Below are 72089 nucleotides of genomic sequence, written 5' to 3' on the forward strand. Positions count from 1 at the left end.
TGTGCAGTAAACCCAACAGTATTAGGTCAGAGGATGCCTTGTATGACAGACATATGTAACCTTTTAGCATCTGTGAGATACTGAGTATAGTGACAGGGATGGGAGTCACTTCATGTAGGACATATTGTTTAGGCCTTGTATCCTCTTAGTAAGGTATCTCTGTGAGCCTTCCAGTTACATGAGTCTCCACAGATACATACCAAAGGTAGTATTATACTCAATGATTGGCCTAATGAGAGCTGAGTGAAAGGACAATGGCATCCCCAGATCTAGACGCAATCACTTTTTTTATAAGCTGTTAAATAAAGAAGGATTTATTATGACAATGGACACATATTGGTCAAAAGTTAGGTCACTGTCCACATATGTTCCCAAATCCTGAACAACTCTTAGGGTAATATTGCCAGTGTGGAAGTTGTCTAGGTTTAATGACTTCCCAAAGGATAAGCATTTTTATAGTGTTTAGTTTCAGTCCATGATTTTAGCACCACTTATTTATATTGGAACAAATCTTCCTGCAGGAAAGCAAAGTCATTTGGGGACTCAATGACTGCTCCTAGCTTGCAGTCATCTGCCAATTTAATTAGCCCGAACCCTTTGGTACTGACCTTTACTTTAGAGAAGTAGATGCCAAACAGGAGAGGTCCCAGCACAGAACCCTCAGGTTCTCCACTGGTGACTGGTCTCTTTGTGGAGGTAACTTCCACTATTTTGATTTCCTGCATCCTCCCTGTGAGCCAGTTGGGAATCCAGTGGGTGACACAGGGATTTATTCCCAGTTTATTTAGCTTTTATACTCGAGTATGGAATTTTGTCAAAAGCTTTGGCCAGGTCAAATTATGTCAGGTGTACCATTTTGCCTTCGTCCATTGCTTTGGTGACCTGATCAAAAAATAAACCAGATCGAGTAAGCATGAGCTGTCCTTGATAAATCCAAATTGAGATAGGTCCAGTGTTTGGAGGTTCCCTATGCCCTTACTGATTACTTCCATGATAAGTCTTGCCATGGTTTTGCATATAAGGCTGGTCAGACTTCTCAGTCTGCAACTGCCTAGCTTTGTGGAAGGTCCTCCCTTATGCAGGGGAATGACTGTAGCTGTTCTCCATTTACAACATGCAAAACCCATATGGAGGCTGAGGTTGAATAGTGTTGTCAGGGTGGTAGTTTCATGTTATTTAAGATGCATTCAGGGATATTGCCAGAACTCACGGGTGAAGTAATTTCAGTTTTGATAGTGCTTTTAGAGCTTGGCCTCATCTGACTGCTGGAGTCAAACCAGGATCAGGTATATTTTGAGTGACATATGAACTAATAGATATAAAAATAAAATTTGATTAAAAGTGCAAGTTTATCTTTATTAAAACCTAAAGGGGCAGATGGAAAGGAGCCAGAGGTAAAGTTAGAGCTAAATTTTTGGCCAGTAGGTCAGTTATATCTTCAGCCTCAGTGTATACGTAACATCATTCATAATCAGCTCAACCCAGAGTTTTTGAGTAATACTCTGAATCTATAATAGAGTATAAAGATTTGAAAGAAAACATTTTTCTTTGAATATTTCAGGTGAGATTAAATGAGTTGAAATTATCTTTATTATATTTGATAAAGTGTAGTTAGTCTTAGTGTGACAGTCTAGATGAAGTTCAAACAAAGGCATGCAAAGTTGCCCCTTGAAAAGAATTACACTGTTAGGACTTGTCTTATTTTCTAATAAATGATAAAGGTACACATCCACTAACACAGGAAATTGTTTAGTATGAAGATGTTTATCAGTTGTTATGATATTTGGGTTATCTAGAAGTGGGTACCAAAGAAATATATACAAATACATTTTTTAAAAAGAGTGAAAGACTAGGATACGTTTTTTAAAGAGGAAAGTAATAAATTAAAATGCGCTGAGGTTTTTGTGAAGGAAGGCAAGTGTTTATGTATGAAACGTTAGTCCTCAATTTGAGACAATAATGTATATGCATATAACGGAGTGTTGGCTGTGAGAGGATCATAACTTTCTGACATAGTTAACAGATATATAATTCTAGTTGAAACACAATGGTCTAGCAACTTCAGACCACCTTTGACTGGGTGAGAAATTCTGTTCATATTAATTATTGGCATTATGTTATTCCAAAGAAAATTTACAAAATGTTTAGTGATTATTTTGAAGCACAGCAGTGATATACATGAAATTGTACCGTTACAAATGTAGAAAAGGTGGAGACAAGCATTCATTTTGATTAGTAAAAATTTTACCAATAAGCTTGAATTCTGGACTATGTCACTGAATAAACATTTATTTTGATGATTATCTAGCCTAAATTGAGATAGATGAATTATATAAAGATTGCATTACATTTAACCTCTACATTTTTCAGCTATGTGGAGGATATATTACTTATAGGAAGCAAGTCTTTGTAATCTTAAAAGTCTGTGGATGTATACAGAAAAAAAGCTGTTGCTTTGTCATTTTTTACTTATAGCGATTTACAGTACTATGGTCTTCCACAATTTGCAGAATCAGAGGTATGATTTGATTAGGGTTACTTAGATACAAAAGTATACCATTTGCAAAATAAGTGATATAAAATGTGTTGCACCAAAGTTACACCACATGATTTAAATTTTATGTAATGCTATCAAATAATAGTTCAAGAGATAATAAAAAAGTATAAAGCTCCAAGAGAGGTGTTTGTCTAGTCCCAGTTAAGACTTATATAGGAGGAGAAATTCTGATGGATGCTAAGAAGAGACTGATTCATACAGGACTGTGATAACAATTAAGTATTTGTATATCTGTTAAGAAAAATGACATTTTTGAAGAATTCATAAAGAAAAAGACTGTGGATCTGATCAACTGCCTTACCAATATCGAATGCAAATATATCCATAACTGTGTTGTATTTCTTATAATGATAAAGAATTAATTCTAAATAACATTATTATCCTGCGGTAGTCTGCCTTTCTTGAATCTCAGTTGTAATTTTGAAGTAATGTTAACAGCCACTTTCCTAAAGCATTTACCCAAGATTATAACATAAATTTGACATCTAGATTTATTAAAGAGATGGGTGGTACTTTTTAAGCAAATGAGATTGTGTGCTGGGCTTGTGGATAAAATTGCTCTAGAGTGGTACACATATTACCTAAAAAAAATTAAGTTTCATGCTTGTGAAGAGAAAAAAAAATCTACATCACAGCTGATTCTAACAAAAAGAGGCACTGATTCCATCTGAGCTGGGGCCTTGTCTGGTTTTAAGAAATAAAATGTTTCAGAGACTTCATGGAAGAAGAAGTTATTTGTACTACATCCAACATGTCTAACATGTTATTTGAAATTGCAGTGGGATTAAAATTGGCCAGGAAGTTGTTGATCTTGAATAATTTAATATAAGGATTTATTGACTCATATATGGATGCAGTCTCATAAGTTCAGAACAACTTATTTACAGTATACAAACTAAAATGAGGTTAACTTTAAAAGTTAAATGTTAGAAGCACACTTTCACTTTGAATGCTTTTGGATTGCTTACATTCCGTTGCTATATTTGTCTGCTAGTTTTAACATCTTAATGAAATATAAATGTCCTTATAGAGTTCAGAACTGCTGCTCTGGCATATCCAGAATTAGTTTCCTGGTACTCTTCCCCAGTTAGTATGAATGAGGTTCAGTTTTACGTTACAGATCATATTTACTCCAAGACTTGAAAAGAAATAGAAATTAATTCTTGATCACGTGTTATGCCTGGGGGGATAAGAAAGTAATTGAAGTATTTAATCTCAGGAGTTAATGATCTGTATGGACAAAATAGGTTATTAATATTCATTATTTTTTTTGTAAAGTAGTATTTTTCATTTGAAGGAGTTTCAGATTGTAGGCTCTCATATTCTGAGCCCAAAGTAAAGTTTCACTCATTGCTCAAGATGTAGACATGATTACCAAAGGAAACAGCGGATAAAAAAAAAGATATCTTAAGAACGATTTACTATCAGTACATATACTGAAGTTATTATTAGTGGTCTTGTAAGGATAAGGTTGCTGCATTCGGTCCTATTAACCTTTCAGTCTGGGTCTTCCTTAGCTTGGCTAATTATAAAAGTCAAATTTGTCTTGATCAGGATTGCCATGTTACTGTTTGAATTGCTAGATGCCAAAAAGCAGGGAAACCATTCACATTTCTGTTTACAAGCTATGCAACCTTCATGTTATTCTCCTGTATTAAACTGACATCAGTGGCTGCTTGATAAAGTATGTAGCAAAAAATGTTTCCTGTTTCAGGCAATTTAAATTACCATGGTGATTTCACAATGAGATGCTTATTATTATTAACCCAATAATGTGCAATTTACTTTTACAATATGGTACACAAACAACTGAACTACACAAAATGTATAAAGGCACTATAAAGTATATTGTTCAAAGGATGGTTAGTGTCCTTGGAATATCAAATGATATACTTTATATTGAAAACTAAGGAAGACCCAGATGGGAAGTTTATTATGACTGAATGCAAACTGTTGGGAGGTATTCAAAGAATAGATGAGGCAGTGAAGTGATTAAGCCCAAATAGGATTGGGATATTCAGTTACTATCAAATGCTCTTTCATCTTATATGCGACTGGCTTCTGTATTTTAATTCCTTGCTTAACAGTGTGGCACATCCATAAATATTTTGCACTTGTCTGAGAGTGATTTACTGCACAAAAGTCATATTTTAACATACTGGGAAAGCTAAGGAAAAAAAAGTGCATCGTGACTCCGTGGAAAGTTAGAAATGTTTGTATGCAAAATGCAAATATTCCATCAGATTCAGAGTGATTCTTTCCTCCAGCACTAATTGACTAATACTGGTCTGTCAATTAGAACAACAGAGGGAATCTCGAGTTTAGAGAAAAAGTAAAACTGGATGGAGGGGCACCTCATTAGCAGCTAATTACCATGTCTAACGTACAGAGCCATGTCCAACCCAAAATTGTTGAACATGCTCCATCTTAGCAAAACCAAATCTACTCGAGCTACATGCTCTAGGGATATAAACCTCAACACAACAATGAATAGAACATGCTGGAGGGATAGATTCCTTCAGAGACTTCCCTTACTATGGAACAGGGTCCCGATCTACATAAGACAGAGCCCCTCACTATCACTCTTCAAGAGGAACCTTGATGAGTGGATGGGTAATAGAAAGTTCACACCGTGGATCACAGCAACAGCACTACTAGATAGGGGCCAAGGGTAATAACTGCTAATACAAGGGTCTGTAGAACTACTGAAGGGGTGGTGAATACCGCACAACGTGGCTGGGCTAATATATGCCTTCGGGCAGATAGCCCAGTACCAACCTATGAACCTATGTCTCAGAATCGGTCACTGCACTGATAGACTTGACTATGTTAGTGTTCTTTCTACCACGTGTGGCTGCAGTCACTTACAACCATAGTCACACTCATGAACCCACATACTTACTAATACTGTACCCCCCCCCACACACACATACATACATAAGCCCTCACATACAGGGACAGCTTCAATATACTCACCTCTTCCAGTGAAACCACCTACACATACATTGATGCATCTGTATTCATGTTCCTGCATACTTTTTCACACACACCTAAACACACACACACACACACACACACACACACACACACACACACACACACACACACACACACACACACACACACACACACTTCTATCTGTGGTATGTGCCTGTACTCACTTCATGAGTCTTAAATCAATCCATTGAGATGAAAGGGTGTACGCTATCTGTTCATGATTTGTACTTTTTCCTCTTCAAGAAAAAAATAGCCTGGTATAGCAAATCTGTAAATCTTTCTATAATATCATAGCAGTGTAGGGTTGCCACCATTTGGGGCGGGGAGGCATGGCTAATTTGCATTACCATTTCACCAGACTACCACATTTGCATGTGGCTTCAGCAACAAGACTTATCTCAATGTGCTCATAAAGCCATAGCAGGGAGCAGTCTCTGAAGTTTGCAGTTCTACACTGTGGAAACTTTTGGAGTTAAGGCTTCACAGAGTGGAAAGCCTTTTGAGTCCCAGGGAACACACGCAAGCAAAAGTGAAAAACTGTATATGGGCTTTCTATTTTCAGAGGATGAGTTGTGGTCTACTCTTGTTACATTATATTGGAAAGTTTACCACTGCATGGTGGTCTGTTTCTCTAAAGTCAGGCAGCTGGCTGATACGTTACTGATTCAGTGTGTAGCAAATAAATCCAACTATTGGCTGCATATTCATGTCTCAGTTGTCAATTTTTATGAACTTGGAAAACATAAGACAAAATGCCTACATGCATAAAGTATATGATTTACTGATAATTCAGCAGAAAAGAATCTTTAAACATAATACAGTTGTGAATCAGCATTTTAAGATGCCATCATTTGGACATATTTTAGCTAACTTCCTAGACAAGCACATTAACACGTATTTACTTGTTGCTTCTGCATCTAATTTTGCTGGATAAGTTTAAGAAGTTTATAAACTACAGCAATATTTTCTGACATTATGCCATTACAAAGAACTTTCTTGCTGGTATAGGAGAAGAGTGCCTGAATATGCCATTGATTAGTCAAGTTTGATTAGCAGGCCTGATTTCTTATCAGGAAGGATGGTTGCAATGGGAGGATGACCCTTTGTAATACTGACCTCTTATAGCAGTCAAGACTTTAGTAACTTACACAACTTGCAGTGGTTTGTAAATGCACACCAACCTTGGCTACCTTGTTGACATCTGTGCCGAAGCACAGAAGCATACTTTCATACTGTTGCTGAGAGAGAGATAGATTCGGTCTATGCCACAGTCAAGGGAAAAATTAGGAATGACTAGCAAATAAAATAAACTTCCCCTGGGCACCAGTTTTTACTTAAGCATAGACTGCCAATTCACAATCCAAGGTTAATAGGAACCATGCAGCAAAAAAAAAAAAAGTATAATTAAATAAAATGAAAGAATGACTGCAGGAGTAGACATTTCAGATAATGAAGATGAAAGGCTTGTATTGGGATTCAGAGTAAATGGTAAGGCAAGGAGGGAGCAAAAATAATTGGAAAAAAAACTGTAGCATGCTAATTAATATGGAGACTAAAGGTCTTAAAGTGCTGATCAGGTATGCATCATATCAGTGCATCTATCCTGCTATGAAATACTGGACCCATAGCTGGGACATGAAGACTAGAAGATTAAGGAGGGACCTGTCTTCAGCAGTACATAAAAGCAATTACACTGCCATGTGCTACCCTGAATAAGAAACAGGACGTTTAAATCAACAGCTCTTGAATAAGAAGCAGGAAGTTTAAATCAATAGCTCCTAACACTAAATCCAGGAAATGGAAAATAATGTGACCTTATTTAAACACCCAGTACCTCTAGTCCCATCCTGTGTGAATGGGGAATGTGACAGGTCACAGCTTATCTTTGTTTTCAGAATTTGCTTCCATTACATGCACATCAATGCAATTTTCTACATTAACAGCATTACTAAAAATAAAAAAAAATCAATCATTTAAGGTAGCAATATTAAACTAGAAAATATATGTTTCATTCTTGTATATGTGATGTCTTGCCTCAACACCATTACCACTTGCATAATTAACTTACAGGGCTGTAGAAAGGCTGCATTCTCAGTGTTGCATACTAATAACAACACAGCTATCAATGCACCTAACAGTGATAAGCTGGGCAGATGGTTAATAATGTTGTGTAATATGGATCTGTATCCGGTCTTCACAAAAGAAAATTACAGTGTGAAAATTTACTGAACCTTCTGTAGAAAGTCATGAGTTGTAGCTCCATTTTATAAAGCTTTAATAATTGCATTAGAGAAGTATTGTTTTCATTCTGAATTTCTTCAAATGATAGCTGTGCAAATCACTGGAATCCCACATCTAGGTGTATATTAAATAGACAGATTATCAACTTGTTCAATATCTCTTTGCCATTTTGGAAGAATGGATAAATCTCTGTATCTTCAAAACTTTATTTCATTAGTAACTACACAGGGCTTAACAATGATCCGACTAGGTTTTTTTGAAAGCTTTATACACACAGCTGGCATGTGGACACTTCCTGGTGACATTAGAAAAGTTAGTGGTATTTCACACAACCTGGAATAGTCAGGTACACCATCAACCATTACAAAAGTTCACTTGTGTCTTTGGTACTGAATACATGGGGTTTTAGTACTAAACTGAATTTAGTAATCCGAGAAGCATAAAAAACTCAAACTTGTCAGCAGTTATGCCAGAGGAGGTTATTAGTTAGCCTAATTATGGTGACTGTATATATTTCTGGTGCAGCATATCTGTGCATTAATGTAGCTTTTCATCAGAAACTCCTGAAGTGTTTCAGATATCAAACAGAGAAGGTGAACACACAGCCTCAAAATTGTATGCTTTCTCAAAATGAAAAAGGTGGCCAATAGCAGATAACTCATCAATCATACTATGTGTGTCCAGCAATCAGAGCTGACACTGCATTCTTGCATTTCTGAAAGCTGTTAACCTGCTAGCGGTGCAGTCTGATAACTGAATAGTAATGCTAAGAATCCTGGTATAAATGGAGTTGCACATGAGAAACTTAGCAAGGATGACATCATATATCTCTACACTAAGGGAAACCCAACTGGAATAATATTACAGACATAACCATATTTCAGTACATTACCATGATTTTTGTTCTGGGAAATCCCACATGAACTTAAAGCTACACTAAAAGAACAACACACAAAAGAGTACAACACATGAAACATGCACATTTTGTATCAGCAGGAGAAAACACAAGCATGGAGAGATGATAGGTAAAAAATGTGCACCTGCTTAGGCTACTCAAAGGCAATGGAGTCCCTCATTCAGCAATTCGGTATGAGGTAGCAGTGATCTTCCAAAAAAAAAAAAAAGCTAGCTATAGTGAACTGATCAATCTGTAAAGACTGCAGGGGATCAGTACCTAGAGGTAAACTGTTGGCTTTACTTAACCAGTGCATTTTATAGTCTGGTATGACTTAATTATATGAAAAAAAGGTGGTGCGCTACAACCTGTTACATAGTACAGACAAAAATCTTACTGCTGGAAACCAATCTGTCTGTGTGGTAGAAGACTACACATGTGTACTCATATCACACAAGGAAACACATGAACTTGGGCATCATTCCACATTTTTAGTACTCCGCTTTCCCCTGTTTTATACATAGAGCCCAAATTTACAGTTCTGGATAACAGGCTAAACTGTAATATTCATAGCCATTACGCATAAAAGTGCATTCACAAATCTACTGAAATATTTAAAATTGAACAAAGTACAGATTGTTTTCCTTCAAGAAACTATTTTAAAACAAATGACAATTACAAATGGAATCCTAAGGAATATATGATATTGGCGCAATCCACTTATAAGACAAAGTCAAAAGGGGTAACAATTTATTATTAATAGTTACATATAATAACAGAATATGGACCTAGCCAATCTATACTGGCTCCCAGGCATTGGAAGAGGAACTGTTAAAACCTAAGGACAACTTAATATATTTGATATTTCTGAAACTACACAAGTGAGTAGAATAATTTCATCTCAAATTTAAAGAAGATAAATCTTTGTTTTCCCATCAAGATCACAGATTTTGTACCCAAACTAGAATAGGTAAAATATTTGCCAGACCAAAATTCATTGATACTAAAACTTCAAATGGGTACAAACCATTAAACTTTAACTCAGAATTCCAGCATATATAACTAAAATTAAAGAGTTCAAACTCTGGTTATTATCTGAATTACAGTTCTTCTTAGATATTAATTACACCACAGAGATAAATAAAATAATGATACGGGACTCATTTAAAACCCTAATTTGCTATAAATGGAATCAGATCAAAATCAAAAGAAAGTATAAATAGTAAACAATAAATACAACAAAATTCTAATGAGATGTAAATGAGGAATGTGTGAAAAATCTAAATTCATGCAAATAAGGTGCTCTTTCCACCACTGTGCAGTTCATAGTAGTTTTTTGATACACAGGTGTGCCATGTCAGTAATTGTTATAATAAGCAATGTCGCACTATTTCTATTCAGTTTGTAATTCACAAAACCGCTTGCTTTTGTTGCCAGCTTAGGTGTTTTCCATTCTCAGGTGCCTGCATAGGTCACACCAAAACTAGGTGTATCAATTAGTGCTCACAGGCTGAGGAGAAGAAGATATACTGCTAAGCAAGAAAGTTTGAACAGGTTTAGAGTGGACATAGATATAATACGGGTTTTGGAAAGTTTGTATGGCCCACATACAGGAAATGGAGGAATGCATGGTCTTTCTATACCTGAGGATACCAACATATGTATAGCCCTTGCTATACTTACACAGGGATTTCCCAAAGACAAACTAGGGATGTCTTGGATATCATATAGGCTTCTGCCGTGAAGATACTTCATCAATTTCTCAGCTTGTGCTTGACACATATGGGTCAGTATATCAATTTCTCAGTGTCACCTCTGGACTGAGCCAGTACCATGTGTGCCTTCTGCAGAATGCCATACTTTCTTGAGGTGCTTGGTGGAATAGATTTTACCATTGTTAACATGAAGACCCAACCTGGACTATAGTGGGAGCAGTAACACAACAGCAAGGACTACCATTCCATCAACTATTAGAAAGTGTGCAATAGGGGCGGAGCCTAGATGGCCAACTCAGAGCAATGAATTTTGAGAGCTCCATAAACTAGTATAATAATATAGGAACATTTTATTATTTTCAAGTTTAAAATGCCAGAAATCTATAGATAAACTACTAAACTAAATGAATATCAATTTTGGTGGAGATGTACAAAAACTTTCCTGTTAAGTAACTTGGAGATATATTGAGTGACTAAATATGAACAACTCAAGGAATTCTCATCCAGATTCTGCTTTGAAAAAAGAACTGCAATTGATGACATCTACATTATAGGAATTATCTTTGAAGATGGATGGCTTTAAAAATGACTTAGAAAACCTCAAATTAAATTCTCAAAAACAAACTGATACTCTTAAGGAACTATTACAGCAACACAATACAAAAATAACAAATATAGAGACTTCTCTAAATGACATTGGAGGGAGACTCAAAGTAGAATTCCAAAAAGCTTAAACAGAATACATGGCTGCTTAACAAAATAGATGGCTTAGAAAACAGTGAAAGGAGAAACAACATAAAGATCTTTGGTCTGCCTGAAAACACTGAAGGAGAAGACATTATTTCATTTGGAATTGAAAGGGTGTATAGAGCACAGAGGAAACCTGCTTCTAACTCAACAAATACTCCACCTAGATCCATAGTTAAAAAATTTCTTTCATTTCTGGACAAGGAACTAATATTAAAATCTGCTTGGAGAAAAATCACCCTTAAAATACAATCAAAGCCTGATAAGGTTTGACAATGATTATTCTTCCAGAATACTAGAACAAAGGAAAAAAAAAGTCTGGACAATAATAAAACTATTGAAACAAAACAACATTAAAGCACAGCTGGGCCTTCCAGCCAAGATAAAAATACTTTTTGCCAATGAGATGAGAACCTTTAATGACTTAAAAGAAGCTACTATATTCATCAAAAACAACAACACAGTGTCTATGCCAGAAGAAATGGAATGGATGGCCCCTACTCTTAAAAGAATAAAAAAAAAAAAATCCTTGGACTGATGTTAGAAAGAAGAAACAAAAAACTGATTCCAAGATAGCTGTCCCAAAAAAATAACTCTTACAACTACATCTCTCAAAGTATCAACTGATATGGTACATCACTTGTCATCTGTTTTTATTTAAGAAAAAAAGGAGGGTTTCTTAAACAACTGAGAAACAGCAATGATTTATTCAGAATGTTCAAAGAGTCCAGTAATTCTTCACAAACAAAGGTAGGTCAAGGTGGGTTCTTATTTACATTATATATACAAGCCAAACAAAGCAACATATAAATATAAACATAGAAGTTTCTATTCCCCTACTTGAACTCAATGAATACTTATCTTGTTCATTTTTCATTGTTTTTACTTATAATAATTTAAGTAATTAATTAACTAATTCAACAAGGTACCATTAATCAGAGTTCAGACTGAAATGTAACAAACTAACAGCATATATAATAGCAGAGTATTTAAAAAAAATGCTGACATGGAGACTAATGCCTTCTTCAGTTAAAGTATGATTTAGAAATGTCATGTAAACAGTGGCGGCTGGTGACTTCAAATCAAAGGGGGGTTGCAGGAGACAGATGAATGGGTGGGGTCAATGGGAAGGGGTGCGGCCAACTAGAAAGGGGAAGAGCTATGCTCAAAACCACAAAAACTAACTAAATACACTGCCCTGAGTGCCAAACCGTCATTATGAGTCCAATCAAGACAAAATGAAGTGTAGAAGAATAAAAATATTTCAGTGCATTGGCTGCATGACAGATTACTTAATATCTAGATGGAAATAAAAAGGTTGTGAGGCATGAAAAAATAAATTACTTTTTAAATACATTAATGGAATGCCAGTCAAAATCAAGTATAAGAAAAACAAGCAGCACTCAACTCAAACCACTTCTTGCACTGCAGTTCTAATTATAATTTATATTCAGCTTTATTAAAGTACCAAGTAACATGCTGAAAGTAGAAATCTCTGATGCCCCCACTTGTAAAAATGTTTCTTATCCAAAAAAAAGACCTGCTGCCTGACAACTATCTACTTGTTTCATGGGGAAAACATGATCAAAGTAAAAAATGAAAAGCAAACAAGAAATAAGCTCAAGATACATTGCTTAAAAGGATTACTGTACAGGTTATGGACCACACGATTGGCATTCTGTTTAGTTTACGGGTAAAGCCTGCAGAGATGACTGGAAGTCTCCAAGTGTAATGAGCTTCTTAAAATAATGTAATCCTGTCCTTTATTACAAATACTGTCATATGTATTTCAATACCCAAGGTGTATACATTATCTAGTTAAGTATTCTCTACATGGCAACAGAAAGGCTTTCAATGTTGGCAATTCTTTAACAGTATGGTTATTAAAGCTTACTTGCATCTTACGATCTCAGCCAAGCTTACCTGATGGTCATTAAAGTATTGCTACTTAAACACAGAGCAACAGGCACTTTGAGTAATAAGAATAAATCAACAGTATCAACAGTACAAAAAATATGACAGAAACCAGACCATTCTGCAAAAATCAAGGACAGATGAAAAGCCACTCCAGTACTTGTGTCTACCTTGGATGGGGGGATACTCTGCACATTTACACTGCATAACTACTCCTTGCCTTGCTTCGACACATCCAGAGTCACTACATGGGGGAGTGGGGTGCAACAAGTATGTCACAATTTGAAATGTCTCTGGCTGACTGTGATGGCCCTGACACATTTGTCATACCTCTCAACCTCAGAGCAAGAAATCTGGACAAAGCCATACAAAGAAGTGGGACAGAGGCCCAAACATACGGACATTTTTTTAAAATATTGCTCTTATAAACTTAGAAAGATAATATAATAGGTCTTGCATTAGTATGAATTTTCTGAATGGTATGAAATCTGAAACTCAAATGTCTGTCATTATTTTCTAACTTCAGTCTTTAATGATTTGTCACTAATTTGCCAAAACCCCCCACAATTTTATGAAAAATGGACCAAAAATGTGATGTAAAAATATAAAATAGCCACACAATACAGCTGGGAACCTGTCATAGAAGGGACACTATAATATTAGTACTGCTAACTTGAGCAGCTGACAAAATAAAAGAATCTACATTCATTTCTGAAATAAAAGTAATCTATAACTGATTATTACAGTTATTTCTTAATTGTAAACCCTCCATGTTTTCTTCCAAAATTACTATTTTGCGGAGGGATTATTAGGGGGAAGAGCAACATTTTGAGCCAAAATCAGGGACAGTTGAGAGGTTTGGCTATGCCTAATTCTATAAAGCAATTTATTTGCATGTACCTCTCAACCTGTTAATGCAATAAATCTGGACAAGGCCAAATATATTGGGGGAACATATAAACAGTCCTAAAAACTACTCTTGTATAAACTGAGACAGTTGATAAAACAACAGGTCTTACTTTAGCATGCATTTTTCTGAAGGTTATGAAGTCTGAAACCAGTGTGTCATTATTTAGTGACTTAATTCCTAAATGATTTGCCAGAAAACAACAAATTCTATGAGGAACAAACCAAAAATAAGAAGCAAAAATCTATTCATTCTTTGAAAATCTGGACAGTTGGGAGGTATAGTTCAGCTGGGGCTGTATAAGTTTGCCGCCCTTCCCCCTCACAATATCATGATTGAATGGAGCCTCCCCCTGCAGCCATTCCAATGATCCATTACTTGGCTATTTCACTCCATTTACCATAAACACTAATGTGCATACTGATTTACTTCTATGATGATTTGGACTTCATTTGAAAGTTTTATTTTGCATTTTACAGCACAAACACAGACATCTGCTAAACAAACTTAGCATTAAAACTTCTCTGCCCTTGAAACTCACATTCATTGAAACAGCATTGAAATCCACATTCAAAAAAATACATTTTACCAGTGGCAGATAAAGATTAATTCTGGGCTGTTTTCAAATCATAGGCCCCTTGCATATGAAACATGTTTTGAACATTTTTCCAGTAAACAATGAAACAAAACGCATGCACCAATAATGACAAAACTGCCAATTCAGAACATCTTTCCATCATAAAGGTCTACTCAAACATCTACAGTCCAACATTATCAGTAAATAAGCACAATTCTACACTCCACCATTATCAGTAAATATGCACAATTCTACAGTCCACCATTATCAGTAAATATGCACAATCTCTGAAGTAAAAAAGTCATCTAAATAATTCCACATTAAATAAATCTGTAACTAATGAAGAAGGTGCAGCTAGCAAACACCTTTATATTTCATGGTTTCATCAAAAAATAAAGTGTCTGATGCCCGAGGAATAAATTGCATATATTACGTTAAAAATAATAAGCTAGTAATATTGCAATAGGAAATGGATGGCAAACTGATAACAGGCTCATAGTTAATACCTTAACTTTTTCAGTACGGCAGCATTCACCCCTTGTGGGAGTAGAACCAACAACTTTCTGCATCAAAAGCAAGTACACAACCTGTTGTGCTATTAACAATGCAAGCTGACTTAGCATAAGCAGCACTAAACTTCTCTTCCCCTTCAGCTCTCAGCTCCTTGTAAAATCTACTCAATACTCAACTGCATCTCAACTTCACAGCACAAGAAATCTGGAAAAAGCCAAATTTATTGGGGTCAAAAGGCCAAAAACCAGGGACACATTAAACATTGTTTGTATAATCTTGGAAAGTTGCTAGAATAAAATGCTGTGTTACCACCATACATTTTACTGCCAAGGTCCCTGTGCAAAAGAGTCAGAGCAACATACCACTATGCCAAATCAGCTGCTTTGTGAAAGAAAATGCTGTGTGTTACCACCATACATTTTACTGCCAAGGTCCCTGTGCAAAACAGTCAGAGCAACATACCACTACGCCAAATCAGCTGCTTTGTGAAAGAGCGGAAGACTGAAACTTAAATGGCTATCATTTAATGAATTCAGTTCTCACCATAGCTGTCAAACTCTTAGCACATAACACCTGGACAAACCCAGTAATGAGGGAATACAGCTCTCAAACATATTCAGTGAATTCAGTTCTTGCCATAGCTGTCAACCTTAGCACAAAAAACCTGGACAAAGCCAATAATGGGGTAATACAGTCCCAAAAATAAGGACAAATTTCAAATAGTCATCTTATAAACTTAGAAAATTGCTAGAATAAAAGGTCGTGTTACTATGTATTTTCTGAAGAATATGAAGTCTGAAATTCAAATGCCTGTCAATTATACTTCTGATGGAACAAAAACTATTTTCAGCAGAGGCCCAGGGAGAAATACTGCAGACACATGTCATTGTAAAATGGCAGGACACCAGTGCAAATCCACACAAACACAGGGATGAGATGCAGACTCCACACAGATGGCACCCCAGCCAAGAATCAAACCTGAGAACCTGCAGCTGTAAGGCAACAATGCTACCACTGCACCATCAAATATCAAGCATTGCAACATTTAGAAACCACAGATATGAGGAACAGATCAGATCAAATATGAGGCAAAAATCTGCAAATTTTTTTACAAATGGTGGTGGGTAGGGAATTCAGGTCCTTAACATCTGCATACAAGGTACAGGGTTCAAGCCTGAGTATCTTTACCCACCACCATTTGTTCTCTCTAGCCACCAGTATATAGTAACTGGGGCATTTTACAAACACAAACACACACACATGCCCAGCGACTGAACGAAGCAGTCCAAACACCTACCTGAAGCCTTTGTCCAGCAGTAATTCACGAAGCCCGTGCACTGACAGTCCCGCGAGAGCAGCTCAGTCCTCCTCATTGGTTCTGACTGCGGCTGAAGCAGTCCGGAGCTCCTCTGTTCTATGCGGTCATCACCGCACAGATTCCTGGCATCTCACAGCAATGATTGCTGGGTACCTCTTTCTCCATATCTGGACTGCTGATAAAGGCAGTTTGAGTAGTCTGTGCATGTGCGGGACTCGTGAATTTTTTGTTTTACAGATTTTTTTTGTTTTTTTTTCTAGGTGGGAGGGCTGCAGTCCAGCAGTCCGATAGGACGAGCCACCCCTGCATGTAAACCCTGATTGAATAGTAGCAGCACGCTCTTAGTACAAATATCATTATTATTCTGTCAAAACATAGTGAATATCAATTATGGTAGGTATCACAGCTTTGGGTGCTGTTTGATTAAGCCTGACATTGTGTGTGTGGATGCAGCTGTGTCTGGCAGCTGTTGTATGTTGCCATTTGTGTCTCCGGGATTTAGTGTTTTAGCCTGGATCCAGGGGAAGGGGGTGGATAAAACTGTGATTTGGGATATTTTGGCAGAGAATATAGTTTGTTTATACATCTGATGAGTGAGATGTGGGAAGGCTGAAAGAATGTGGAATGTGTTCTCTTGTTGGGAGGTTTCTTTTTTTTTTTTTTTTTGATCTGTTTGCTCTCCGATCTTTTCCTGGCTGCTGCCTTGTTGAAAGGGAGGGAATTTAGGCTGAAGTTGCAGTGATGTGAAGATTTGCTTCAGGTGCATTGCGAGCCCCTGGTATGCAGTACACAGAAACACTAACAGAAACAGATGCTCCCAGGTTGCTATGGTAACGGAGACAGAGTGAAGAAAATACTTAATGGCTCTGAGGAGCCTCCGGGATGATTCTCGGCAAATGTTTTTGGTTTAAAAAAATTTATATATAATAAAAGGGCCGTTTTAAAACACATGTACACATACTGATGGTCTCCCAACACTTTGTTTAGCTCATTAAGTTGATTCTTGATAAAAAATAAATAAATAAATACATAAGCACAATTTTATATTTAAAATGTATTTTGGTCCAAACATATTAAAGACTTACATAACAGTGGAAGTCTGAGTTATTGTGAAAGACTAAGAGCACTTGGTCTTGTGCAGAACCCTTTGCAGTGGTCTGGAAGGTGAGCTTGCTTGGACGAGTTGGGCATATGGGGATAGGTGATTCTAGGGGTGTTTGGGGTTGCCAGGAAGTGCTACAGAGTCATCAGATTTCCTTTGTGGAAATATATGTGCGAATGGAAGGTGTGTTGAGTGGTTCACTGGCAGAGTGGCCACTGCATGGAACAGGGCAGATATTGGTTTGGATATTTTAAGAACAGCCTGGAAACACACCACATGAACTAGTGAATGGTATTCTAGCAAAACTGGATGGGTATTGTTGCCCGTGCCTGAAGTACTGATATGTGTGTATGTAAGGATGGAAATATACTTATAACAAATAAGAAACTAGAAGGGTGTCATAATTTACAGTATATGGACTGTATAAATATGCTTGGAAGGAGCTAATAATAAGAATAAGCATTACAGCTTGTGATCTCTCAAATAACTAAGCAACAGCCAAAAAAAAAAAAAAATACAGACAATAGTTATGTAATGTATGATTTTAGTAAATCTACACATAAAGTAAATAACTGGTTTATCCATCAGATTAGGAATGATTTTTATTCCATGGCTAGTGCGGATCTTAGGTTTGTTAACATTTACTAATTTAAATTTGTTATTTCACAAAAACATTTTTAGTATGCCTGACCAAAACATTGGTAAACACTCAAAGTATAAAATTGATAATTTACTTTAAAAGCTCAAACATATACTTTATAGTTAGAGTAAAATTTTAATAGTCACAATAAAACAAAAAATACAGTCTAAATAACCTAAGATGGATTTAACTTTATTATCTTTAAATACCAATGAGTTGCATTCGAAAGACATGCGTAGAATGGGTGTGCCTTCGCTGAAGGTTGGACGTCAAGTTGGCACCTCGGCACCCATAAAAAATCTACTGTCAGTCATTAACAGATTGGAGTTCCGCTGTGGCAACCTCTAACCGGGAAAAGCCGAAAGAAGAACAACAACATCTTTAAATACCAATGGCTTAAATAATTGTAGCAAGAGATCAAATCTACTGAAATATTTAAAATTGAACAAAGCACAGATTGTTTTCCTTCAAGAAACTATTTTAAAACAAATGACAATTACAAATGGAATCCTAAGGAATATATGATATTGGCGCAATCCACTTATAAGACAAAGTCAAAAGGGGTAACAATTTTATAGAAAACAAATGTGATTAACCCAGAAATCATTTATAAGTATGAAGATAAAGAAGGCCTTATGGCATTATTAATAGTTACATATAATAACAGAATATGGACCTAGCCAATCTATACTGGCTCCCAGGCATTGGAAGAGGAACTGTTAAAACCTCTTGGATTTCATTTTCAATAATTATAAGGACAACTTAATATTAGGAGGAGATTTTAACTGTATATTTGATATTTCTGAAACTACAAATAATAGACTGCTGCGTACATCTGCTGTATCAAAAGCTTTAAACAAGTGAGTAGAATAATTTCATCTTGTAGATACTTTCAAATTTAAAGAAGATAAATCTTTGTTGTTTTCCCATCAAGATCACAGATTTTGTACCCAAACTAGAATAGGTAAAATATTTGCTGCCTATGACTTACACTCTAAAATCATTCATTTCTCAATCACTCCCTGCCCCTTTTCAGACCAAAATTCATTGATACTAAAACTTCAAATGGGTACAAACCATTAAACTTTAACTCCAGAATTCCAGCATATATAACTAAAATTAAAGAGTTCAAACTCTGGTTATTATCTGAATTACAGTTCTTCTTAGATATTAATTACACCACAGAGATAAATAAAATAATGATACGGGACTCATTAAAAGCTTACATATATGGTAAAACCCTAATTTGCTATAAATGGAATCAGAGAATGGGATTCTAAATTATTAGATCTACAATCCAAACTTTTGTCAGTAAAAGCTGAAAAAAATCAAAATCAAAAGAAAGTATAAATAGTAAACAATAAATACAACAAAATTCTAACACATAAAACTAGTATAGCTTTAGAAAAACTGAAAATTAATACCTTGGCCACTTCTCCCAAATATCTACATAATGTATCCACAAGAATCAAAATACTTTTAATGTTATTAGCTTTAGATTGTATCTTCCATGAAAAGAAAGTGAAAAATGTTTCAGATATAGGTGACATTCTTGATGCCTATAGAAATCACTGTATGGAACATTTCCAAAAAGAAAATATACATATTGATCAATTAAATCTAGATGAAAAATGTTCTAATATAAAAAAATACCTGAAAATTTAAAACTAGATCTGCAAGCACCCATATCCTACAAAGAAATTCCAGATACAATAAAAGAAGGTAAAAGTAATGAAGCTCCAGGTATAGATGGCATAATTATGGAAATATATATATTTTTTCCTTCAAAGATACTATCCCTCTTCCATAAAACTTTATTAGAAATTCAGTCACAAGCTTTAATACCACCCTCTTGGAGATATTCCTTAATCACACCAATCCTAAAGGAAAACAAATCCCCAAACCTCTGTATCTCATATAGACCTATATCATTATTAAATAATGACTATAAGATATTTATGACAATATTAACAGAATGAAAATACCACTATCCAAAATACGGTTTGTAACTCCCATAAATAATGCATCAAACTGGATATATATATACATAGACACACATAACAATATTAAAAGGACAATTTATCTTATAGATTATGTTAGATTTGGATTCCTTTAGCCTGAAGTAAGCTATCACTGGAGCCAGAACCTTTGTGAATACTCTGGGCGCAGTAGATAAGCCAAAGGGCAATGCAGAGAACTGATAATGAGAATTTCCAGCTCGAAACGCAGATACTTCCTGCAACGTAGTCTTATTGGCACATGAAGGTAAGCTTCCTTGAGATCTAAAGTTACCATCCAGTGATCTTTGCCCAGCAGAGGTAAAAGCTGTTGTAACGTCAACATTTTGAACTTGGGAATGTCCAGATAAGTGTTGAGGATAGATAAATCCAGAATTGGTCTCCACGTGTTCCCCTTCTTTGGTACTAGGAACAGGCGAGAATAAAATCCTAGGCCCCTTTCGGCACAGGAACTGACTGAATGGCCCCTATTTGGAGCAACAGAGAAATTTGCTTGTGAGCCTCTGTTCTTTGAAGAGGAGGAATGTCTGGCATGCCTTTGAAAGGAGGCAAGGTATGGAAATAAAACCTGTAACCGTGGTGAATAATATCCAGAACCCATCTGTCTTGGGTAATTAAATCCCAATTTTCTTTGAAAAGAGACAGCCTTCCCCCCAAAGGTGCTGCCAGGCGAGCGTACTGGCAGCTGAAAAGGCAGGTCATTGGGTCTGCTTACGAAAGGACTGACCCTGCCCTCACAAGTAGTCTGAGCAGGGGAACTCCTGTCCTAGGCCTAAAGAACCCTGAGCTCTGCCCTACCACGTCTAGACCTACCCCTAGACTGGGAATCATAAGCAGGATAAGTCCATCCCTTAGTAGGCCAATTTCTACTAAACCGGAGGCTGCACCTGCAAAAAATCTTTAACAGTTTGCATAGACTTAGCCTTGTCCTCCATTTTCTTCAAAACTGCTTCCACAGGTGAACCAAACAACACATCAGACTGTAAAGGAGCATCCAAAATCCTTGTCTTAACATGCTCAGCTAAATTCTGATCTCTCAGCCAGGCGTGCCTACGAAGAACAGAACCAGTGGCAGCCACCCTGGAGGAGGCCTGCACAGCATCAAAACCACACTGCAAGGAATGTTTACCCACCTGTTCAGACACATGAACTAAATCCTGCAACTCTTTACACTCAATACCTTCAGCCAGAGCATCCACCTTAGATTTCAACTGTGAAAGAAGATAATTCTGATATTTTAACATGTGAAACTGACAATTCAACGCCCTCATGGCTAAAGTGGAAGAAGTATACACTTTCTTACCCCATCTATCCAAAGCCCTTGCCTCTTTATCAGGAGGGACAGGATTTTTAACAACTGAGGCCTTCACACCTTTAGGCCCCTGAGAGACAGTTTCTGGGTCTGCCCTAGGACTCTTAAAAAGATACTTATGAGCTTCAGGCACCCTATAATACCTATCCGGTTTAACTGGGGCAGGAGGCAAAGAATCAGGATTCAGGGAAGCCTCTGCAAACACATCTTCCACCACATTCAAAACAGGAGGTATAGCTAAAGGCCTATGCTGGGGTAAAAACAAGAATTCCCTAAGCCTTTTTCTGTAATCAGAGAAATCTTGACCTTCCCATTTAAAATGCTCCCTCATGGAATGCAGAGTCTCTGAAAATGAAAAATCCTCAGGAGGAGAAGCAGAAAATCATGCACGTCAGCATCAGAATAAGGAGGGTACTCCTGCAAGTCTTCAGCCGAAGACTCAAGCCTCGAGCATTGCTCAAAACTCTCAAACTCAGGTTCCACCCTAGGCCTCTTATCAGGAGGGGGCATAGAACCCCTAATCATAGTAATCAAATCCTCTGCCATTTTAAGCATATGTTTCTTAGGCAAAGATCCTGAAGCACTAGGAGAAACCCCACAGAAGCTAAACTTGGCCTGCCCCTCAAAGAAGCCTTGGAAACTGAAGGGGAGGCTCTAACCACCTTAGGAAGAGAGGGAAGAACAGCCACCTGAGAAGCTCCCTCAGCCTGGCCTACTTCCTGAGAGGATACATCCTGTAACAGTAAAGTCTCCCTGAGACTCCAAAGAGACACCTGGCAAAACCTCCGGCTCCACTGAGCCTTCCAAAGAACCGACGTCTGGGACTGTCGGTTCCTCCACCCTAGGCTTTGCTGCTTTATCTTTGCTTTTTAGCGAAGCGGCGGAGCATCCGACGGCATTTTATAATTACAACGCTTCCCAAACACTAACCTGGCACAGTCTAACCTTCTCTTAATAGTGCGTTTGTTAAATCTAGCACAAGAGCGGCATCCAACAACGTCGTGCTCAGGCCCTAAACAAGGTATACACAAAGTATGGTAATCCCTATGAGGTATCTGTTTCCCACAAGAAATACAGTTATTCACTTTTTCTGACATCCGGTTAAATACTGAGGCAAGAAAAACCAAAATATTCCCCAACGGGTACTTAGCCAACTTTGATTCGGTCTGAAACTCTGACTTCAGAAACTTTCAGAACGCCAACCTGCACTAAAATTGCTTCTGCATCGGACCATGCGGCAAAAAGACTGAGGATATGACGTCGGTCATGCGCATTAGTACCCTGACGCACTGACATCAGTCTAATCGCCCTGACCGTCAGCCATATACTTTGGTATTCGGGCCGACTGGACAGCGGACTACCCAATAGTTAGGACTGCAGCAATGTGGAATGAAGAACATCAATAAATAATGATCAAACTGGATTTATATATCAGACACACACATAACAATATTAAAAGGATAATTTATCTTATAGATTATGTTACTAAAATAATTGGCTTAGGTATAGAGAAAGCCTTTCATTCCCTAAATGGGGAATATTTATTCAAAATCCTAATGCTATTTGAATTTCTTGCATCCTTTGATCATCTCCTAAAGAATATATATATATATATATATATATATATATATATATATATATATATATATATATACACACACATACATATATAAATAATTTAGTGTATGTCAAGTTAGGTCCTTTTACCTCTGAATCTATACATATAACAAAAGGCACTAAACAAGGATGTCCCATGTTACCAATTCTATTTGCTCTGGCTATTGAAATATTAGCAGATTCAATTTGTAATAATATAAAAATCAAAGGAATAGATGCTTATGAACAATATAATTCTAACGTAATGTTATTTGTTGCTGACATATTACTAACATTATCTAATACAAAAGAGACATTAGAAGAATTAGATATATTAACTGACACATTTCACATGACTTCAGGACTCCAGTTCAATAAATCAAAACCAAAGTTTTTATTTTTAAATAAAAAAGGAACTGCAGAATAAGGGGGATCACATCATAGGGAAACAAGAATCAACCTTAAAATATCTAGGAATTGAGTTATACAATGATAATAATGAATTAGTCTCAACAAACTACAATAATATCATCAATACAATTAAAATCTCTGTGAAAAAATGGAACAAAATAATATTAACATTTGAAGTTAGACTACAGTTAATATGGTTTTACTGCCCAAGATCCTCTCTCTCTCTCTCTCTCTCTCTCTATATATATATATATATATATATATATATATATATATATATATATATATCTTTGGCAATACAACTGTTACCAGAAAGGAATATTCTTAAAGAAATAAATTAATGTCTAATAAAATTGTTAAGGTTTCCCAAAAGAAGCAGAATAGCTTTAATACATCATATCAGACCATGGAAACAGGGAGGATTAAACTTTCCTGATACAGAAACATATATAAAAGCATCAATATCTAAAACTATCTCAGACTGGATAAGTTCAAATTACTCTGCAAATTGGAAAGAATTACTAACTGTAATATCAATAAATGAATTTGATTTACAAAAAAATGTTTCAAACAACAGATAAAAACAATTTGCCATGGCACATATTATGTATTAGTATGCAGTAACATAACTAAACCCATTAAAACATGTATGATTAATTATTACATTGACTCATTTAGGAAAATTATTAATGCAAATATTGATTTAAAAATCTGGTTTGATTTTTTAACACCAATATAGTCACAAAAAGCTTTCCACATAAAATATATAGAGAAATTATTAATTCCTGGGAACAGAAAGGATTTGTTTGTTGACTTCAATGTATCAAAGAACTAAACGTTTTAGATATGCAAGTCAAAAAACTACATACAAAATTCCACAACAGGACTGGCTAACTTTACAGAATATTCTGTCATATTCACAAAATTTAAGTAGAATACCTGGGTCCCTATTATTTTAATGAAAGCAATGAACTGCAAAAGCTTTTTAGTCGAATGTCATTATGTGAAATGGCAAAATACCGAAAGCACGGAACAGCAATTGTTTTCTTAGGGAAAAAAATCCATGGGCCATTTTTGGGACTTTGCCATTTCCTCCACTGTGGTGCGATCTCAGAGTTGGTATATTTAAGTAGGGTTGGGAGGCACAGCCCCCCACATCGGGGGGTGTGGAGGTGAAGCCCCCCACTTTATTTTGTGTTTTGATTTTTTTCTTTTTACGGATCAGCGATTTTTTTCCCTGGGACAAATCACTGATCCATGTGTTTAACATTTTGGGTTTTTGGGGATTGTGGGTCGATTATATAGTGTTCGCAATTCATTGCATTTGCTTATATAATATATACCTGAATAATCAACAATTCTTCATTTAAAGAAATACCTACATTTATGAAATACATATATGAAATCATATATAATGATTTTGACATGGGAAACAGTATTTCAAAATTTTTCAAAACATTGATAAACTATAAAACAACACCCAAAACCTCATATTGAAAATATACAACAAAAGGACACTCAATACAGTTAACTGAAGATATTACAACAAATATCATATTATCAATAAAATATACATCCTTTGCACAATACTGGAAAGTTTTTAATTGGAAATGCTTGCACAGAGAATTCTTAACCCCAGATAGAATCAGCAAAATTAGTTCTTCCATAAAAGGAATATGTTGGAGATGTGAGCAAGTACACAATGCAGATTGGAAGCACATTTTCTTTGATTGTGTTAAAATTAAGCTATTTTGGAATGGTATTAATAACTTTCTACAAGCTTTATTTAATGAATCATTTTATTTAACTATAGCTCTTGTATTATTAAATATGAACGAAGGTCCTTATTTTAATAGGTGAAACATGCATCTAGTATGGACTGTACTTGCAATTTCAAGGAAGTGTATAGCAAGAAGATGGAATACAAACACAATACCAACTTTGGAAGACTTCTACAGCCTACTGAAGACCACAGCATTATTGGAAATTAAAATTAAAGAACTAAGAATTTATCCAAAGCCATTTATCAACAACCCTTGGGGAAAAGTCTTATCGTTGATTGACAATATACAATAATTGATCAGACACTTTGATAATGGATTGGACATACTTATAAAGTAAACTGTATACATTTAACATCTGTTATAGTGTCAGGCTAATGTAAATAGTGTACATAGTTATTTAAGATGTTATGTACAAATACTATGGAATTCATTCAAATGTATATGAAAAATAAAAAAAAAAAAAATTGAGAAAAAAGAAAGTGTGTGATGCATGGCAATGTATCCAATGTGTTGACCCAGAATCCTAGCATTGCCCATGAGTCTCATATTTTGCACACATGCTCAATGTGCTACCTCTTCCTGCATGGTAGGATTCCTCATAGTTACTTAGATAGTAAATGCAAATCAGTGTAATGTTGCTAACCATAGTCATTTCTTTAGCTATAGCAAGGCATACACAGAATTGAGTAATCTCCCTTGTTTTGCTATGTGTCTCTTCCCTGTTTTACAGATTAGATGTTGCAGGCTGCCCAGTCAAATCTCAACTAATGAATTCAGTCTTGAGGAGCACTTCAACGCCATCCTGCAGAGCCATAATTTGTTCATTGAGTGCCCGATGCCATTCCCTAATTCGACAGCCCTAAAGTTCCACAAAGATATGGAACAAGCAAAGACAAAAAAAGCACTTTCTCTGTTTCTTAATCTGGCACTCCTAAGTCCACTCTTCATGGTCTGTGATCCTTAACTGCTAAGGATCCCCCCCCCCAAAAAAAGTCACATCCCCAATAGGTTCATAGATTCGTAGGTTCATAGGTGTTTAGTAGGCTAACAACCACAAGGGCCATTTTAAGCCTAGCCATGCATCCCAAGTCTCTGACAAGTTTTGATACCCTTGATAAGTGTAAGCATAGGCCTGGGAGATGAACCATTTACAGGTTACCTGTGTCCACTATAGACATAGGTGCCAGATCAGGGATGAATTTCTGGTTTCCCATCCAATTGTCCAAGTTGCATTTCAACTGGGTTAGGGAGGAACTCTGCTTCACATGAATGGGGAGCCTGTTCCATAAACATGGTAGCCTCTGGGATACATACCTATCTGTCTAGCAGGTCCTATTTATATCTCCTTTTTCTCTCCACTTACCTTAAGCAGTGGTAACTGCCTCAAGTTTTTGTTGCAAATAGCAGATGTATTAAACTATGAACATAGTGTAAACAACCTCATATATCTTAATGTAAGAAAAGTCTTATTATGTTTCATATTTAGCCGATTTCTCCTTGACAAATGCTCTCTATCTACATTTAACTAAATACTTTTTTATATTTCTGTAAGAATTCTATCTGAATACTGTGTTTGCTTAAATTGTATGACTTTGCAACTACTGATCTCTCATTATTTTTATCAACAAGATTATTTTGTTTTTTTTTTCCCTTCTTATACTTGTACATTAATAATGTTTTAATGATACTGTGGAGCTTTTCTCCCCGGGCCTCCACTGAAAATGGAAATATATCCAGTTGGACTAGCCCGGTTAACAAATGTAAAATAAATAAAAAATAAATAAATAAATATATCGGAGGTAAGGTTTAAGTCTTTAGAACTGGGAATTCTGGTATTATTTGTTTTGTAGATATGCAAGAGGTCCATCAGAGCAGGATCTGACAATGCTCTGTACAGGCATAGATCTCCCCTCAAAAGACTGTGGGAGACAGAATACATGGAGAGGCCTTGAGGCGGTCTGCATAGGATATTTTACGTATGCTCTGTATCCTTTTAATGAGGAAACTCTGTGGACCTTCCAACTGTTGGACATGCCTGGTTAGGTACATACTGAAGGGGGCATTGTACTCAATGATAGGTCTGATGAATGCTGCATAAGTGGAACAATGACTTCCTTGGACTTGGATGCAATACCTTTGTTTATAAGTTGCACAACATAGAATGATTTCCTCACCACTGTAGACACATGATGGTTAAAGGCTAGATTACTATTTATGTGTGTCCCAAAGTGTCTGACTACTAGGTCAACTCTCAGGGGCAATGTCCATTCCTCCTGAGCAGTGCTAAAATTGAAGAGCTAAAAAAAAATTTCTGCTTTAAACTATAGCATACCGATTGCTACAAATACAAATGTACATTGTAGCTAGTGGTTTGATACAGTTACCATACCCTCCACTAAGTGCTCTGACACCAGCTATTGTACCGGTATTCATTTATGAATGTTGGTACTGTAATATATCCCAGTCAGCAACTGATGATCTTGTCCCCTAACACCTTGTACCCAGGGTGGCTGCCCCCTTTGTCCGCCATAGCTAAGCCTCTGCTGTCCTGTTCCAGACACAGTTAGCCACTGAGTTTGTGAATGGCCTGTTCAAAGCCCACTTCCATCACCTGGATGAGTGAGGTAGACCTTCAGGATGCTTACAGTGTGCTAAATTCTGCACAGCATGATCATGCATCAGTCTGCTGTGCAGCTGTCACAGCCACTCCCCAATAGTGGCAGTGTAGCTCTCACTATTGGTCTTTCCACCAGTGATGATAGTGATGGTGGTCAGCTGATGGCAGTGGCACAGCAGCTACACTGGCAGGCTAATTCTGCTACACAGCTGTATAGGTGAACACGTAGCCAGCATCTAGACCACACCTATGAGCTGTGACATTCACTACATAGCAATGTGAAGCTGTACATTTCTCCATAGGTCAAGAATAATAATGATTTTCTAAAGTATTATCCAATGTCATTTGTACAGTGTTGAGGTGTTACTGGAGCAAGTGCTAGTTGTGTTGGCAGGCTTTGTCTGAAGTGTAGAAAAGCATGTGCTATGAAGCACACTTAGGGTTATACTGCCATTGTTTCACTGCACCATCATTAAAGAGTGTGATGAATTTACCTTTTCACATGAAAAGCTAGTCACCTTGAAAAAAAAGTCTGCCTTTAATGTATGTGCATAGTGTTTTGGGGGTTATTATTGTCTATTATTTTTTAGATAGAAAGTAAAACCAAGCACTGTCCCTGTCTGTGAAGTGACTTCTGGGTGAGTGCTGTCTAGGGTACTGATGTCCAAAACTTCACTTAAATTTGGAAGGCATCATACAGAAAGTCTCCTCAGGCTAGTGTGGAGAATGTTCCCAGAGATAATAAGGAAGTGCTGGAATGATGCAGGGGAATCTCTTGACATTGACCAAACAGTGCTGTGGGACCTAGACCTTCACTGAAAGGTTCTACCATATGACAGTCTCATGAGGCTTGACTGCCTTCATCTTGGTGCAATCCACATGAATCACTGCAGCATTTTATTTGAGATATATGTGGTGTTTGAGCTGTCTACCACCCATATGGACAGTTCTTTATCCATGTCCAACTGTGGTCCCAATATGTGTGTGATCTTTCCTAGTGTAAATAATGCAGGCTGACATGGATACCATGTGACCAGCCATACTACACAAGTATGCTGTATTCTTCTTGGCTAGTTTACTTCATTCTGTTTTACTTGTCTTCTAGTGCATCAGATTTTTCTTTTTTCTACTCATTTCTTGCATTACTTGCAAATTTGCCCTTTTGGATAATGTGCACGTTCACTACCTATTTTTTATTTTTGTTCTTAATTTAATTTTTACTTATTCCTTCTAATATTTCTGTGATCGTGAAACACATTTTCAAACATACTTTTTGATATTTGGTGTAACTGCTTACCTATACTTTAACTAATTTTTGAACTGTTCTTGAGCTTTCTCCCTGGGTCTATGCTAAAAATGGGTTTCTGACCCAGTAGGACACTACCCAGTTAACAAATGTAAATAATAATAATAATAATAAATCCTCATGGCGTAGTCCATGACCTCCACCATTCTCACATACTAGCGAATTTTCTCATGTACACACTGCAGTATAACCATCTCTGCCTCACTTTCAGGGAAAGTAGTCTAGGCATGAAACAAATCGCAACATATCAGATGCTGGACAGCCAAGGCCTTGAGAGCCTCTGGAGTTAAATGTGAAATATGGCTTCAACTGGCACCTCTGTCTACAGGTGTGACAGTTGGTACTGCTACCTGCAAGAGAGAAGTTTTCTCATTATGGGATTCGGGCTGTGCACAAAAACAGGTGTTGAGCTACATGGTGTGTGTCCCCTGCTGTAATTTTATTTCCTCACTGCACTGAGTGTATGAGCCTGTGTCACTGCCTCACTGCCTACAGAGTTATCTATAGGTTATGGAGTAGGTACCCTTTGCAGCGGTGTGTCACTGTCCTCGACCTGTGTCATAAGTATGAGAGTTATGGCACCAACAGTGACAACCATTCTAGGCCAACATCATCATGCTGAAGCACAGGAAGTGGTTGTCCCTGGTACTCACCCTGTGAAGAAATATATCAAGATGAGTTTAATGTTGTTAATGTGAGCTATGGCTCTTAGAATGATTTTTCCATAAAGGTATGATTGATATACATACCATGCAATACCTGTTGAGTTTGTGCTACACCTGAAGTTGAAGTAGGTACAAGGGCATCATGCCGAGTACAGCTCAGCAGAACTTGGTAAGTGCCCGATTATGGTTCCTGTAGTGGCATGCTAGTACTCGTGTCAACACCTCCTGAGATTCTTCTCTCTATATGGGGTGATGATCTTTATGCAGATGAGAATGCGGTGAGAATACACACCTTATCCAGTGCTAAATGTTGGAATATGGAAGGGCCATCACCAGTATTACTACAGCCAATTGCATTCTGCCTAGCTTTTGTCCTGGCACATCCCACCATGTCATTAGCTCTTTTCCTAAACTGTTACAAGGTGTGGTTCCTCCCCCCTACAGCACTGATGTTAGCCACCACTTGATTCCACATTTTAACTTCTTTTTTCCCAAAAACACATTTTCCATCTGTTCTTATGGGATTCTCACAGGATTGAAGTTGTCTGTCCTGTGCCTTGCTCATGCAGCTGCAACGTTTTCTAACCTGCAAGTACATGTTAAACAGCTGTAGCTTCCTCACATGTAGGTAACTTCAAATTTTATGGGTAACACATGTTACTGCATAATTACAACATAGCACAAGCACAGTGAAACGTTACTTCTGAGTTCTGGGTGCATCTTTTCTTTGCACTACTGTCTCTGTTATGCATTATTCTGTTGTAGTTTGTGAGATTGTGTATAGTAAAATGTATGCCTGTAAGTGTTTGCTGTAAAGGGGTGATACAGTGATTAATTTCTCACGAATGTCGTCACATAAAGGTGGCCTGCAGTGAGGCCCTGGGAATTTTCCATTACCAGAAACCAGTGTCTGCAGCAACCCACTTTAGAAATTAGACAGCACTGAAGATGGTACGTTAAAACATTCCAAATTTTTTATGTACAAGTGTACAGATATTGCACTTTTTCTTGCCTTATCAGCAAATCCAAAGCTAATCCTAATGATTTCATAGTAAAATGTACTGCAGACATCCTTTTCTCTGTAATTTCATTTTCGCTTTTTGATTTTGAAACTTTTTCAGGTAATTCACGCTTTTGCTTGGTTGTTACATAAACATGGACCCCAGTGACATTTTAAATGGTGAACTGTACAAGACTGCCAAAAGTTTGGTAAGATTTATGAGATTATTATGCAAATGCAGCTTATCTATGCTTAGCTCCATGAATCAGGCTGAAGTGTAAGTGGCTCCATTGGTGTAGCCATCTTTATGTCGCTGTGGACAAGCTGCGCCTCGCCTGTACCCACATATACCCACTGTGCGAGCCACACCTTAGCTGCATGATGCATTTAGGTTATGCATTTTTATACATTCATATGCCTTTCTGTTCCAGCACTAACCCAACTCAGCTGTGGATTCCCAACTATCCTTCCTTACACTGGACAGTCCCTTCATAGACAGTGTCAAAAGAAAGAGCTGGGATATGGCAAATATGTTGAAACCCTCATTCAAGAAGTATTTTGTATCCTACCTGGTCCTGCTGCATAAACCATTGTTTTCTGTATCTGAATCACCATCATGTCTGCCCAACAACGGAACAAAACAAAATTCTTGAAAACTCACCTTTCATGTAAGCAAAAAAAAAAAAAAACTGCCATAAAAATATCATGTTTCTCTTTGAACCTTTTATAAGAAATCAACCTTAGCACAGTACATGGGCTGGGCCGAGTGATGACACATTCTATCACAGTGTGCAAAACTCCCTTATATTCTAAAGCTTGTACTCATAATTCTCATTTTGAACCTTAATAATCCATGAAAGCCCAGGGTCAGGACCCAAGCTGGTCTGAAAAAGAGACCAAAATGTTTCCTTATGTGCTGCAGGAGTTGTACCTACAGAAGTTACAAAAGGCCTCTGTTGGAGGCACCTGGAAAAATACTCAAGTAAACTGAGCCGGGATCACCTGTTTTCAATGACAGTGATCCCCCTGGTCAGGAAAGCAATGCAGGTCCATGTGCAATGAGCTGCAGTGATGTGGAGGGACCAGCTGCCTGGGTGGTCTATGGAAGTACAGGATAAAAGATCAGAGTTTTGTAGTAAGTATACCATTTCTTATATATTACCAGTATCAATGTACATATTTAGCTTAAGTGTTATGTTGTTTATATATATATATATATATATATATATGTGTGTGTGTCTGTGTGTGTCCGCGCGTGTGTGTATGGGTCTACTTCTAAACTTCAAAGTTTCAAAACATTGAATTTCTTATGGTCGAAACCACAAGATCAAAGTTTTAAAACTTCAAACCATTTAAATGGAGATAGCCGTACAGCGGGGAATGGTATATTTACCGTTTTCCTCACTGTAGTGCAATCTCAGAGTTGGTATATTTAATTAGCAGGTGGTGTGGGGTGTGCAGTGTGCTTGACCCCCTGGAAAAAATGTAAAAAAATATTTTTTTTTTGGTTTTATTTATTTTTTTTGTATTTAAATTTTAATGTTTCAAAACTATGATCTTATGGTCTCAACCATAAGAAATTCGAAGTTTTGAAACTTCAAAATTTAGAAGAAGACCCATATGTATATGCACACACACACACACACACACACACACACACACACACACACACACACACATATATATTTTATATACACTGTGCAGTAGTACTTCATTGCTTACGCAAAGTGGTATAATAACACAAGTGTGTGAAACACAATTATTCAGGCTCAGGGTTGTTGTAAAACGTTGGTAGTGCTCTCATTCGATTGTTACTTTCCAATTACTTGTTGTACAAATTTTCATTTTCTCTATTTCTAAGGTATTTCATTTCAATCAGACTGTTTTCCTATACTCATGATACTTGTGATTTATGCAGATGTTTATAACTCAGTCTGTCCAAATTTTTATGTAGAAATGTATTCTGAAATGGATTAGTTATATTTTACTCTACTATGAAGACTGATATTGATGATGTAGTTGGAGCTCTACAAAAGATTCTTCCATTTCAGCAGTGGATCCAGATAGACACCACAGCTGGCAGAGGAGGAGTGGATGTTGTGTAGTAATGTTTTCAAGTACATAACAGTGGTTTAGCTTTGCAATATGCTGTAGGCCATGGTGACTGACAGCAATAAATAACGAGGACATCCTTGCAGTGTCACAGAAATACAGGGAATGATAAAGACACACATTAAATTATGAACATTAATGGGAGTAATAATTCCTCGCAGCTTGGACCAGACACTTGAAAGTTGTTTGTAACCAAAGCAACACCTGCAAGCATACCTCTCAATCTCTCAGAGCATAAAATCTGGACAAAGCCACAAAAAATGTGGGGCTAAAGGCCACAAAATAGAGGCACTTTTTAAATATTGCTCTTACAATCATAGAAAGTTGATAAAACAGTTTTTGCATTAGCATGAATGTTCTGAAGAATATGAAGTCTGAAAATCAAATGTCTGCCATTATTTTCTTACCTCAGTCCTCAATGATTTCCCAGAAAACTACAATTTTATTAGAAACAGACCAAAAATATCAATCAAAAATCTGGACAGTCTGTAAAAATCTGGACAGTTGAAAGTTATGCCTGCAATGCATTGGCCTTCCTAAAATTGAATATCTAGGCATGCACACAAACACACACACACACACACACACACACACACACACACACACACACACACACACACACACACACACACACACAGCAATGAAGGATAAAAGGTGGGAGTGAGGAAGCAGGTGGAGGAAGGTGCTTTCATAACTTAAGCTGTATTAGCAAACCTAGTTGAAACATGAAATTCAGCAGCTCTTTAAGGCACAATGCAAACACATTCAGAACCAGTAAACTCTCTTTTTCCCTTCTTTTTATCATATCTCCACAGCTCCGTAGGAGGTTGCATGTAACAGCATACAGTAGCCTGCCTGGTGCCTCGACCTTGTTGTTATGAAAGTGCTGCACAAAGGAAAACAATACATATGTATACAACATAAAAAATAAAATGGCATTGCTTAACTAAGTAAACATTTTCAACTTGTCAGGCTGTCACAGTTACAGCATTAATACGTGGTCAGATAATATCCTCATTGATGTTTATGTAACTTTATTATCTGAATCAGTCAAGTGGAAGGAAATGTAGCATGTTACTAATAATTACTTTGAAAGTGAAAGCATATCTGTCCACGAATCAATACTTGTCAGTAATTATTGAAAAACGACTTCATTGCAGATTGCTTATGGCATTTAATTAAGGAAATTAATATACAGTTAATCAATCATATTACAAAATAGCAAAGAAAATACAACTGAACCTCAACCAATACTTCTCAGTATTTACTCACTGCATTTCTTCTCTCATTTTGTTTCATTGAAATAAATGCATTTGTACTTAACACTTATGAATTCTTTGGATTTCTCCCTCAATGTCTTTCTAGCTCTCTGTTTTATTTTTTTTTTCCTTTTATGTTTTGTCTTCTGGAGAAACTTGAGTGCAAGTTTCCTAGGTGAGGCACAGATTACAACCTCCCACTGCCCTCCAGGGACTGTTCCACAAGGTAAGGGGTGGCTCCACCAAAGGCTGGATCAGGCACAAGGCAATCTGGGTAGCTACCTAGGGCCTAGCTGGCTGGAGATGGGGCCTGAAGAAAGAAAAAAAAAAAAGAAAGAAACTTTATATTACTCACTCAACTGATTGCCGACTACTATTTCTCAGGCTTTTTGGGTCTAACTCTGGAAAGTCTCTCTCTTTCTCTCTCTCTCATTGGTTTAACTGCAGAGCCAATGCCACAAATTTGATTGGATCAAATGTAGCACCAATGAGAATTAGGCTTTCTTGAGCTTTACAAACACAGTTGTTTTGCAAGCTCAGTTTTGCCATGGAATTGCCATTGTTGGGACATGGATTTTTAGAGTATCACCACAGACTGGATTAACATTTTTTGGTGTGTGTGAATTGGACTAAATTAACTTTTTTTGCACTGTGGAAATGGATTGGATTGCTATTAGAGGAATTTTAAAGCATCTTTAGTGGAACATGTGTGTGTGTGTGTGTGTGTGTGTGTGTGTGTGTGTGTGTGTGTGTGTGTGTGTAAGAGATCAGAGCTACCTTACCAGAGGAAGACTATTTTGTTAAGTAACAGAGAATTAACAATGGTAGTCAGAGTTTCATAATAATGCCAGTCATTTATTAGAGTTCAAAATAATTATTCTAATTATGGTAAACCCGCGGACATGGTCTGGTTAAATGACTTGCACAGATTCGTACAGTAGGCAAATGGAGGTGGAAAGAATCAAACACTGTACTTTTGACTACAGAAGACGCTTATTAATCCTCTACACCAACTGACAGATCTTCATTAATTTCTTCAATTTGTTAACAAATCACTCAGGAATTTAGTCAGTCAATAATTCCACTTATGAGTTTCATGGTTCTTATTGTTCAGAACTGTAAGTCTATGCAACATATTTTGCTCTGTTAAGTTTTTAAGTTAACTGGAGTTGCCTGGCCTGAAATCAAAAGTACAGCATCTGAATCCTTCCTCCTCAATTTGTCTATTGTGTGACTTTGAGCAAGTCACTCAGACAATGATCCTGGGTCATCCCTGAAAAAAACCTCATTGCTCAGTGGATGTACCAAGTGATAAAATTTGTCTATTTTTTGGGCCTTTTCCCCCATTACTTTTGGGTTTGTTAAGAATTCCCAGGCAAAGAAGTTGAGATGTGTTTTGGTCTATTCCTTGAAAAATGTATGGCTTTCTGGCACATTATTATGGATTGTAGTCATTAAATAATGAGAGACACATGAGTTTCAAGCTCTGTGTCCTTCAGGATGAGGCTTGTTTTTCTGCCAACTTTCTAAATATATAAGATGCATATTTAAAATATTTTCTTTTCTCTCTGACTCTTAAGCTAAGATGCTGGATGAGCATGGGGGTAAAATGGGTTGCACTATATGTTTTTCACAGCAGGGAGCTGAAATATACTTCTCAGTTATTATTTATGCATTTGTTCATTCATTTGATCACAAGTGAACTTCAGAATGTATGCAGTATTACAAGGGGCTGTAACTGATGCTCACGTGTGTGTGTGTGTGTGTGTGTGTGTGTGTGTGTGTGTGTGTGTGTGTGTGTGTGTGTGTGTGTGTGTGTGTAAATACTTTGTTCAAGGTGTAAAGGAAGGAACTGATTGTAGTAATCTGGATCATCATGATATGTGCCATGTTACTTGGGTACGAACCTTGTTTTGTTGATTGTTGACAGTGTGTTTATTATTTGGCTGTAAATTAGCCGGGAAGCATGAGGTCTACATGTTTCATGTTACATTATTAACTGTAAATGCATTTTTAACTTTTTCTTCAGGCATATGAGTGTAAAATACACTGAAGTTGGCTACAACAATTTGTCTGGTACTTAGTGCAGTTGAGTCAGGCTATGAGCTGTTAATGAGCTGCTTCCAGGAGTGCAGGGGTTGACTCCCTCAGCCTTTCTTTGTCTAGACTGTGACTCTGATCAAGTCACTTCACAAGACAGTGATCCTGGGCTGCCCTTGAAATGAGACCCTTCTCGCCAGTAGGCTGTCCCAAGCTGTTAACAAATGCCTTACACATTTGTCGTTTGAATTCCTGCATCCTTCAGATAACTGCTAATTATGCTATTTAACTGTGATTCTTAGCATACATATCTCCTGCAGTATAATTAGTTTCTAGATGCATTTTCAATAAATGTAATTTTCAAAGAAAGGGAAGCTTTTTGTTGCTCATTCTAATTCTGTTTTCAAAGTGTTTTGTTTGTTCATCAAATGGCTTTCAGTGTTTCTACTGCAAAATTTTAATAAAGGTTTTTAATTAAATACAAATCTCTGTGATTATTGTAGAAGTAAAGAAGAATAGTGTGCATGCTGACATGTTTGGACAGTGTTTTATGATAATGGGGGAGGCAGTCAAATAATGGGATTTTGGCAGAGCTGGGGGATGGTCCATTGCCCTGCCTAGGACCCTATTTGACCATGATACAGCTCTAACTCTACAGCTGTTGGCTCCCCATAGTGTGGCAGTGTGATAAACCAGGATCAAAAGTTGCAAAACCTGCTAGAGAATGAGGCTGAGTGGGTCATGGAGAGGCACTGGTGACTATACAAATCTCTCCTCCAGAATGTACAAGGTCCACTTTTATTCAGTCAGCTCCTGTCGTCAAGCCATTGGAGGGTGTAACCCTCTCACCATCAGGGTTACCCTACTTAGGCCCATCAGGACAGGGGGATGTTTGAAGCCCTCCATACTGGGATAAGTACAACCCTTCAGACCTCCTTTGATTCATCCCTTGTGGGTGTGTCAGCCTGCCTGTCTGCCATCTCCCCCTCTCACTGTTAGACCACCATAGTGTTCCTGTTTGTCTTGCCTGTCATTTATGTTTCCTGTCAAAAATGTGTTAACTCTTCCCTAACCCTGCTCTGCCACACCCTGCCCTTCTGCCGTCCCCAACTTCCCATATTAAAAATACTTGAAAATGGGGGTAAAAATATTGTTCAACCTCTCCCATGTCCTCAATGTTTTCCTTTTGTGTGTCCCTTGTCTGCTCTGACCCCTATTTCTAGCTATCCTGTCCTTCCATTTCCAGCCTTATAAAAGTCATAGCAGAGTGTCCATATAAGGACAAACACAAAGTATATGAAAGCCCTTACATAGTTTTGGTAAGCCAGCAATACAGAGCCCATCTTTGTACAGGATCTCATGGAAATTCTAGAGCGATCAGATCAGGCTCACACCTGTAACCTCTTGAAGAAAGTTATGATAGCATCCCTTCTTTTCCTGAATGTCCACCTGTATCATGTGCATGGAACTTCACATATAAGAATGAACAACAGCCGAAGCAGAAGACATCATAAGTGCTAAGAGAATGGAGAAGAGAGAGAGAGAGAGTACTGTGAACCCTATGTCCCTTGAATAACAAAAACAAACACATTTTTTTACAGCACTACTTCATAGCTTTATTTTAAATGCAATGTAAACATTTTCTTTTCCTCCGTTTGAAGTTGCACAACTAATGTGAGTAATTAGGTAAATAAAACTTTAATTAGTGCAAAGAGGAAAAGCATCTTGGAAGCAAAGAATTTATAGGATAGGATTTAAATGACTTTTAGTCCTTTCACTGGAGCTATTGCAGCATCTCAAAGAATGTCAATAGGGTGAGCACACCAGCATGCATGTGGTCATTGTTAATAAAGAAAGTTAAATCTGCATACAAAACTGCAATATATTCCAAATCCTAATGATTTTGGTAATTGCAGAAACAGATGTGGAAGCAGCAGGCATGTAGGCGTTCCTCTCTCATTCCTAAGTAAACATGAGGTACCCTGTGTGTACCCACCGAGAACAGACCTTACGCTAGAAAAGAAATAACGCAGTTCCTTGTATGCATGGTATAGAAGGGATATAGTCATAAGGAAACTAGATCAAACACTGAGCTAACAAAATGAAAAATGCTGTCTCGTGTGGAGAAAAAAAAGTCAGTGTTTTTCAGAAACAAACAAACAATCAAAAAGCAGCACCATTAAAATGACGTTGGACTATTTAGAATTGTGGGTGGGAGAGGGAAGGTAGTTGTGGACTAGGGTGACACCTCTTTGCTGTAAAATATAGAATACTGTGTAAATAAAAAATAAACAACTGCAAATACAGTACTCTTTAAGTATCCCCCAAGTTTCTCAAACAGAAAAAAAAATCCTAGATCTTCTAAGGATGCATAATAGGATTATGACTATAATTAGCAACTCTCTGTAGAACTTATAAAGTTCCTCCTGATTTTAACAAAATGCACCTAGCCGTGTCAACAAAAAAATATTTATCCAACTGATATAGAAACGTACACCATATATTTTCTGAAGGGGGGAAAATTAATTGAGGCCATCAATATGGTTGTCTCCTGGCAAGTGAAAGGGACTCTGCCCACCAAGAGACAGTTACTTCCCATTGTCATGCATAATATCAGAAGCCATGATAATAACTAACAGCTAAAATTCCTGTATGTGGTAGATGCTGCCTGGGCCAGTTTACAAAGATTGTGTTGGATTTGTGAAAATTAGGCAAAGTACTGATGAAATCTGCACCCAGATAGGCAGGTCTCAAGCTGTAGAACAATTTACAGTTCCTAAATATGCTGTCCAATTGGAAATGCCTTATTCCTAGATTTTAAAATTGGTCTGTACCAGGTTTCTTTGATAGGGTGACAAGAGAGAGACAGAAAGAAACACTGCCTGCAAAAACAATGGAAACAATAAGCAGTAGTGAGTAATGCCATTGTAGTGCCAAGGCCAGGGGTAATGCCCTGTAGAAGTATACAGACAGACTGGGGTTTAAATGGAACCATGGAAAACCCGTTCTTAAATTTACAGATAGATGACACTTGGAAATAGGTGATTAGAATCGGTTTACTCCAGCCCTTCACTAGCTTTCTGATAGGAAGCAGGGAATTCATTGTGTATAAAGAAAACCTTACTGCAATAGCTATCTGAACTGTCTACAAGGTTTCATTGTGATTAGCTCAGCAAACAGAATGAGCATAATATTTACCTATTCTAGATGCTAAAATGAAGAATGTGTGTTGGATTTCTAACTTCTCATGCTTATTTTACAGCAGGTCTTAAATTTTTGTGTGCGCTTTGAGGATACTTTATAAATGACAGAAGATGGCATGTTGCAAAGCACAGTTACAACATATCACATTATAATTCCAAGGTTACACATGAAGTGATTCTAGAGGAGGACAGCTTAGATACACATACCAAAGGATTAAGAAAGCACCCCAGAGCTTAAGGTAAGTGCTGCAGTAAAAAGGGTCTGTTTATGCAACTAGGAATGAACTCATTAGCAGCTAATTTGCATTTCTATGAATCTCTGTTAATCAGCATTTTTCTGCAGTAGTTAATACTGGTGGTCCAGGCATTGCGTTAGTAGAGATATTCTCCCTTCATTCACTCACACGTACATACACATTCAAAAAACACTCACATACATACTAAAGACCTCTGACCTGTTCTGAGTAATTAGGAAACCATTAATGTCGCTTCTCAAGCAAATTATGATTTCTTACAGTCAGTCAATAGGATCATAGGAGATTACTAGGCTAACTTCACAGATGTCATTTTAAGCCTAGCCGTTTCAACCCAATGTATTACCATAGAAGCACTAGTCAATACTCAAGATTGCATTTAGTGATGACTGCCCATGTCCAGAAGGGATGTGGGCACTATCCCTGGTAAGAATTTATGGTGCCTCATCCACTCATCCATGTTCCTCTTGAAGTGTGTCATAGAGGTGCTCTGTTTCACATGAATTGGTAGCCTGTTCCAAATACGTGGCAGATGCTGGGAGATAAATTTGTCCCTCTCACATGTCCTATTTAAGTCACAGGCTAGATTTATGTCCTTGGAATGGGTAACCCTAGACCCATTTCATTTACGGATATGCAGTAAGTTCATTAGGTTTGGTTTGCTCTGAAGGCCAGCCATACGTCTATACTAAGAAGTCTATATGATACGGAGTATAGTGACAGGGACTTCAGTAAATCTGTGTAAGTCACATCCTGGAGGCTCTTGATCTTCTTTGTTAGAAACCTCTGATGTCTGTCTAACTGCTACAGGTGCTTAGTATGGTACATACTGAATGGGACGTTATACTCAATTTTGGGCTGCAGACATTAGATTTTCATTCTTGTTAGTATTTATAGATTGCATATAGATGCCAGAATTATTAAAAAGTTACTCTTAACTTTTTAAGTGAATCCTGGTAATAGTTTAAACACTGTCCTAGTGTTACTCCCAGCTTTGTACAGAAGCCTCTAACCTCTGTGCCTCTTGACTGATATACTGTTGTAAGCATTAGATGATGCTGTACATTAGAATTTTATACTTCTTATTATGTTAAGAAAAAAAAACTACAGTATTTATATACATTAGCCTGCTAGGAGATGGTAGATGGTTCTAATTGCTGTGTTATGAGTGACCTGCACCTGTCTCCTCAAGGCTTTCATATATTGCCTAAATCCTTGTCTACCCATAGTGCCTTTTTTAGGCAATACCCATAATCTAAAACTTCAAACAACAACAAAACAAAATCCAGATAGCATAAAGATATTGCTGCTCAACATTAGGAGGCTTAACAAAAGCATACTTAGACACCAAAGGTGAGTGTTTTGCCATATTCTTAACAAAACCTTCACCTCCAGACTCATTAGATGAGGTAATGACTTGGAACTTCTTGATGTCCCTTATCATATCATAACTGCCTATAGGACCTCCTCTATGTCCTGCTCAGTCTATGCATCTTACTTAAACATGGAGTCCCTGTGCATTAAGCCAAACACCATTCTCCTAGGAGACGTCAACTATTCCACCATCAACTGGGAAACATATACTTCCTCAAACTTGTATTACCAGAGATTTCTAAACTTCTTCTTCTTCTTCTTCTTCTTCTTCTTTCAGCTTTTCCCAGTTAGGGGTCACCACAGTGGATCACCTGTCTGCTCATGACTGGCAGTGGAGTTTTACAGTGTTGAGTTGCCAGCCCGGCATCCAACCTTCCACAGAAGGCACACACATGCACACACTCACACCTAGGGCCAATTTAGAGTGTCCAATCCACCTACAGCATGTCTTTGGGATGTGGGAGGAAACCGGAGCACCCGGAGGAAACCCACATGACCACAGGGAAGACATGCAGACTCCGCACAGAAGACACCCCAGCCGAGGATCAAACCGGAGAACCTCTTGCTGTGAGGCAGCAACGCTAACCGCTGCACCACCACGGCCGCCCTAGATTTCTAAACTTCATAAACTTCATAAATAGAAACTCCCTTGACCAGTTAGTCCACATCACCACCAGGTGAGATAATATCCTGGAAATGGTTCTTAACATTATGGGACACCTCTGCTCCCTACCTATTATAACCTCTTCCCTGGTCAAATCAGACCACAAGTCAGTCACATTCAACTTGAGACTGAAGCCAGATACATCTTCCAATACCTCAGTGTTCATAGAAATGCAAAAGCTAATCTACTAACATTTTGTGATAATCTGACTAAATTCAAAAGCCCCTTCCACCTCAGTGCTTCCACTGTTTCAGCAAAACCCTTTACAGGCAAGTATTATGCACATATAAATAGATGCGTAGATGCAGCTGTCCCACTCAAAAAAAAAAAAAACACAATGCAAAATTCAAAAATAATCCCCTATGGTGGAACAGTAATATAGACAGCCTCTATGGCAAATAGAAAAAAAAATCATCACACTTAAATTAAAGCCAAAAATACCCTTACTCAGACTTAGGGGACACACCAATCTACTAGAGGACAAATTTAGCTCCATCTTCACGGTCTCCTCTCCACCATTCTCAGATCAAATACCAACATCTTCCCTCCTTCCTCAAGTTTCCCAGGAACACATTCTCAGGAAAATATCTAAGGAAGACAGTAGGAAGAAATCATGAAGGTACCGTGAAGTGTAAACCTTTGTGTACATGTAATGGTAACCTTTTGGGATTCACAAACAGACCTAGCATGGTTCTGCACAGTTCTCTGACATGAAGATGTGTAGCACCTCATAAGGATTGCTCCATATAGTTGTGCTGAATGCCAATGAAGCAGTTTGGTTGTGAGGCACAGGCCAACCACCTCTATGAAGGCATCTACTCATTGAGTGATTCAAATAATTGCTTGGTCATGTAGATCAGCACAGCTGACTCCACCATGTTGTGAACAGAGGTAAAAGGCCATGCTCAACTTCTTAACATGATCAGTGGGGTGGGGGAGCCACTAGAGAGCAGCTATTTCTGTATAGTTAAGTGCCACAATGACACTGGCATCAGTAGGGAGATTGGAGAGTGGGATGTAAACATTACACAACAGGGATTCTACAAGTGTGCCATAATGTCACTTCAACTGTTATGGGTAATGGGTGGGTGTGGGAACAACAGGAAGGTGTACAAGTCAGGGATAGGTACTGTGTGTGTGTGTGTGTGTGTGTGTGTGTGTGTGTGTGTGTGTGTGTGTGTGTGTGTGTGCGTGCGTGCGTATATAGGAGAGTGACTCTGAGAAGGGATGACAATGTCTATACAAATCAGAAGTAAACTACCAAGTTGTGTAGAACAATGATCTGCACATCACTGTAGTAACTACAATTCAGAGATACGCAGATTAGCAGATAATGAGATCTTTCTTCATCGCAGCTAACTACAAAATGCTACATTGTGGGAGCAAGGCACTTTTAATACGAGTCATATGGCTTGGACTAGGCCCTTAATTGAATTCCTGAGACTGTCTATGGGGCCAGATAACATACCCGAATCCCTACTGGCTAGCCTGAAACATGAATTGTCAGACCCCCTACAGAGAGTATTCGAAATTAGCTTCAAAACAGGCTTTTGTGCCAGATGAATGGATGACAGCAACAGTCATTGTCTTGCAGAAAAGTGGTACTAAAACAGACCATGGTATTTACAGATCCACAAGCCTGAAAAACGTCATCTGTAAAGCTATGGAAAGGATCATTATAGAAGAAATAAATAGGGATATAGGTGACCTACAGACTCTCAACCCAGTCCAGTTCAGATTCATCAAGGGCAAGTCCTGCCTACTTACCCTTGCTGACTTTTTCAAAAAAGTCACTCAGACAAAGAATGGGGACAAATCTGCACATTGCTTATCTGGAACTTGCAAAATCATTTGACACCAACCCACCCTCAGGCATCATAGGGAGGGGCTCTGCTTCATGTAAATGGGAAGCTTGTTCCAGAGAAAGAGTAGGAGATGTAGCTATCTCTCCAGCATGACTTGTTCATGTCAGAGGCTAGGTTAAGATCCCTGAACTGAGTGACCCTTATACAGTTTGATTTGTGAATGTGTAGCATTTCCATCAAAGACTCTGATGAAGTCCCTGAGGTTTTTGTGGATGAAAGCACTCAAGTTGATTTTTACAATAAAATGGAAGGTATTTTAATCAGCTTGCTTACCTGTTATTCATCTGTCTTATTCATCCATTTGGTTGTTGAGTTTGAATTGGGAGTGATCATTCCGTTGAACTGTCAGTCTAAAACGAGTGAGAAGGTCACTGAAAAACCAATCAGTAAAAACAAAATGAAAACTCCAGCAAAACTAGAACTTCTACTGAGTGACCTCGTGTCAGAGGCACATGGGATATATGCAAATGATCCTTATGACCATCAGGTGTTTCAGCTCATTGGCAATTCCAAATGCCCATAAATTGTTTCGTCATTTTACTGGACAATTTAAGGCCATTAAAGCCAAACCCTACTAGCTGTGGATGAGGAATAGGAAATTTACACTGGGCCTGGCACTCATGTCCCTTAGAGACAGAGGTAGCTTATAATTGCCTGGTTCTCAATAACCTATTTGGATGCAGGACATCTTTATTCTTTTGGGAAAACATGGCTTGGCTAGGCTTAGAAAGCCCCCCCCCCCCAGGTCATTAGTCTAGTAACAATCTTTGAATCTATGAATAGTTTTGTGAAGCTACATATCTGTGCTAATGAAATACATCACTTTTCCAGCAAAAGTTGATGTTTTTTTCCAAGGCAACTGTAATATTACTGAAACTCAGGATGTTTAATTCACACATTTTACTGTTTATGCATGTGGTACTGCAGATGAATGCACAGTTTTAAAGACTAGAGTTCACTTATGGAAGCTTATAAAAAGGAGTAAATACATTTTAGTTCTAGTGGGCTAATTGCTGTATATATGTATGTATACAAAAGATAATCACATCTTTGTTACACAGATATTCCAAAAACTTGACAAATAAGTTTGACAATGAAACATAGGCAATGTAATGCACATGTTCTGAAACATAACTTTGCATAACTTTGGGATAAGTAAATTAAGAAAATCATATTTTTTGCAGGGTGGCAAGCCTCCCTGCACTGATCATGTTGGGGGAGGGGATACAGCCCCTCACACCCTCTGCTATTAAAAACACCTACTCTAAGATTGCACAATACCAAGTAGAGGGCATATTCCCCAAACCCTGGTATCATAGCAATCCTGCACAAAAGTCAATTGATATCTATATCTATCTACATATGTATGTGTGTTTACAAAAAAAATGACATAAAAGGAGAAAAAGGATAGGGTAGATGTAATTCCATTTGACAGACTGGAGGGCAAGACAGAGGCTGGAAATTATTGACCTATCAGTCTCTCCTCAGTTGTAGGTAACTCACAGAATTCCTGATGAAGAAAAGAGTGCTTGAATGTATAAATGTATGGAAGTAGGCACCATTGGAAGAATAAATATATGGAAGTAGGTACCATTGGAAGAATGGATTCACAGTACAATGACTATGTCAGACAAATTGACTTCTTTAGTGCATTGATCAGGGCATGGTTATGAGGGGGTTTGGTTGGGTTTTATTTTCTCTAAATTTGAATAAATTTGAACTATGCATTGTTATGTTAGTAAATGTGACCTCATCTCATGTTTTGATTCATATCAATATCATATTGGTTCTAGGAAGCAAAGCAATCCTTCATTCAGTCAAACATTAACTCAATAATTAAATAAAATAAAGAAAGGAAATATAACATATATGGAGGCAAAGTATTAACAACAGTAGGATTATCATATCTTATGAATTAAAGGTAAACAAGGAATGCCTGAGAAGGAGAAAGCAGCAAGGGTGCTGGTATAATAAAGGACGTGAAGGAAAAGGCATCAATTGCAGAAAAGGTGAAGTTTTCAGCCATCTGTTAAGACAGGTGGTACAAATTCATAATCTAGAATTTTCTTTGCTTTCTGGAGTTCTCATCTTCATAAAGCTGAAGGAAGGGACCAGATGTCATATAATGAGAGAGAGACTAGCAGAGAGACCAAAAAGTAAAAAGCTTATCTTGTACTGAAGATGGTAGAGAATGGATATCATATAAACTTACAAGTACTTCAAGGAAACACCATCTTCCTGAAACAGATGTATCTCAATCAAGAGACACTATCTGAAGGTGGAAGGTGAGTGTCTCAGGAGAGATGTATGGATATTTTACTTTACATAGATACTGGTGGGGGATTCAAACTGTATTTAAAAATGCACTGAAGAGATGTAATCATGTTCTTATGAGGGGTGAGTGAAAGCTGAGTAGGGTCTGTGTCTTATCTGTTTGGTAGGGCTATGACATTATCTGCCACTGACCTCTGTTTCTTATGTAAAACAAAATCTTTTAATGATGTGCAATTGCAGCACACTTCAACATAATAGCTGCATATTTCACAACCAAGTGTAGGTAAAACCACTGCAGGCCCAGAATTACAGTATAGAAGCACATGTATCATGAATTTGCAGCAGCCAGAATCTCTTGCGTCACTGTATGATGCCATTACCTGACACTCACAAAGTGGCAATGAAGAAAGAACAGAAACTGCTGTAAACTGTAAGATTTTTTTGTTTTCTTACCATTAACAAGTTTTATGTAAAGTTTAAATTTAAAAATAAACCAGTAAAAACATTTCAGGTTTTACAGACTGTGTGTGTGTGTACGATGAGTGTCACATCAATGACCAAAAAGGCAAAAGAGCGAATGCAAAAAGAGCAATCGTTTTAAGTCATATCTAAAAGATCAAATTACTTAAGTTTAAAAAAGCAGTATTTTTGCAGGGAGTAATCCCTTCTTCACCCTTTCACACCTCTTATTAAAAGTCAAACAACAGCGGGATAAGGACAAATTACCAGACCTGTTGTTCTACAGTCTTGCAAGGCAAACAACTAAAAGGCTGAAAAACAAGCCTGTAAGAGCATTCATATTTGCACTTAAAGACTGTAACACATGCACTAATTAGCGCACACACACACACACACACACACACACACACACACACACACACACACACACACACACGCACTTGTCCAGGCCTATTTTTGATCATCCTTTAGTTTGTTAACTACCTCATTTATCTTTAAACATTACCCAAATCCATTCTACTTGTTTCCCCACAATGTATTTTTTGCTGAAATTCAACTTATGTACAGAATACACTTTTCTTTTCCTGAAACTATTTAGGCTTTTTAAAACTTTAGCATTCTGTCCCATACATTTATATATTCTTTCTGGTTTGTTGCATGGAAGGTGTATTAACTGTACTGAAAAGAGTTTCCATAGAGGCATGCATTCTGAAAACATAGTCTGGCTGTGTTATGTCTTTGAGGAGCCCTTATTTCTGGCTAAGTGAAGACAGCTGACAAATAACTGATGAGTCCACAGAGCTTCAGCACTCAGCAGTGTGACTGTGGTAAAATTAATCAAGTTTCTTTCAGTCTTAAGTGTAGTTTGTCAAATACTGATGGTTACTGAAGCATATGACCTGAATGACTGCTGGACCAAACACTTGGGACTTAACATTCAAAATGCTGGTTAGAGTCTACTTCTTTTAAACACACTCATATGTTTAAATTGTGCTTTAGTGAAAACATGGTGAGCTTGCTGTAAGTGCATTAGTAACAAGGATTCTTAACAGTCAGACTCAAAAGAATATTTTATGCCAAATGCCGGTATAAAGATTAACAATAGTACATTAGTACAGTACACAAAGAATCATGTTGTCTACAGACATGGTGCCCCTACCATTGTACCCCTGAAATGTCTGCCATTTATGTCGTACAAAGCAGGCAAACTTAGGTGGCACCACTGAGTAATGTCAGCATGTTTTGTAAATACAGTGTATTATTAATTTTTTTTTAATTTAATTTTTCTGTAATCAGATCAAATAAAACATTAACCAATCTCTTCCACACTGAAAAAAAAAAAAAAAACAGCATACAGGGAAAATTCTTATTAAAAATTCGGAGAACTGATACAACTTATGTGTCATGGTACTAAACTAGGGATTTCAAGGTAGTTTGAAATGCACCTGAAAAACCTGTATCACAATTCTTTCAAAACTTGTTACTTCTTTATGTATGAAAAGTGCTGTTATCACCAGTCTGAAAACACATTGTACTTTACAATCAGTTGTTTCAACAACTGCTATCACCTGAGCAATTCTCTCCAGTAAACTAGTATTTCAACAATTATGTCAGTAAAGAAAGGAGTATCGTGGATGTAGAATAAGACAAGTGCTAGGGTCCTGGGGATCAGGGGTGTAACCAGAATTTCCAAATTTGTACTCAGTTTCCAGAATGATGCTCCAACAAGCTACTTCCCCTCAACATCTTGCTGTCCACCCAACCTTACATTCTGCTATACAAGCACATCCACTCATACAATGCCCTTCCCCATCCAATCTGCAACAAATGTACAGAAGGAAGGACATAATTTCATGAAAGAGCAAAATGAAAATTAGATATTTCAGTCCAAATATACATCTGCTCTGGGTGGAAAAGCATATTTAGTTCCTCTCCATTATGGTAGGCTTTAGCCGGTATCCAGTTGACCATAGATGAGTGCCTTTTAATGCAATTTGCTACAGCCATCACAACTTTTTGCATGCTTTTTGCTTCCATGACTGCTGACTATCAAGCTGCTCCCATTTCTGGAGGGGAGGTCATCCAAGCAGACAAAGGGATTGATTGTGCCTAAAATCAACATTTCAGCAATAAGAGTAAGTCCTTGCCCCTCCCCTTGGGTGCGTGATGTGTGACCCATGTCATCACAGGGTGATTATGCCTCCTCATGCATGTGCAGTCTTCTGTGCACCTGCTGAGGAAGGTTATCATATTTGCAGGTAGGTGAGCCAAATGCATGCCCAAGACTGCTCCAAAATTTGTCATTCCTTTTTCTGAGGAGAAATGTGCCTATCTGTATGCTCCATCATGTACCCATATTGCTAAAAGAACACAGATTGCCAGTTTCTGGACATGGGGCTAGAGATTGTAATACTTTGCACTGTATGCATTTAATACTGTTCTTGGTAGTTTTGCATAGCAGTTAAGGTATTTGCTTCAGAGATACAAGGGACAGGGTTTGATTCTCACCTTTGATCACCGTCAGGTTATTGGTCAGGTATGTAATAGTCTGCAGACTGATTACCTAGTATTTTCTTATGACTCTTATATTTTTTCATTCTTTTCATTACAATAATACCTCTTAGCTGTATACATATTTTAGATGTAAAATACTTCTTCCAACAAAAATTACATATTATTCACCAAGTCTGAAATATTAGGCAGAGGAATGTTTACTTCAAACATATAAAAAAATAAAACAAATGCAAAATTTAACAGGTCGCCCTTTATCTAAATGCAATAATGCCTGACAGGGCGGACACTGGCGGGAAATAATGAACATTCCAAGGCTGGGGAGGTCCTTTGCCTGTGGTGCTAGGCCTCACAATATCCCTCGGTTGTCTGTTATTTCCTAACGGCTTTGCTTATTTCCTGCTACTTACTAGTCAGAACACATCATTTTGGCAGCAGATATCCCAGTTTATCCAGTCATAGTATCATAGGAGGTTACTAGGCTAATGGACTTAGGGCTCTTACAAGCCTAGCCCAGAGTTTATCCCGAAAAAAGAAACCTCAGTCAGCACCTGTCAGCTCTGTCAATGAGGGGCAAAGGTGGAACACCTGGGACAAATTTGTGGTTTCCCATCCACTCATCAAGGTTGCGCTTGAAGAGGGTCAGCGAGGTACTCTGTTTGACATGTATGGGAAGTCTATTCCAGAGACAGGGCAGCCTCTGGAAGAGAAACCTGCCTCTCCAGCAGGTTTTGTTGATGTTGCATATTAGATTAAGGCTTATCTAGCGTGTAATCTCTCATACAGTCAGTCTCCATACTAATAAGCTAATCTGTAAAAGAAAACCATGTACCAACTATTTGGGAAAACACCTCACATCATATGCTTGCACAAATGATTTTTACCAACTGCAGACCCATAGCCATTATTATCACCTCTAACAAAATGTTTTGAAGACTATCCATTCAAACTCTGTAGATACCCATCTGGTAAGAACCTTTTTCCCTACCTAACGGAGTTTTCATTCTAACAACAGCACAACTATTGCGCTCTTTAATTTCACCAATGCTATCAACTTCCTTGCATATGTTGCCATCTTAGTCTTATCTGTCTACCTTGAGCTATCAAAAGCTTTCAACACTATTCCTAGCTACTGGAGTCTGGCCACTAGTAGCACCATCTTATTTGGGTAACGGGTTTTCTGCTGTACATTCAGAATTGCAAGATGACATCCCGCTGGCATAATTAAAAAAAAAAGAATCGCAGGAAGGATATCTTGAATAAGTTGAGCTCCTTACAACATTCTGTCATTTGAGGGAAACTGAAATATACAAACAAATCACAATATCTAACTACTTGTCCAACAACCACAGTGCTCTGACATTAATTTAGCCAAGGCATCTACATTTTTTTCTCCTCCACTGTCAACTTTCCTCCTTCCATCTCAAATATTCTCCACTTTCCTACTCACGTTAAACAAATCAAATCTGGTCTAAACAGTTGTGCAGTAAATAATGACCCACTCTTGCCTCATTTCTCTCTCTCTTACTCTCTTTATTTAAATGCAACAAAGGCTCTTAATTCAATGGTCATCTAACTTAATATTTTCAGCCCATGTTTATGGAACTTTCTTCTAGCTGAATATCCAAACCCCTAGCCCATATATTCTGGCTTTTCTTCTTCTAGCCAGCTTCAAACACTGCAAATACCAAACATTAGCATTGATACCTATCTGGTACTTTTCCGTTTTACCCAGAAATTAGAATTGGTCCGATAGTCCGTAAAGAACTATACAGACTCCAGTATTATGCGTATCTGCACAAACAGAGTGTCAGAGTTTGTAAGAAAAAGCAGCCACAGGTTACTTTTCAATTGAAATGCATCGCTAATGCGATGTGTTTAAATGTGGAACTTGTTTAAACAAGGGAGAAGAAGGTAAAGTAAGGCATTCCACTTCCAGATGACGTAAACGTTTACATCATAAAATGGGTGGGAGAGTGAGTGGGGTGGGCAGGGAAATGGGCAGAGAGAGGCAGTGTTGTAGGAAATGTAAGGGTGTGTGGCTTTGGTCCAGTTTTTGCCACATGGTAAGGCGGCAGCCCTACCAAACACAGCAAATTGTAACTATCTGAATGTTTAGAAAAAGCATAAAAAGCCTCAAGTCAAGACTTTAGCTGACTAGTCAACACAAGTTGCAGCACAACTAAATAAAATTTCCTTTCTTACTTTGAGTGGTGAAAATAAATAAATAAAATAAGTAAAATAGTGCAATGTCAGGCACTGAGAAAGTTAGTCAAGCAGTATAAAAAAGAAGCACTCTTGGCCCATTTAAATCTAAAACTGAACCTGGCTATGATATCACTGGATTCAGACAGTAGGAAAATGAAACACAACTGGACTTGCATCTCAACTGTCCCTGGTTTTGGCTTTGATTTTTGCTCTGTTCCCCCCACCCATACCTCCAAAAAATGGTGATTTTGAGATAAAGGTGATTACACTTTTAAGAGTTATAGACTTATTTAACTTCAAAAAATGCATGCTATTTCACATTCTCCTAATCTGTTACTTTCTCATATTAATAATAGAAATATTTTAAAATACATTTTTGATTATTTCTAGATTTGCCCTTGTTGCAGATAACAGATGCAGAACTATCAAAATACAAAAGCCAGAAACAGCTATTCAAAAGTAATGAGTAACAACTGTGAGCAGCAAACGTGATACAACCAGCAAATAACAATAATGGAGCAGTAGGGAAATGAACATTACTTAACATTTTATTTCCCTGAATCAAGACTCATACATTAAAAGTGAGTATTAGGCACAAAAAAAACTTATTCTTCCATATAATGTATGCACACAACAGAGCAGTCTCTATACTTCTATTGGGTGCATATAATCTGCACAGTATATTCTGTTCTATAGTTAAAAGTCCAGAAATGAAATTTACCTGTCAGTACTCTTCTGAACTGCTGTGAACACGCTTCCCATCAGTGTTCTAGCTTGTACAAGTTGTTGCTACTTCTAACAAACTTGCTTGAGTTTCTCTACCAATCAGAATGCATTAAGTCCATCTGTTTTACTGCAGCTTTCTCACCTCCTCCCAACTTTTATTTACACTTTTTAATCTAAGTTATTACTACCCTTTTAACTCTTTCAACAACACCAGGACAAAATAAATTGTTAAGTTAAAACATCTAATGAGCTGCAAATTGCTAAGCAGTCATATCAAAGCAATTTCCTGCAGTTTGCGAGTCGTGACCATTTTTTTTTTGTTTTTGTTAATGCTAGGGTGGCTTCTTCTGGGTCCTAGTGCTTGCTCTGTTATTACCCTGTCACATAGCTTGTACTGAAATGTGTACAGTGAATATGCCTCCCGACGTCCTAGCTAGGCATTTTGTTAATCAAGTAGAGTAGTTTTGAAAGAATTATAGAGTCATGTACTAAAACTAAATTGTAATATATGTATAATAGTATCCTTAGGGAAACCAGCCACCCCTGGTCACTATCATATTGAAAACACTTCCCCCGCCTTTAGCCATCACGTGTCTATGACAGAAAGGAAATCATTCTATGTTGAGCAACTCATAAAGAAAGGTATGGTATCTAGTTCCAAGGAAGTCACTGTTCAACTGCATTCATAGCTCATCAGACCTGTCATAGAGTATGATGCCGCCTTCAATGTGCACCTAACCAGGCACATTCAAATGGAACTTCCACTGAGGTTCCTCATTAAAAGAATGCAGGGGATAAATAACATGTCATATATGCAGACTGCTTCAAAGCTCTATTCCTATATTCTGTCTTTTACAGGCTGTTGATGGGAGATCTATGCCTAGCATACAAGGCATTTTCTGGTGGACCTCCTGCACATCCACAAAACAAAGAGCACCATAATTACTCATTCTAAAGGCTTAAACCTTGCCTGTGATATAAATAAGCCCTCCTGGAGAGACAAGTAAATATCCCAGAGAGCACCCTTTCTCTGGAATAGGATCTCCATCAATGTGAAGCAGTGCTCATCCCTAACCCAATCATAGCTCTCAACCTTCCATCGCCAAAATGAGGAACACTTGCCTTCATAATGTGGAACAAATGGGCAAAATGTGGAACACATACTAATGGCGTACTAACAATGTCAACTAGGAAGGTCACAGGATGGTTAAAATATGCTGGTTTTACTTATAAAGAAGATCCTTTAATGAATTAATATGAATAATTTCAATTTACCATGGATTTCACTTAAACATTTTCTAACACTGAATGTGTGACAGACTCTTTCAATGTGGAACTTTGAGGAATTTCGAGGAACATGAACTTTTTAAGACCCCAAATGAGGTACGTTCCTTGTAATGAGGTACACTTCAGAGGTATGAACCCAATTCATGTGTAATGTGGACAACTGGATGGGGAACCTTGTTTGGCACTGATGTGTCTACTCGGCACAGGCAGTCTGTAAATGGATCATCTCCCAGGACTCTGTTTATAAATATTTCATCATCCAAGCCCCTACTTACACTACCAAGGGTACCAGAACTTGTCAGATCTGTGGAATGCATGGCTAAGCTTAAAAAAGCCCCTGTGATCATCAGTGTACACCTATGATGTTTATCAAGTGTATTGAGTATACTGTCCTGTCTGCTGTTAGCCTTTGCATGAATGATTTACCCACTGGGCTCACTATTAAGAGAAAAAGTTTTAAAAACATACTGTTATTTGTCTTTTTCCTCTTCTTGCAAAGTGAACATGTTATTTGTTGGGATATGCCTATCAAAGATGGGCCTCATCTGTGAACAAAATGCAGCATTGCTTATGAACCTGAATAATAACTGTTTTCTGCATTTCAGAATAAAGAGACTTGGTTATAGCTCAGTGAAGCCTGGGATAAGGACGCACGGCCGAGTAAGAGTTAATTTACTGAAGCAGGCTGTGTGTCCTGGAAAATTTGAGCTACCATTGTTGAACTGAACATTCTGTGCTTCTTGAACATTCTGTATTAACTGTTGGTTTGAGGTGATATGTGATAAACATGTTTACCACAGGTGTTTCTCATAGCCAACTGTCAAAGGTCAGAAATGTAACAAAAAGATGTTTTGCTTGCAGTATAAAAGTTGATGTCAGTAAACAAGTTGACCAGAGGAGGAGATCATCTTGGCCAACATGCTCTGTAATCTGGTTAGCTGCTAATAAAGAAGTTTTTCATCACCTGAGGCAGATGCGACTTGTTTGAATTTTTCTTCTGACATTTTGGTCCTTCGGACCGGAAACCTCTACGAAGATATGGATCAGACCGACAGAGAGACCGAAAAACCTGTGCAGGTGAGGGTTTTTCATCTTAAGATTCCCTCGACTGAAAGCCCTCCGACTGATTTGTCGTTGAGAGGAGGCCGGCCGCTCTCTGATCCCTATCTGAGGGATGGTTTCTGAACGAAAAGGGGAAACGGAGTCTCATCTGGTTCAGGTAGGATGAAAAATATTTTTTCTTTAACCTTGTCGACAAAGGTTTTATTTTTAGATAAGGGTGGGTAGGATTACTTGTTAAGATTATTTTGTTAGGATCACCCGTTAAGATAGCCCCATTTTATAATAAGCCCTGTAAAATAACTTTGATACAGTCCTAAAATAAGAAATCTAGGGGAAATATGGGTTCGAGTTGCTGCAAGTGTGATAGTGGTCTGTTTAAATGTTGATGCTAAGTATATGAAAGGTTTAAGCAAAAATAATGTTAAATTTTTGAAAAAGTGGAAGTTGAAATATGATTTTGATGGTACTCTGAATAACAATGCCTGTGCAAAATTGGTTAGAGATTTGAAAAGAGATGCGGGAACTAGAACTAAAAAGCAAAGACAATTGGGATTTCCCCAAGCATAAAAATGGTTAGAAGAAGCAAATAAATGAGCTATAAGAGAAAAACAGTGCCAGGAAAAAGAAAAAAATAAATCAAAAGGGATCACTGGTGCCAAGTGGAAAAGTAGCTTTATGGGGAAATTGCTGCTGCCATACCGGCGGAACCTCCTCAATATCAGTCTGAAGATGTGGGATCTGTACAGCAGGGTGGGTTATTGGCTGCTCAAGGAAATGTTGTGACCCCTCCAATTTACACGCAAATTCCCATAGTACCCAAGGTTGCTTTGCAACAGGTAGACCAATCTATGCAGTTAAGTTCAGGACCAGCAGGGCAAGGACGTTGGGCCATTAAACTTTCTGACTACTCAGAAGCTCTTCCCTTAATACAAGTTGCAAACCCACAAGCAGGGGATGTTGGACAAGAGCCAACTATTTTAGTTTATCGTCCCTGGGCTAGAGAGGATATAAAACAAGCTACAGATGGCATTCCTCATCCCAAGGTTAATTTTCAAAAGTTTTCTGAGGACATAGTTGGTATGCGTTTAAGTTATCATCTAAATGGTTTGGAAGTAGAACAAGTAGTGCGACAAATCCTGGGTCCAGATTGGCGCTTAGTTTGTGGCACTTGGACATGTAAGGCAGATGACGGCACTACATTAAAGCATAATTCTGGGGTGTTAGACACGCGAGTCACTGATCTGTTAAAGAGAATTTCTGATAAGTGGCGTCCAAGGGCAGATTGAACAGTAATAAATCAGTGCATTCAAAATGATGATGAATCTGTAGATCACTATATTGTAAGATTGACAGAAGTGTTCAATAGCCATTGTGGAATGATGATTCCGCAGGATCAGACCAATGATAGTCCGTATGAACAGCAATTGAAAAATGCTTTTCTTAAAGGTTGTAAGGCTCCGATAAGTAGTTTTATAACTAAGCATATGGTAGATCATAGAACATGTAGACTGCAACCTTTGTTTGAATATGCATGGCATGCTGAGCGACATTTCAATTTAAAAAAGAAAAAGAAAGTACAAGTGTTAGCAGTAAGAGATGATGGTGGTATATTCTTGGTACAGGACCAAAGGGGGCAAGGCAGCCGAGTGGCGTAAAAAAAAGTGGGGGCCCGAAATGGGACACATTAAATAAACTGGGTGGACATTCAGAGGAATATGAGGGGAGGTTAAAATGTGGAGAATGTTTTAAGTGCGGTAGACGTGGGCATTTCGCTGCCGACTGTGAAGAGTGGCAACATCCCCCACAGCTTACGAACAAGGGCTCCGCATGACTATATGATAGTAAAGGAAGGTGCCAAATTCATTATTGTGATTATTGTAGAGAAGAAGAAAGTGAGAATGATTGTGATGATGATGAGGCAGACACTCTCTGCGATGAATGTCAGAACACTCAGAAGGAAGGTCGGGATTGTGACTGTGAAGTCATAAACCTGGCAAATTTGGGTATTGCTATGCATCTAGATCAAAAACCCATGATAGAGTTTTTGGTTGAGGGACATAAAGTGGAGTTTTTATGTGATTCAGGTGCATCACGTACACTTTTGGGTCCAGCAGTTCTGCCTCTGAACTGCAAAACAGATGAGTTTGTCCTTGTGAAAGCGGCAAACGGGAAAATCTATAAAGAACCACTGTCACATCCTCTATTGTTCACAGATCCGCAAACAAACCAAACTGTTAGGTATAGGGTAATTATATCGAAAGTTTGTCCAGTTAATTTGCTGGGAAGAGATTTGATGCATTCGTTTGGAATAGCGGCAATTCCCACACCTAAAGGCATTGTGGCGAAAAGGTTAGCAGATGGCTTGGTGGTACAGGGAGTACAAGACTTGTTTTACTGGTATAGCCAGGACTTGATTTCAAATGGGCCGGGGAGGGTTGATACAGATTTGATCAACCTAGCTTTAAGTAAATCTAGGAGCGGGTCACTGCAGGTTGCGGCGCACTTACATTGTACAATGTTCTACAGAAAGTCCCATGGACTGGATAAAGAATTTGAAAAAGAATTCTTTAAGCACAAATGTGCAAAGATAATTTTGAATGATATGTTTTGGGATACGCAAGGTAATACAGTAGTGACCTGTACTTTGACCAAGGAAGTGAGTTCTTTATATTGCTCAGGTTATAGCCCACATATTTCAATTACTAAAGCGGTGGGGACACATTGGGTAGATTTGGCGAAAAAGGTAACGAATTGGGACACAATGTCTGAAAGTCAGTTGAAGGATCAACAGATCCAGGTACAAAGATTAAATTGGGTGACTTGGGCACAACCATGTGTGCACTTCAGGGATGACAAAACAGAAAGGGCATGACAAATCCTCCTAACTTAAGAGGAAGATAGTGCGTTAAGTGCCTTACCTGTAGATTTATGGTCAAAAGGTAAAGGGGATGTAGGACTAATGAAAATAGCAGTTGAAGTTTGTATAACTCCAAAGTCAGGTTTTAGACCTCATAAGCACCAATACCCACTAAGTAAACAAGCAGAGGAAGGAATTAAGCCAGTTATTGAGCAGCTAAAACAGGTAGGAATTCTTGTTGAATGCCCAGATTCACCCTGCAATACTCCATTGTTTCCTGTAAAGAAACCAGATGGGTCATGGAGGTTGGTTCAGGATTTACAAGCAGTTAATTCGGCTGTGATCCCAAGAGCACCGGTGGTCCCTGACCCCTATACATTACTTAATGATTTACTACCTCAGCACAGATATTTTTCTGTCATAGATATAAGCAATGCCTTTTTCTCCATACCACTACACAAGGAGAGTAGATTTTGGTTTGCATTCACTTTCCAAGGTAAAAGATACACCTACACCAAATTGCCACAGGGCTATTGTGAGAGTCCGACAATATGCGCACAAGAAATGGCTGCGAATTTAGCTCAGTTTGTTCCCCCAGAGGGAAGCCAGGTTCTGTTGTATGTAGATGATATTTTGTTGGCCTCACCCATGCAGGAAAGTTGTAGAGGGGATACCCTTGCCCTTCTTAGTTTTTTAGCTGAGCAAGGACATAAGGTAAATAAAGAAAAGTTACAATTGTGGAAAGCACAAGTAAAGTACTTGGGATATTTAATTTCGCAGGCAGATAGACAATTGGAGAACAAAAGAAAACAAGCAATTCTTGAGGCACCTATGCCTACGACTAAGCAGGAGATGATGTCCTTTTTAGGTGTGACTAATTTTTGTAGAAGTTGGATCCCTAACTATGCTGAGGAAGTAGGGCCATTGACCGCACTAATCTATGACACTCCCATGGCAGCTAAAAATGATATACAGTGGACAAATACGGCAATACAGGCATTTAATAGAATTAAACAATTGATAGCAGGATCCTCTGTTTTGGGTTTTCTGAACTATTCTAAGCCGTTTTTACAAATGCTTGATTGTAAGGGAGGATATATGACTTTGGTTCTGGTACAAGTACATGGGTATAAACAGAGACCGATAGCTTTCTCCTCCTCCAGATTAGATCCTGTTGCAAGGGCATTGCCACATTGTGTTCAAGCTGTAGTGGCAGCCGCCATGGCAGTACAAGCCTCAGCATCATTAGTTTTGTTTCACCCATTACAATTGTGGGTTCCACATTCAGTAGCTACTATACTTTTGCAAGATAAGATAACCTTTTTATCTCCTAGTCGACATTTGTCATGTATGACAGTGCTGCTGACACAGCCTCATATGACCATGGAAAGATGTACTACTCTTAATCCGGTGACACTTTTGCCGACTCCAGAAGAAGGTACTCCACACGTTTGTCTAGAGAGCATTCATGACAAAGTGCTTCCCCGACCAGATTTAACGGATATTCCGGTGATCGATTCTGATCTCGTTTTGTTTGTAGACAGATCAGCAAAGAAGGACACTGTAGGAAAAACACTAGTAGGGTATGCAGTCACCACAGAAACTGAAGTTTTGGAGGCAAAAAGATTGTCAAACATTTATTCTGCACAAGCAGCTGAGTTGGTGGCTTTGACTCGAGCTTGTACCTTAGGGGAGGGTAAAAAAGTGACAATTTATACAGATAGTCAATATGCTTTCTCCACTGTACATGTTTTTGCTCAACAATGGAAGAATAGGGGAATGGTTACTGTGACAGGCAAACCAATAAATCACAGAGATTTAATTTTACAATTGTTAGATGCAGTGCAACTACCACTTCAGATAGCGATATGTAAATGTTCCGCACATACCAACAGAAAAGATCCTGTCTCCAGGGGAAATGCCCTTGCTGATATGGCTGCAAAAAAGGCAGCTCAAGAAAATGATTTGCTTTTACATGACAATGATTTGGAGCCCGGACAACTCTTAGACTTAGAGACACTAAAAGTAATGCAAACATTGACGAAACAGAAGGAAAAATGTTGTTGGGTAAAATATGGTATCACTCAACAGAGTGGGTTGTATAGGGCATCAGATGGAAAAATGGTATTACCCTCAAACCTTTTTAGGTATGCGGCATTGGTTAGCCATGGACCTGTCCATGTAAGAATACAGACAATGATTCAAATAGTGTCTAAGGTGTTTTGGTGTAAGGGGTTTTCAACTTATGCAAAGCAATTCTGTTTATCTTGTTTATTGTGTGCAAAGTATCATGCTCAGGGGGGAGTTAAAAAGTCTCAGCAGGCATTCCCTACCCCTCCATATCCATTCCACACACTCTGTATGGACTTTATTGAATTGACACCCTCAGAGGGAAAAAGGTTCTGTTTAGTCATTACTGATGCTTTTTCTAAATGGGTAGAAGCTTTTCCAGTAAAGCACCCAAATGCACAAACAGTAGCAAAACTTTTGACTACGGAAATAATTCCCCAATTTGGTTTACCAAGACGCATTTACAGTGATAATGGGTCTCATTTTGTTAACCAGATTGTTCAGAAGTTGGGTCAAGTGTTTCAAATTGATCTTAAATATCATTGTGCTTACCATCCCCAATCAGCTGGACTGGTGGAAAGACACAACGGTGCCTTGAAGAGTAAGCTCCACAAACTGATGGCAGAAACACATACATCATGGACTGTGTGCCTTCCTTTGGCACTCCTGTATATGCGAATCTCACCTTCCTACAAAGGACTTACACCATTTGAACTTTTGTTTGGGAGACCATATTACGTCCAGCAGTGGCAAGGATTATTGCCAGTGGAACGTGAGGGGGGTGAGCATCTAGCAGATTATATGAAGAAGCTGCTAAATGTCAAATCTCTTGTAACCAATGACTCCTTTGCAGATTCCAGAAATGAAACCTTGTTAAGTGTGGCACCCGGGGACTGGGTGTGGATTCGAATTGTGAAGAGAAAGAATTGGTCATCCTCCAGGTGGGAAGGCCCATACCAATTACTTATCTCGACACCTATGGCTCTAAAGATCACTGAGAAGAGTTTGTGGATTCATATCACCCACTGTAAAAAACTCAAGGCTCTTCCTTCTACCATTGATGTTGGTCAAACTCCACCAGACCTCTGAGCGCAAAGTCTGGCTACAAAGGGGAATTAGCCCAATAGGGGTTAGTTCGTCTCAAACCCAGTGAAGAAACCAATGGCGCGAGGTAGTCCTTAGGGAGGATGGTCACGTTCAACTGGTACTTGAACTGTTACATGATGATGATTTTGGTGGTGAAAGTAAATATGTCCATGCGAGAAGGAACAGTTGCAAGAGAAAAAGGAATAATGGTGCTGCAAGCGCAAACAGGTGTTACTACTGTGTTTAAGGTGAAACTCTGTGAAGGCATTTGGACTGTTCTAAATGGAACAATGATAATTTCTTGACTCGTGCAAAATACTTGTGCAATAGAGACTGTACGTCCTGGTCAAATGTTTGGTGGTCAACAGATGTGAATGGATGGGAAACAAGTGGTGCAGCGATACCAGAGAAAGATAAAAGCAGGCAACAAAGAATAAAAATTGCGCATTCCCAAGGTACCGAAGTAATTACTATAACCATTGTGTCACCACAAGAAAGTGATTCAGGAATTTATGGAATCGGAGTGTCCCTTCCAACTAGAACTGATCCTTTGGGGACCCTCCAACCTAAAGTACAAAGTCTTAAGAATGCGACAAGTAAAGCAGATTTTGCCTTCACAGAAGAAGAACAAATATTACTCGAGACGGGATTCGTACACCATAATGAATGGTTATCTTGGGTTAGATATAGTACCCGAGAAGCACATCGTGAGAACTGTATTTCTTGTGCTGAAGGTAAACAGCAACTAGCGACAGTCCCATTGATGCGAGATGAAGGTAACCTAATGTGTCTGTTGAAATTATTCTTCAACAAAACTGAAGATAAATGCAAAAATGAAACTCAGCGTTTTCCAGTCATAAGCAAAGTTGAGAAACCGCCTGCAGCGATTTCCTATCCAGGTTCGTATATGTGCATTTCCAGAGATGGTGCAGGGAAGAATTATGGCAATATGGGACAGAACTATTGCAATGTTACTGTGAATGGCAATGAGAATCCATTTTTGGAGAACGAAACTCATAGTTTAGCAGATGTATGGTGGTTATGTGGAGACAACAAACTCAGATCAAGGCTTACGATTCCCTGGAAGGGAACTTGTGCACTTGTAATGTTAATTCTGCCATTCTACATTTTCCCAGTTCCAGCAAGCAATTTCGTAAGAGAACCTGAAATAAAGCCGAAGTGGTTGAGTAGGAGAAAAAGAGAGGCACCGAAGCAATCCTTCGATAACGGTGTCTACATCGATAGCATTGGCGTACCAAGAGGCGTGCTTGATGAATACAAAGCAATAAACCAAATAGCAGCTGGTTTTACATCCATCTTTGTCTGGATTCAACCTAATAAGAATGTGGACTGGATCAACTACATTTACTATAACTAGCAGCGTTTTGTGAACTATACCAAAGATGCATTGAAAGGAATTGCTGAACAACTGGAGGCCACTTCGCAGGTGGCATGGCAGAATCGAATTGCGTTGGATATGCTCCTGGCCAAAGAAGGAGGAGTTTGCAGGAAGTTTGGGACTTTCTGTTGTACATATATTCCAAACAACACTGCGCCTGATGGAAGTATCACTCGAGCTTTGAAAGGTTTGGAGATGTTATCCGAAGAATTGGCAGAGAACTCTGGGGTAAGTAATCCCTTTACAGACTTTCTACAAGCGTGGTTTGGAAAACGGAGTCATCTCATCAGCAGTTTCCTGGTGTCCGTTGGAGTCGCTGTGGCTATCGTGGTGGTATGTGGTTGTTGTTGTATACCCTGTATCAGAGGTCTTCTACAAAGACTGGTTGATACTGCTGTTATGAAGATGATGTACCAGCAATTGCAACAGACTGGTGAAAGTGAATACATTGAAATGTGACTTTTTGCAAATGTTTTTGAAGTTTAAAAGTTTGTCTTGCCAATGAAGTAATGTATGTAAAGAAAAACTTAGTTTTTACCATATATTGCTGAAATAAAAAGACAAATAAAAAGTGTTTTCAGGGGGGAAATGTTAAGAGAAAAAGTTTTAAAACATACTGTTATTTGTCTTTTTCCTCTTCTTGCAAAGTGAACATGTTATTTGTTGGGATATGCCTATCAAAGATGGGCCTCATCTGTGAATAAAATGCAGCATTGCTTATGAACCTGAATAATAACTGTTTTCTGCATTTCAGAATAAAGAGACTTGGTTATAGCTCAGTGAAGCCTAGGATAAGGATGCACGGCCGAGTAAGAGTTAATTTACTGAAGCAGGCTGTGTGTCCTGGAAGATTTGAGCTACCATTGTTGAACTGAACATTCTGTGCTTCTTGAACATTCTGTACTAACTGTTGGTTTGAGGTGATATGTGATAAACATGTTTACCATGGGTGTTTTTCATAGCCAACTGTCAACGGTCAGAAATGTAACAAAAAGATGTTTTGCTTGCAGTATAAAAGTTGATGTCAGTAAACAAGTTGACCAGAGGAGGAGATCATCTTGGCCAACATGCTGTGTAATCTGGTTAGCTGCTAATAAAGAAGTTTTTCATCACCTGAGGCAGATGCGACTCGTTGAATTTTTCTTCTGACACTCACTTTGCAATGATCATTTGTGCACTCATATGAACTTCTGCCACCCTCCTAAATTGCATTTCATGGCCTTCATGATCCTCATCCTACAATGGCTTTGAATATCCTGTCCATTGTGTTGTTAGCCTCTGTATGAATGACTTGCCTACTGGGATCACTTTGCAGGCAAAATTCACCAAATTGTAATTGCTTTAGTGCCATTTTTCTACACCAAAAACCTGCTTCAATATTTTGTATAAGCTGTCAACCTTTCTTCATTTAGATGTCATAACCATGCCCTTTTGCCTATCTCTGTCCCTATAAATTTTTTCAGGTCGATTGACCTTTTGTTTCTCAGCTCCCAAGGGGACTTCAGGTCCCTACATATCCTCTCAGAGCCTGCACTGACAATTGCAAAAATTCACCCAACTAATGCACTACACTGTCCTTACATAGCTTCTGTCCTGTTTTCCTGTGTAAGATTATACTAAATTTCTCAGCTGTTGCATATATTTTCAAACATTCATAGGTATAAACTTATCCATGTACTACTCGCCTCTTAATTGAATACCCGAGCATCTATGATCCTCTTTAGATATTGTCAGTAACCTAAGCACCACTTCTATGTCTGCTTTTGTCTAATTTCCCCAAACCCACAAACATCTTGCAGGTGGGTTTAACACAGACAAACAACTTGGGCCAAAGCCATGGCCTAAACCGCAGTGCCAAAACATATATTACAATGCCCTTTGGGAAACTGTCAACCCAAGTTAATTACTCCATCATTAAAATGCTCCTAAGAGTCGGCCCAGTAGTAAATCAGAAAAGAGTTTAAAAAGAGAGTAACACCCTCTACAAATACATAAAATGTTACCCACACCACACATTCAAATTTTGTATTTTGGAACAAATGCCTTTCAACAGTAATGAAAGTCCATGGACCTTATTACTGGAAAAATGTGAATTATATTGGCAGCTGTGTTTGAATGCCAATGACTGGCCTGGACTCAATGAACATATTTCAATAGCATGTTTGCTTAAGTTAAAAGCACTGGAAAGATGAGCCCTAATACAGGGTTTATGTTTTACATATTTTACATACTTTTGTCTTATTTTTTTCTGATTTTATAGGGAATGCATTTTATCTACTCTTCCCTCATTAGGCCAATCATCGAGTACAAGGCATGTACCTCACTAGACACCTGCAACAACTGGAGAGGCCACAAAAGTACCTCACAAAGAGGATCCTAGACCTTAAACACCTGTCCTATATGGACAGACTCAAAAAACTCCAACTATTCTCTGTCTCATATCACCTACTTAGAGGCAATCATTGCTTGACTTACAAAGCCATGTCTGACCCAGCTCTGTTAGAAATGCTACATCTAAAGAAATCCCAATCCCTCCACACCACATGCTCCAGAGACCTCAACCTCATTACCACAATCAACAGAACATGCTGGAGGGACAGGTTCATAACCCAGAGACTGCCCATGCTATGGAATAGACTTCCCATACATGTCAAGCAGAGCACCTCACTGACCCTCTTCAAGAGAAATCTTGATGAGTGGATGGGAAAGAGCAAATTCACCCCAGGGATCGCTCCAGTGGCTCTACTCGACAGTGGCACTAGGAACTAAGGTTGGGTGGCATGATGCCAGGGTAATCCTATGGGCTAGGCTTGTAAAGGCTCCAGGTCCATTAGCCCAGTACACACCTATGAACCTATACTATTTGCTGTGAATTTTTTTGTGGTGGCTCCTTTAAGATGATGCTTCATTTCCTGGGGGCTTGGCAGCCATGTAATCATAGCCTTCCTTAGGCATAGGCCAACTTGGCGGCCACCTAGGGCACCAGTCTAGCAGGCGTGCTTTTCCAGTATTTATTTGGTGTAGATAGACCAGGATAGGGGCACCAGGTAGTGTGGTGGGGGGCACCGTGGAACCCTTTTGCCTAGGGCACCAGTTGACCTAGGGCTGCTCCTGCATGTAACTGAACACAAAAGTTACAAATTGTGTGTGTACTTCCAGCAATGTTTATCTGATGATGTTCATGTATTTTTGCGAATGAAAGCTCTTATCTCTCATAGTTTTAAACAAGTTTTTATTATAAAAAGTTTCTAGATTTAAGTTTTACCTGCATCAGTTTGTTTCCTTGGGCCTTCCAGATGTGTTTTATCTGTATTTCTTCAGTTTGTTTTTTGGCCAGAGGTCATCTCTGACTGCATTCAAATAAAACCTTGATAAATTAGATGGAAAGTTGTAAATTTACCCCCCACCCCCCTAGTGTGGTCCCCATGTCTCTTATGGACAAAGGCTGTCGATAAGAAAAGTATTATCCTAACTAACACTCTACCTCCACAAATACTTAGTGACCTACCTGCAAATATGCCCTCAATGATACTTTCCACCCAGAGTTGGGATTGTAAGTGCCCTAGCAGTCATTAGCCTAGTAACAATTTATGAACATGTGAACCTATTATGTCTTCCCACCCAGTCTGTTAATGTCTCTTAACTCATGTCTCACTAACTTAATGCCCCTTATTAGCCCACTGTTTCACTAACTTACTGTCCTCTTCATGCTGAATACTGATTCATGCATTACTTATCACAACTAGCCTTTTTTTGCACTTTTACCTGAGTATCATAATCAGTTCTTTGGAATTTGAATATCCTTTCTCCAAATGCCAAATAAAGGATATTCAAATTCAAAACAAACTGAGTATGATTCTTCTTTATCTGAGCTAAAAGCAGATCAAATAACCGTAATTTATCCTAGGGCGGAGAAAAAGCAGCTTCGACCTTGATCACCGAGTGACCCAGAATCACCAGGGACTGACTGCAGTAGGCAAACCCTACCACCACCACCCCCCCCCTAAGAAATAGATGGAATTTGACACCAACCGCAGGCAAGTTAATACCAATGTTGAGTTTCTTTTTAAGTTTAGGGGGAATATTTTTAAATTTTCATTCTCTTATTTTTACTGTTTCCACAGTTAATATTTTTTTTTAAACTGGGTTTATGAACAAATAACCCTTGATCCTCAGAATCAGATTTTTCACTGGCTAAAACTTCAAAAAATTATGAGTATAAATTCCTTCTCCTAACCTTTCTTTCTGTATGCACCTTCTTTCCTCATTTTCTCCTGTATATTTTTTTATTCTTCTGCAGTTCCTTCTTCACCTATTTCACCCTCTCCTCAGCCTCTTTTGTCCTTCCTCATGTATTCTTTCTTCCATTTCCCCTTCTTTTTCATTATTTACTGTTTGCTCTTGGCAATCAATCCCTTTTTACACAGCCTGCATTCAGGCACTCATCTTCATGTTCTATATCTTATATTCCTATACTAGTTACATTGTACCTTGCCCGAATCATTAATTGAATGAGAAAAGTACCCACAAAAGAAACATGATTTAGGATGGCCAGCATATCTTATTATGTCTGTAGAACCAGTCACAAAAATAATACTTGGCAAGTGTTTCACCATTTTGTTTACATATTTCAATACAGCTTCAACCACCACCCTCCATTCCATAAGTTTCTCTCATCTCTAACTTTCACAGTATTATCAACAGTCTCACACTGACCCTGCATGCATTTTTTATCGTCTTTTTCCAGTTCATCAGTTCTAGACCGAAAAGTAACATTTTTTTAACATTTAAGTTACTACCAGAAAATAATTTATTCTTCCAGGATAAATATCCTTATTTTTGTTACACAGTTCCATAAATGCAATCATCAGTTTAGTTTCAAATGTTAAGTCACAAAAAGTCTCAGTCCCAATATCTATAAAAGACCAAACTTCTTGAGCTTTAAAACCAAATTTTCCCATACATATCTGCCTATTACAGTGTCATTTTTATTATCACAGGTTACATTTTCTTGTTTTTACAGTTTTACTAACAGTTTTTTGCTGCTATCTTTTTTGCCTCTTTTCACTACTATCTATTTTATAGTTATTGCATTATCTACTGCACTATCTGCTACCACAAAATCAGTCAGTTGCTGCTTTCCTCTTTTGCTGTCTGTCACTGCTGCATACGTCTTCACTGCTGCATTCTCTGCTGCCACATCACCTGTTTCCATTTCCACATTACCATCCTCAGCAGTTGTGAAAAAGTTATCTGCCATCTCACACCATGAAACAGCAGAACTGTCATCTGGATCATCCTGTTCAATTAAAAAGAGCATCCTCTGCAACCCCTCCTGACAGCATCTGTTATTTATATCACTTCAGCAGGCAATTTACTTCCTTTTTCATGGTGACAGCTAAACACTGCTTACTTGTAACAACCACCACTCAGGAATCAATGTGTAAATTCTGAATCTCCACATCAAACAACTTTTTTCTCCAAATTCTCATTTTTCACCTTCAAACTCTACAAAAGCTTTTCTCTCCTTCTCGATGCTGATGCTTGTCTTAGGCCTCTTCCCTGCTTTTGTAAGAGCCATCCAGCACCATCTAGCAGCTTCAAAGAGTAGGAGTTCTTTATTAATAAGACAACTTATACACATTATTTACGTTATTTACATATTGTACACTATTTACAATTATTTAGACGTTTCATCCACCATAGAATTTCACATATCTAAAAGATTCCTCCACTCTTTTTCTGCAAACAAAAATGTTTTTTTTTTTCAAAATTGCAAGCAAAAGCCCTTTTACCATTAAATTTAATTTCACTGAGTCTCTCATTCCATATTGTACAGGAAACATAAAACAGTTTTTTATCAATTTCCTTCACCTCTTTTTCTCTTTTGCTACCATAATACCCATATTCCAGCATTTTTATGTTTATATCTTCAACATTTTTAATATTGTTCAGCATTTTATTCTCACATACTTTTGTCCATAATTCCTTTACTCTTAATCTAGAAAAACGTGTTCCATTGCTTCAAACTCTCCAGAATGATTACATACCCTTTCTTGTATTTTTTATAAGGCATGTTAGCTTTAACCGGCAGTTTACCTATTGTTAGCCTCAATATAAAATCATTGCATTCATGAATTTTCTTACAACATCCACGTCTTGCCCTAATCGCATTTCTTCATTCCCTAAATGTTCCCATGGGTATATTTAATAATATTCCTTCATTGTATTAGCATAGCATTCTTTTCTGTTCTTTCCTACATTTAATTTCGATAAAAAAATTAGTCTGATATTCCTTCATGTCTTCATTTACAAAAAAAAATTCCATATTTTTTCCAATACTTACTTTCTCTCAACAATTCTTATACTTGTGATTCATTATAGCATTTGTTAAAACTTTATTCTTTTGTACCAATCCTGCCAACACTTTATAAAACTTTAATGATGCTGAATTAACTACTGGGTTCGTCAGTCTCAATCCTCCTTTGTCTTCTTTAACATACAAAATTCCCCTTCACTGGATTCAACCTAGAACCCCAAATAAATGAAAATAAAATTGATAATAACCCTTTTTCAAATTTAAATAGAATCATATAAACACCTGCCAAATATGCTATCTTACCTAAAAGTATTGAATTTATTAACTGCACTTTTTTCTTATATGACAATTTATGACATCCAGAACATACAAACGTCTCCTAATTTCTGTATTAGTTTTCCCATTGCTTTTATCTATTCGTCTTTATCCCACATTTTATTCACAGTATATCTATAACCCCATTATTAAACTGAATCCTTTCTATACTACCTCATGAGCCAATGACATTGCTTTTATCTTTATTTATACATTCCTGAACCATTCTTAATTGCTGTTTTAATCTTTTGATACCCTATGCCATCCAGTCCTTATTTTTCATAACTAATACTATATCATCTGCATAAGTAAGAATAACTGAAATCTAAATATCTTCTGTTATATTATATGTTGCTATTTTCATCATTTTATTCATATTGTTAACAACAACATTCATAAATAACTGTAATAAATTACTACTTCCTGGGCACCCTTGCCTTATTCCACATTCTGTTTTTATCTCTGCACTTAACCACCCATTTAGTATCACTCTAACATTATTATTTTCATATATTGACATTATATTGATTTTATATTATGTATATTGACTATTTTAATTAGTTTACCACTTATATAATAATCTCTTAACATATTCCACAAAACATCATATTGTATTCCATCAAATGCTTTATTTACATCTCCTACCATAACTTTAGTTTCTACTCCTTTATTTCAAACATCATCTATCCTGGGATTTTCCTCTTTTCTTCAACAGTTTCTTCCTTCTGTTGTATAACTTGTTAATGGCAGGGGACCACCAGATTGGCTTCCCTTTTTTGTAGGAGAGTTTCTTGGTTCTATTTGGAATGGCATGATTTATGCACATGTGGAAATGCTCGTACAGTGCCTTAGTGTAGGATTCGGCAGTCGAACTTTCATTTCCCGTCTGCATGGGTGTCGTGAAGTTTGTCACTTCTCCCTTGAGTAGCACGAAGTTGGCTTTGGAGAAGTTCTTTATGGAGGTTTCCATACTGGGGGGAGGGGTGGTATGTGGACATCAAGGGTGATTAGTTTATGGTCAGATCTGACCAACGAGGGGGTGACCACTGGTGTGGAGCATCGATCTCCCATGTTGGTAATGACCAGGTCAAGGATATTTGAGCTCCTGTTGGGACTATGGATTAATTGATCGAGGGCATTGGAATTTATGAATTTCAAGAGCCTTTGGGCAAAGGTGATGGTATCCAAGTAGTTTTCCCAAAAAATGGCCGGGTAGCTGAAATCACCCAGTATTAGGGTGTTAGGTTGTATCTTAATATTTTTCAACATTTTTAGAAAGGTGTAGTGAGAATCTTGGGGCTTGGTGGGGGATCTGTAGCAAGCTACAATTTGGATTGCAGTCTTACCTAGTGTTAGTTGCACCTGTAGTATTTCAGATGAATTGTGTTGGGCAACTAGCCTGGAGGTGTGAATATCCTTGGTGAATATGGACACTCCACCACCTTTAGTGTTTCGGTCCTGGTTTGGTGGCAGAAACGTGTGGTAAAGTTGTAGCCTGGTATTGCGGGGGTGATCTATGGAGCCTTGAACCAGGTCTCAGTTACTGCACAGATATCGATGTTCTCCATTTTTAGGAGTGCCTCGAGAGACTGCATTTTGAGGTTTAGACTTCTAACATTGCGTAGCATTACCTTCAGAATTTGCATGCTTTTATCTGTTACGCCGGTAGTTTTGTCATTTCAGCCTTGCCTAAAAAAGGCACTATGGGGGTGGCAAGCGCCTTAGCCAGTAATCTGAATCCCAGGTGCGACAGATGCAGACCATCTCTGGCAAAGCATTGTGGTTTGTCGATCATGTTGTCCCAGGCAGACAGATACTGGATCCCCTTTGAATGACACCAGAAGTTTAGCCAATTGTTGAAACCAATCATTTTGTCGTTATGCTATGGTATCATTCTGGGTGAAGGCAGGAAGCTACTCAGGGCTAAGGTCGTACTTGCCTGGGCCACATGATCTGATAGCTCCTCTGTGTCTCTTTTCATGTAGTCCAGGGAGGTACATCTCAAGTCATTTACTCCAACATGGACAATAACAGAGTCTTATTTGTACTTATTGTGGAGCGACTTGAGTGCATGCATTATGTGGCAGATCCTATTGAGTGGGACAGCAGTGTGCCTGACTATGGAATCACCTATGACTAAAGTGTTGGGTACGTTGTCTTGCCTTAGGGGCTGTTGTTGGGTGGCACACTGATGTTTTGAGCTATGTGTCACTCTGGTTGTGATTGCTGTTTGTTTGCATATCAGCTTTGGAGGTCCTTGTTACTTGGGCAGGTTAATGTTAAGGGCCTCTGCATATGTGGGTTTAGTGTTACTATGTGTGGGTGTTGGTGGTGTGGGTTTTGAAGGGCTATGTGTTGCTTGAGGTATAGTTCAGGTGTTAACCTTCTCCTCTTGACTGTCTACCATAATCTTGGCCAGAGAGAGCTTTGCTTCCTGTTTGGTTATGTAAGTGCATCTCTCACAGGTTGTAGTGTTGGGTGGTAGGAGGAGAGGGTTGTCTGTGTACATGAGGCAACTGCTGCATTGCCCCAGTATGCCCAGATTCACCAGGTGGACAAGAGAAATCTCCAGAAGCTTACCCTTGGGCATGCCTGGTTTGTCATTTTTTTGTAGAGTACAACAGCTGTTTTCTCTTACTTTGGCAAGGTATAGGCTATTTAGTGCCTACAATTAATTTATCCTTAAATATAAGGAGAGATGAGTGCTTGTATCAGTTTAAGGCTTCCTAGTGCTTACCTGCAAGTTATAGAGCAAGTGCTAGTCACAGGGATTTAGATTTTAGTGCTACTACTGAAAAAACAGCCAGTTTTAAGTGAAATTTTGAAGGGCAGACTTTCTGGCATTGGGAATAGTTTAACCTTAGCCCCACAGTGCTGCGCAATGCGCAAAAACATGCAATCACGCGTTTTTAAGCCAGAAAGTTGAAAGGGATAGAAATCAGCCCCAAATGGCCAATAAAATTACAATTTCTTTATCTTTACCTATAATTTTCATAAATATCTTATAATCTGTATTATCCAATGCTATTGGTCTTCAGTTTTTTATATCCTCTTTTCTCCCTTTTTCCATATAATTTCACAATCCCTGTACATATTTTTTTTCAGTTATGCATATTTCTAACCATTCATTTAATACTTCAGCAAAACACATTTTTTGGCATTCTTTCATATTATAATACATATAATACTCAACACCATCCATTCCTGTAGCTTTTTCCATTTTTAATTCTTATACATTAATTTCACTTAGACTTATATTATTTTCCGTACTTGTATTATCCTCTTTACTTAGTTTTTTTAACTTTCCATTTCTGCTTTCCATATCCCTTTTTAATGCATTTTCTATATACTTGTGTGTTCAATGTTACTGCTTCATCATTCTTCAGTTTCCTTATAATGCTATCATTTTCCCTTACAATCTTATTTAAGTATGGCACAATCTCTTCTTTCTTTCCATGTAAAAATATTTTTGCTTATATAACAACTTATTAATCTTCTGATTCATCCAATATACATTTTTCTTTTTCATAAGTACTAATCTTTTTTCTATTACTTCATTTGCTTATATTTTTGTTTCTGAATCCTCGTTCTCATTACTTGATACTACAAAAAACATGTTTTGTATTTTTATTTAAAACTCATCCACCAATTTGTCCAGTTTTCATAAAAAATTCTCATATTCACATGATTTTTCCATAACTGATAAATCTCTTTTCTGTCTTCCTCATCTATGTATTTTTCATTATGTCTCATAACACCTTTGCCTAATCTTGTACATCCCTCCTTTTCTAGTATTTCTACCCATATAGCTAAATGATCAGGGATCCTGTTTTCTTTATTCCTTCCTGTACTACTCTTAAGCTTTTAGCTATTACAAAATAGTCAATTTTTGTTTTAATCTCATTCCTTTTAT

At 37.9% G+C, this 72089-nt stretch overlaps 1 long non-coding RNA gene across 1 annotated transcript; it reads right to left on the reverse strand.

Moving 5' to 3' along the window:
• Nucleotides 1-33536: 33536 nt before the first annotated feature.
• Nucleotides 33537-51868, reverse strand: LOC122810922. The gene is made up of 3 exons (XR_006366152.1): nt 51777-51868; nt 43877-43974; nt 33537-33830 (listed from the first exon to the last, which is right to left on the reverse strand). It is a non-coding gene; the product is annotated as an uncharacterized LOC122810922 (long non-coding RNA).
• Nucleotides 51869-72089: the final 20221 nt, after the last annotated feature.

Source organism: Protopterus annectens, chromosome 9.part0 (assembly GCF_019279795.1).
Source record: "Protopterus annectens isolate FY-2018-M chromosome 9.part0, PAN1.0, whole genome shotgun sequence".
Classification (NCBI taxonomy): Eukaryota; Metazoa; Chordata; order Ceratodontiformes; family Protopteridae; genus Protopterus; species Protopterus annectens.